Source organism: Empidonax traillii, unplaced genomic scaffold (assembly GCF_003031625.1).
Source record: "Empidonax traillii isolate 1590-97213 ecotype Southwest subspecies unplaced genomic scaffold, ASM303162v1 scaffold750:size552251, whole genome shotgun sequence".
Lineage (NCBI taxonomy): Eukaryota > Metazoa > Chordata > Aves > Passeriformes > Tyrannidae > Empidonax > Empidonax traillii.
The window spans coordinates 1-54,788 of NW_020955943.1; the positions used below are offsets into that span (position 1 = coordinate 1).

Here is a 54,788-nt window from a genome sequence, read left to right on the forward strand (position 1 = left end):
CAAGGGTTTGGAATGACAGAAGACACATGGATTTGACCTTTTTTTGTTAAAATGCCTAATTATGTTGTCTTTCCTACAGAATGAAATGCTAGAAGAAGGTCAGGAATATGCAGTCATGTTATACACATGGAGAAGCTGCTCAAGAGCCATTCCTCAGGTAAAATGTCATTCAAGAGACCGTTCCCACTCCCCAGCTTAAGTCAGAACAGGTTTAACAACCAGCATAGCATGTAACAATTAACATTCGGGATAAACATTTAAGTTTCTAGACAACTTAGGTAGTCAGTTCCAAAACGTCAGAGCTACGTAGTGTTTTCTTGATCTGTATTCAAAAATAAAACGCTGAGAATAGGTGATAAATCAGCCTTAAGTCAAGAATATTAAGATGTGATAGAAAACCAAACAAAATTATTACCATGAGCTGACTCCTTCCTTTACGAGGAATTTGTACTGCAGTAATTTTTGTTGTGAAATACAAGGAAAGCACATCCTGTAGTTTAAATATTTAGAGTGGAAGTCAGGTAATCTATTTTAATATCTAGTTCTGGCCCTATTTTAGTGCATGATTTTGAGCAAATGGCTTAATATGGAAAGAATATTGTTCTAACCATACAGAGGTGTTTGACAACTTAAGTACTTGCTGAGAGGTAATAGAAAAGTCTTGGATTTTTTTTTTTTTTACACACAACTAAGCTTAGAAGACTAGCATAAGATTACCAAACCTGTAAATTTTTGGCTTAAGTTTGCCTCTTTAGGATAATAGTGTATTTTTTCAGGATCTTAGTTTCTGAGGCTTTATCGTGGAAAGTTCCAAGTGTAATGATGTCTTTAATTATCCGCAGGTCAAGTGCAACGAGCAGCCTAACAGAGTAGAAATTTACGAGAAAACTGTGGAAGTTCTGGAGCCAGAAGTGACAAAACTGATGAATTTTATGTATTTTCAGGTAAAAGAAATGGAAACAAAATCTGTCAGTAAGCTTGTAATTCTATATTCCTATTTTGTATACTTGATAGTGTGTGTCCAGATACTGAACCTAGTCATTATACTTCAGAAAAAACCCACCATATACTCTTGCAGAAGGACAGAATTTCTAGTGCATATCCTAAATACTTCAGGCAATCTCCTTTAAGACTTTCAGCATAAAATCAAAGGTAACTGTGTATAGCCCCTATGCAGCACGTGAGGACAGGGATCTGGCACTTTAGGAAGAAAGGAAACAGAAATATAATGCGTTTCGCATGTACACATAAAAACGTCTCGGCACAGAGGCCATTTGCTAGAGAATGAGAGATCCACAAGACTGGACAACAGAGCAGCAGGTGCAGCTTGGCTATGGCAATTTATAATTGAGGCAAGCTAACCCAGTTGCTGTGACCTGCCAGCCACCCGAGCTGGAGAATAGCAGTCTGTCTTGCTTTCTCCTCCCTCCTGGCAGCTTGCCATTTATTTCAATGGACTGAGGATGTTTCCAGGCATTATTCAGAGCTGGAGCAGCTAGAGCCTGTGAGGGTCAGAGCACACAGGAAGAGGAGATTGAATGAAATGTAATATTTCCTGTCGTCTTCCCCAAGTGGGGAGTCTTCCTGAGTACAAACAATCTCCTGTCATTCAAGCAGATTAGTGCTCTAAAGTCAGAACAGATTCCTCTTTACAGTTGAAGTTGCTGTCTCTTTTGTATTTGCAATTTCCATCTGAAATGGCTCTGATATGTGCTTGGAAATAAGCTCTCAAATTAACATGTGCCATGATGACTTTGAGAGCTGGCATATACAGTGTGCTGTGGATTTTTTTTTGTTTGTGTTTGAAGGGAACATACTTATAATCTGCTTTTTAATATATGTACACTTTCTCACTAAAGAGCATCAAATCACTTGTCTCAAAGGGATTTTAAACTTTGTAGAATTGCAGAACAGTTTGGGTTGGAAGGGGCCCTGAAAGATCATCTAGTCCAACCCCCCTGCAGTGACCGGGGGTATTTTCAACCAGACCAGGTTGCTCAGAGCCTCATCTAACCTTGCCTTCAACACTTCCAAGGATGGGTGTGCATCACCTCTCTGAGCAACCAGTGCCTCACCACCCTCATTGTAAAAAGCTTCTCCCTTATGCCCAACCTAAATTGACCCTCTTTCAGTTTAAAACCATTGTTCTATTTTTTATTTATACTTTTATTACCTTTATTTGCAAAGAAGAACCTTGGCTCTTGTGTCAGGCAAGCTCTGTGGCAAAAATTACTGGTGACACTTGCAGCATACATCAAGTACATCAAGGCCTGTGCTGATGCCTTGCTAGTTTGGCATGCTTTAAACGTTTTTCTGCTTCAATGGAGCTTTTCACTGGACCAGCTCTGGGTACATGAAGAAACTTTTTCCCTGAAAACGTCGTGGCTTTTACTCCCCATTTCTTCTTTCTTTTGCCCCCACCAGAGAAATGCAATTGAACGATTTTGTGGGGAGGTGAGACGCTTGTGCCATGCAGAGAGAAGGAAGGACTTTGTGTCCGAAGCGTATCTGATCACACTGGGCAAATTCATCAACATGTTTGCGGTATTGGATGAGTTGAAGAACATGAAGTGCAGTGTGAAGAACGACCATTCAGCCTACAAGAGGTAAGTGGGAAGGAGAAACAGGACCTGGGTTTCTGCTGTCAGGATGCAGGCACCCCACGAGATGGCAGCAGTTGCTCTTTTTCTGACAGCTTTTTCTTCAACAATGCTCTCTTCGCGTGTGGGACACATTATCTTGAAACTAGGGGTGGATTGACTGCAGTTAGGCAGTTGAGTGCATCTGTTTTCTTCGTGCAGTTCTTCCAGCAGTAAAAGGTTTTTCTGCCTTTTGATGCCAAGCAGTCAAATACTTATGTCTTGGTGTATGCATATACTTTGTTCAGTAAAGCTTCTGTTTTTTTAAGTTTGAGAGGAAACTGGCTTTCTGGTCACTTGTGCTACAACCATTTTATACTATTTTATTCTTGGCATCCACTTTTGACATTTGTAGCTGAGAGTCGTTACACATTTTCTTAAGACAATTCAGCTTTGCTGTTTAAGAGCATTGTGACCATAGCTATAGCAGGGAGGGTAGGGCATGGGATATCAGTAGCCGAGTTTTGTACTTGAACTACCGGATGGTATCAGGTATTTTCTGTTGAACACAGTGGCCAGAGCAGCAGGGGAAGACAGCCTTTTTGCTAGCTGTAGCATCTGTGGTCTTTCATAAAGAAAACTATTCAGGCAATGACTAGCCAATTTTACCTATACTGCTTCTACTTACCTGATACTTAGTTTCTACCTCCACCTGTTGTAGTTGTTGTGCCTGGAGACCTCCTAAACTTACCCGGTTTGCCTTTTTTTTTAATTTGGAGATGTGCTTCTAGAGGTTAAAGCCTTGTTTTCTGGAAGACTGACCTTTCCTGGGTTGTTGTGTGGCTTGGATCTATAGAGCCACAGCTGCACCCATCAGTTGAAGGATATACCCAAGGCTTTTTGGTTTGGGTTTTATTGGAACTTTTAACTAGGGTCAAGTGGGGGATTTGGGATGGCAAACCAGTACATTTTGGATAAATGAAGTCCATTTCTTTTCTACTGAACTTTTCACCTTTTAAAAAAAAAAAAAAAAAAAAAAAAGTTCTCTTTTATGAAACAGGATCTTGACAGTTTTGAGTCCACAGCCTGTTGGAATAACTCACTGTTATAAAGCTGTGGCAAAAGAAGTACTGGCTGTGTCTGCCCAGTTCTCTTTCTGCTTCATTTGGGAGTTTGGTGGTGGAAGGTACACTGAGGTTGACAATCCTTTAGGATCAGTGAATGGTACGCTATTGTACTGGCACTTAAAGATGTGCTGATGACTTACAGTTCCCCTGACATATTCAGGGATGGGTGTGTTTCTACTGAGTGGGGATGGATTTGCTTACAAACAGTCCTGGCTAGGGGAAATACTGTTTTCCTTCTGTTTTTAAAGAGCTGCTCAGTTCTTGCGGAAAATGGCAGATCCTCAGTCTATTCAAGAATCCCAGAACCTCTCCATGTTCCTTGCCAACCACAACAAGATAACACAAGTAAGCTTTAACCATGTTTTTGCAAATTACCTAATGCTTTACAAAACTACTAAAACGAAACTCTTCCAGTTCGGTAGTAATTATTGTTCACCAGGAAGTATAATAGTTGACTAATATTCTTTCTTCTTTTTATTCCAGTCTTTGCAGCAGCAGTTGGAGGTGATTGTTGGCTATGAAGAGCTGCTTGCAGATATTGTGAATTTGTGTGTGGACTACTATGAAAACAAAATGTATCTAACACCCAGTGAGAAACATATGCTTTTGAAAGTAGGTTTCTTTTGGGTACAAAATGAAAAAGGAATGTTGAGACAGGACACAGATGTTTGAATTCCTGATTGTTTGTGGTTTTTTTTTTTTTTTTTTTAATTAACCAAATAACCCAAATTACTCCTTTTCCCACACTTTATTATACAACTTTATTATATTATGTGCTAAATGTATTTATAAAACTTCTAATCCATTTTTTTTTTTCATAAATTGAAATTGACCTAATTGAATCTATATCCAGTTCTATGGAATTATGTTTCTATGAAGTACAATGGCAGAAAGGAACTGCTACATTTTAGTTTAGATATGTGGCAAGTTTGTATAAAAAACTTTTGGAAGTGAGGCTGCACATCAAGTGTTTCAGGGAACAAGTAGGTTAAAATTAGGATAAATAAGTAAATTTTGTTAGCTTGAATATGTGCATGGAGTAAGAGGGTGGGAGGCAATATTAAGTGTGGTGGATATTAGCTCCATCTCTTGCTGTGGAAGAAAAGATAGAGAATAAGAACATAAAATATGCCTCAAATATTTTGCGTCACTTCAACATTTAACTTCTGAAGAGCTCTGTTTATTAGGACCAAATGAAAGCATCCTGAAACCATACACAAACTCTAGAGCATTTACCTTCTGTCTGCAGGGATGTCCAATGTGACTTTCATATTTAGACCTTTTGTTTGGTAAATGCTTGCTTAGAACACAGTTAGTGGCTGTACTTGACTCCTGTAAATACTAGATTATAACTCTGTGGTAATGAATAACTTGGACAAAATATAGTTAGATCTTTTTTGAATGCTCTGGAGCTCTTATGTAGCTCAACTTCAGGGTTGCACGAAAGCCATAAAAAACAATCAGTCAGAGATGTTAGATCTAAATTTCTGTTACAGATCAGTTTCCACATACAGAGTTATAGTAAAGTGCAAATGAAAAAAAAAACCTGTCTAAAATTAACCAGCCTCTAGTTTAAGAGGTGGGGTTTTTTGTATGCTAAAGCTTTATACAAACGAATAGCAACTTCTAAGGATAACTAATCAGGCTAATGTTAATGTAAAAACTATTAAATGCATTTAATAAAAGAATACTCATAAATGTATGTATTTGAAAGTATATTCTGTTTGAAGGAGGTTGGGTGTTTCAGGATTGTTTTTTTAAATGTTACCAGCAGGTTTTTACCTCTGAAAGTCCTTTTGTGAAAAGGTTTGATTTTTTTCTTTTTCAGGTGATGGGTTTTGGATTATACCTGATGGATGGAAGTGTCAGTAACATCTATAAATTGGATGCAAAGAAAAGGATAAATTTAGCCAAGATAGACAAGTACTTTAAGGTTGGTTAAGTGATTTTATGGTTATGTGATTTTAAAGGTAATTCCCCTTGCATTTTAAATATAATTAAATAGAATAAAGATCCATTTGGATTATACTATGGGTAAATAATGGTTTCCTTTCACTAAGATTTGTGTTAATAATTTATCTAATCTGATTTATTCCCTGTGTACAGCAGTTGCAGGTTGTCCCGCTGTTTGGTGACATGCAGATTGAACTTGCAAGATACATTAAGACCAGTGCCCATTATGAGGAAAACAAATCCAGGTAAGAGGGAGAAGGAAGCAGAGTGGAGCATCTGGGCTGGGTAAAGTCAGACCCTTGACTATTTTCATAATCACCTGGTAGTCTGTGGGTCTGTGGTAATTGATGGGATTTTCACCTGGTCATTGTTTTGGTGTGGGTAATTCAATATTAATGTAATTCCTGTAATAGATACAACTGAAGAAACAGGTTGTTTAAAAGCACTTCTATGCTGCTGAGCTCATTCTTGTATCTGTGACATTTCTTATTGCCTGAGTTGGAAGAAATTAATTTTATCCTGTACTAATTTAATTTTTATTTTTTCCTTAAATATGAAACTTTCTTTAAAAGAAATGAAGGATTTTACTAAGCAAGGTGAGCAGTAGTAGTGCATGGGTAAATAGGCATGTGTACATTGAACATGGAGCAGCAACTTAGCTTGTCTCCCCCCTCTTTTTTTTTTTTTTTTTTTTTTTTTTTTTTTTTTTTTTGGCTAGGTGTGCAGCCCAGCAAAATGTTTGGAAAATGCAGCCAGTTGTTGCATAAATGGTTCCATGGTTTATAGTTATTGCTTTGTTTTAGTGAACGTTTCTATGCTTCTCCAAGACCTTTCCTCCATGCAGTTACACGAATTCAGAATGTTGTGCTTTGCATTTTAATTCCTGCAGAAAAAAATATGTAACCTGCATGTAATTGCTAAGAGAAAATCAACAGCAATGGGCCTACTGAGCTACTAAAAATATGAGACTACTTAACATGATGTTCTTCGTAGCATGTTTTTTTACCTCTTGATAACATGTTAATAGTATTTAATAATGCTTTTTTTTATAATTGGGAGCATACTGTATGCTCTTCATAGTTAAATAAGAAAAAACATCCAAAGGTAGCTAGATGTGTCTTACAGCCTATACCTATACTTCTACCTGACCTTTCAAACCTTTTAGGTCTTGTTTCTAAGCGTATGCCCCTGAAGAGAGGTGCTGGTTTGTATTTCATAGCAACAGCCTTTAAAAAACAAAAAGAAAAAACCCCAAAACAGAAAAGGAAATTTTTGAGGGTTTTTTTCAGACTTGGAAGGAATGCTGTTTGAACTCAGGAGGGCTATTCATCACTAATGAATTGTGCAGGGCTAGAGGTAGAGGTGTGAAGAGAGCAAAGGCCTCAAATAGCAGAAAACGAAGATGTAAAAAAAACCCAAACCAAAAAGTAATGCATTGTGGATCTTTCTTTGCAGCATCAGTTGTGCTGTTTGCTGCCGAAACTGATTTATGTGGTGGTTTTTTTGTCTTCTGAAACAGATGGACATGCACATCTTCCAGCAGCAGTCCCCAGTACAATATATGTGAGCAGATGATCCAGATCAGAGAGGACCACATGCGTTTCATATCAGAACTGGCTCGTTACAGCAACAGTGAGGTGTGTGGGATTAGAGCTACATATGCATATTTCACATCACTCACTAACAGTTATTGTTGAGTATCTGAAGAGCAGGAAAACCTCATGGTAGGAAAATGGCAAAACTTGATCACCTGAGTCAGGAGAAGCTGGCTGCAGGGCTAGTACCCATTCTCTGCATTATATTTGCACTATTTAAATTTAAAGTAATAACGACACATCATGTGAAGTGCAATCTCCTTCTGCCTCTTTCCTTCTATATTTCTAGGATAAATACCCTAAAACCTTTGCTATGTCTCTTTTAGAATATGTTGTCTAGCCCTTACTTTAAACAGGTGCTTGTATCAGTTTAAATGAAACTAAAAATTAAGGGATTAGTAAAGGAAAACTGAAGTGCACATATATACACACATATATGTAATCTATGTAGAACATATAACTATGTGTATGTATATAATTGATGTCATGAACTCATCTGCAGTAATATTTTTGTCATTAGGTATACCAGTGATTTCCATCTCTTAACCAAAATCTGTGAAGTTTAGCTGTGTAAATCTCTGGAAGTAAAAGCTAATATTAATGAAGGTGTTGATATATATGATGCTGTTTTAATGCTTAGAAGAACTTTTGTAGAAATTTGGCTGTTGATGCTGGATACAGCATGTTCTGATGTGGTTTTGTTGGGATTTTTTCTGTTTAATAATGTTTTAGGTGGTGACTGGGTCTGGTCGACAGGAAGCTCAAAAAACAGATGCAGAATATCGGAAGCTTTTTGATCTCTCTCTCCAAGGCCTGCAGCTTCTCTCTCAGTGGAGTGCACATGTCATGGAAGTGGTATGTTATCTAAAAATATAACCAGGTGAAAAAGAGGTGGCTTAGTGAGGTTAGACAGAATAAAACAGCTTTTCTTTAATGGAATGAAAAATGCATGTTGTGTTTTCACAGAATCACATAATATTCTGAGTTGTAAGGGACCCACAAGGATCTTGTTCCCTTAAATCCCATCTTCCTTCACTGATTTTCTCCCTCTACTCCAGACTCCATTCTTAGAGGAAAGCCCATGAAGTTCTCAGAGTTTAGGAGTAATGTTGGTGCTTTGAAGATCCAGTAGCTTGTACAATCTCACACAGTATATTCAACTTTTTATATTCAAAGGATAGGCTGTCACCTGTAAACCTTCAGCAGGAGTTTTAATGTTGCTCTTGATATGTACATTTTGTAGAGTAAGACTTCATAATTTTCTACTTAATTTTCTGTGGAACTATCCACACTGAGATGCAGTCACCCAGGAGGTGGTAGAACGGCTCCAACTGGCTATGTTTAGACATCGCCACTTAGTAAGTTGAAGCATGTACAATCTTAAAACACAAAAATGGATGGAAAGGCTCCCATTGGCTTTAGATTAGGCTTTTAGACAAAAGGAAAGTAAATGCAGGGAATGGAAATTTGAGAGGAGATGAGGGAGGGGAAATAAGAACCTACTGAGTTGTTTCTCTGTATTGTAATAATTTAGTTTAAAAACATGCCAGTTAGAAAAGTGACTATTTTTTTTCAGTAAGAAGCTGCTTAAGGCAGAAATTGAAGAGGAAGATGCAGGTGTTCTTTTTATGCTGCAGACTTAGATAAAAGTTGCATGCCTTAGCTGCACCAAAATATGTGCTAGGAAGGGTTGAAACATGACTTACTGTATAAGAGAAGCCAGACTTGCTTCACTTCTGCCTCTGATGTCTCAGGGGACATCAAATAATTTGCACTAAATGAATTTGTGCAGTGCAGTCAATAACTAGAGACCCAGTTTTCTTTCTCTTCAATATTTTTAACTGCCTCTTTTAAAAGCTAGTAGGAGTCATGCTTTTTCCTGTATTATCCTATTCCTATTTAAATCAACAGTGTATTTTATGTTGAAAATCCTGTTCTCTTTTTCTCCTCTTAAGAGAGGTTGCTGTCACTTATTCCTGGCCTCTGCAGCTCCCAGACTTGCTCCCTTTATTTCTGTCATCAAAAATTGCTGCATCCAGGGTCTCTTCATAGTGACAATCTTCCCATTTTATCTCTGAAGAAAGTCTCTCATTCTTAGCTCTGTTTTTATCCTCCTCATCCCAGGACAGACTTTCTCTGAGCATCACAGGAGGGGTTTTTTTGAGTATTCTCACTGCTTTTCTTTGTCTGTCTAATTTGTATGGATTCCCATAAGTACTTCTTATGTAAGTTCAAATTCATGTTCACCCTCTCCCTATCCTCCTACTGAGAATTCATTCTGATATGGAGTATTCTAATTATTTATCTGTCTTCATATTCACTCAGTATCCATAAACCTAGTTACATGCACCATGTTCAGATAAAAAGTTTCAGCATATGTTTATTGTCCATCTTAATGCCTCCCAAAATACTTCATCTTTGTTTAATCATTTCCTCGGTGTCCTCTTTGTAGCACTTAGGTTGTAGGGTGTGATGCTCTGAAGAGAGCATCATAGGTAAAGGTACTATTGCTTTAGGTAAATCGGTACTATTAATCCAAATTTATATTGCTCTGTAATCTAACACTTATGCAAAGATGGTGTCAACCAGATCTTACTATTCCCTGAACTCAAACTGTGAAAATTTATATTTAAATGTGACTAGGATTTTACACTTGATGTACCCTAATGGATATTAGACCAGCCTGATAATGCTCGGGGACATTTTCAGCTGTGTTTGCAGTAACTGAAAAGGCAGTATTTAAGAGAAATGCATGCTGTGCAGATCATATTGTCACAGCTAATACAGTTATTTCCACACATTTCAGCCAATTAAGCTTAAAACTCCCCCGCCCACCCCCCAAAAACACCCCTGTGGTTTTCCAGTTGCTTTTTGAAATCTAAATGTAACTATTTGACCAAGTAGGAAGCTCCATGTGTAGGTGTATGGATTTTTTTTTTTCTTATGCTCTGAGGTGTTTCTGTGTTTCTCGTGCTTGAAGCAGAAAAGAAACTTCTGCCTATGCCAACATTTGCTCAGAAAAAAATACCCTGAAGTGCATTACCTGCTGCGTTTGAATTGAGTTTTTTGAGCTAATCTAGAATCTCTGGTTTTCAGGAAAATTGTTTAGGGAAATTATTTTTGGCACTTCTGCTAGATAGTAGTTTCAGAATTTATGCAGGGTTTGTGTATAGTACCAAATACTATTTTTCAGATATTCATGAAAACATGACAGTGTTTCTAAAAGCTATGTTATTTGTGTCTGGCTGGGGTTTTTTGTGTTTCTCAGGCATTTTTTTTAAATCTTTTGTTCCCCATCTTTTTTTTTTCTCCCTCTTCTGCTGTGCAAACTGCAGTATTCATGGAAGCTGGTACATCCAACTGACAAATACTCTAATAAAGATTGTCCTGACAATGCAGAAGAGTATGAAAGAGCAACAAGATACAATTACACTAGTGAGGAGAAGTTTGCTTTGGTTGAGGTAAGATAAATGTCTTTTTTTAGGGATTTTCCAAAGATTAATTCTGTACAAAGGAGAACATTCTCTCTAAGCATTTTCTATACCCATTGCAAAAAGACAGCCTGCCCTGTGCTGACTCTGAAACACCATGTGTTCCCCCATTCAATATATAGGAGGAGCACAGCAAAGCTATCTTTTGTAACTTAATTCCCCCTTTCTAATTGTCTGTATTTAAAAAAAAACATATTTTTGAACAATTATACAAAAAATACAAGAAAAATACAGTTGTTTGGATTTTTTTTTTTACAGGTGATTGCCATGATCAAAGGTCTTCAGGTGCTGATGGGACGAATGGAAAGTGTTTTCAATCATGCCATTCGTCATACTATTTATGCTGCTCTTCAGGACTTTGCCCAGGTCACACTTAGGGAACCATTAAGACAAGCCATTAAAAAGAAGAAAAATGTCATTCAGAGGTAGCATTCTTGTTTTCATCTCCTTCTGTACTCTTTCCCCCAAACCTTAGTAAATTTTTTGCAGAATTGCACGGCTGCTAAATTTTACCTCTTTAATCTCTATCCCCCTACTAGTCTGTTTGGCATTTGTAGTTAGCTTGATTGTATACATATTGGAAGTTGAAGAAGCTTGAAGTTGAAAATGAATGACTGCCAACACGGCTAAAGTAAGAGTCCAGGCTATCTTGAGCCTCTTAGGACTACTTCTGGAAGTCTCGTATTCCTTGTTGTTTCTTTTTATTTTAAGAAAATATAAATACAGTGATATTGAAAGCAAGATTAGTGTTTTTATTTTGAAGAAAGGTTTCACTGTCCATTTTATGATTCCAGTGTTTCCTCTCCTTGTCTCATGTTTATCCCATTTGATCTATTCCCTGTGTCTCTTAGCATTCTGCCTTATTTCTCAGCTTCTGCTGCTTTTGTCTTATTAGCCTTACACTCCTCCTCCAGTGCTCCATCTGCCCACACTGATTGGTGACATTTCCAAGTCTTATTTTTTTGTCCCTAATTATTTACTCTGAGAGTGGTGAGACACTGGAACAAGTTGTCCAGAGAGGTTGTGGATGCCCCATCCCTGGAATTGTTCAAGGCCAGGTTGGATGGGGCTCTGAGCAACCCAATCTAGTGGAAGGTGTCTCTGCCCATCTCAGGGGGATTGGAATTAGATGGTCTTTAAGGGCCCTGAACTATCCTTTTTTTGATAAAAAGCATGGAGTGATTATTTTCTGGATGTGTCATTCTTGAAGTTTTTGGTGAAATTGTTATTGGTTTGAGTTACCCTGAGCTCCTAAATGATGTTGCAAAGTTTCTGTGCTTGAAGGAGAGTGCTTAAGAAAAGTGAAGTGTTCTCATCGGCACACTTGGATGCACACCAGCCTAAAGTCACGTGGATTATGTTCAGTGTTTTGCAGGCCATAAGAAAGACAGTCTGTGACTGGGAAGCAGGTCATGAGCCATTCAATGACCCAGCTCTGAGGGGGGAGAAGGACCCCAAAAGTGGTTTTGACATCAAAGTCCCAAGACGTGCCGTGGGACCCTCCAGCACTCAGGTATTTTCCTGTCTGGTGGTTGTGACATCTGTCAACAATTATTGCATGAGATGTTTTCTATCTGTCCTGAACTATTTTAAAATTACAGGTTTTATTGTGTTTTTTATAAATGCTAAAAATCTACTCTGATTTATATTTACAAAATTATAGATACTTAACCAAGATCCTCTGTCTGGTTCACTGTAACTTTCTGCTCTGATGCATAATTTTTCCAAGTGTTGAATCTCTTCAGTTTGATTTCCTGGGAAAAAATATTTTCTCATTGAGCTCCTAATTTTTTTTAAATAATATTTTTGAACTATTTGAATTATTTATTTACTGACTGCCATCTCTGCTATGGCTGGTGAATTTTTTTTGTTAAATCCAATTATTCAGTAGATATCTAGTAGTTTTAAAATATGTTTAAAATATAAATGAATGCCTGGAAAATATGGGAGAATATTTGACTTCTGACAAGATCCCTCTTAGTGTTCAGTAATGAATGATAAAGCTGGTCTCTAAAATCTATCTAGTCTGCTGCTGCTGCTAAAACAAGAGGTATTTCAAGTGTTATCTGTGATAGTCATTGAAATCCCATATCTAGATGCTTGTTCTTATTACCTCCATATAATTCTCTTTTTTATTTTATTTATGGATTTGTTTGGAGATTGTATGGTCTGATATTCAGAGCTCATCTGAGAAAATGAGCACTTTGGGTGACAAATTAAAGGCAACTGTGGTTTGTGAAGACTATCTTTTAATATCCAAAATCTGTGGGAAAGAGAGCATGTATGGATAACAATCTTGGGTAATAAAGAGTTGCTTATTTTGTGATAAGATGGGTTTAATGAAGATTTTGTTTTTAAAATTGGAAAAAATTGTTTTTTGGGGAAAAAAAAGAGTTAAACATTACCACCAGTGGGCTTCTCCTGTGCTTTAAGGGCTTTGCTTCACCTGCTGCAATAGAGTATGTGGTTCTGTCTGCTTTTTCTGCTCTTGGGCTGGCACACTTGTCTTTCTTGACTGACAAGAGGAAGAGAGATCAAATACGTTGATTTTAGATAGTTTTCTTTCTCAGTTTCATGCAGTTCTAAAATGGCTGTGTAGGAACTGGTAATTGGTAATACTTGAAAATCTTTGTGAAATCACTTGATAAGCTAATGGCTCTCTGAGTGTCCTCTGAAATGAATGGGAACTTTTCCCTTTGCTCGAGGGAGCTCCATATTGCAGTGATTATTCTGAACAACCTTTCCATGTGACCTCCTCTGCATGCTTACTGTGCTGTTTTCCATTATTAACAAACTAACATGTTTTCTCTGCTTCTGTTTCCCCTTCCTTATTTACCCATGTGTTTTTATTAACGGATTCTCTTTCCCCTGCCTGCCCTCTGTTGGTTTTTAGCTCTTCATGGTTCGCACTATGACAGAGTCCTTAAACTCTGCTGAGCTGTTGAAGCAGCTCAAGTCTCTGGGATTGGAAAAGCTATTGCATGTGACACACAAGTTTCTGAGGCAGTCCTACATCTATCCGCCTCTTTTAAACTTTGGTGGTAAGATATTACTTATTACTTTTACTTCTTGTGGTGAGCTGTTCCACTGCAAATGGTCTGCTGCTAAGTGTCAGTGGAGGTCCCCTTGGCATGGGTAGGCATTTGTGCTGGTGCATAGGCTAGTGTTGCATCAGTTCCTCTTGCCTGAAAGGCTTTTATCCACGCAGTGTCAGTTTTCAATTTGAAGTGGAGCAGTCGCTTACTGATAGTAATTCTCAGTGTTGCTCAACTAATGTACCATGTGTATTTTCCTTTTTCCCCTCCCCCTTTCCACCATAATTGTTTCCTTTAATGATACAGCTTTACATGGTGAGAACTATGTTAGAGTCCCTCATTGCTGACAAAAGTGGTTCCAAGAAAACCTTGAGAAGTAGCCTTGAGGGGCCCACCATATTGGACATAGAAAAATTCCATCGCGAGTCTTTCTTCTACACTCATTTGATAAATTTCAGTGGTAAGATACGTAGATGATCAGTGTCCAGCTTAGCATGTCCTAACACCTCTAACACGACCTGGAAAATGTTTCCGATTGCCTAAGTCCACTTACCTTTGGGTTGCTTATCAAAAGCCTTCGTCTGTCCAGACTTTTTCTGAGACATGGTATTTAGTATTGTGGTGGGGTTTTTATTTTGACTTGTTATACGTTTGTTTATGATGCGTCAAATTTTGTATTGTTGCTCCTTTCTCTATTTTCTTTATGTATGTATTTATTTAAACAAGGGACAGATAAGCCTATGCACATGGAAATTTTTAAAAGGAAGTAGTTTTTGTGTTTTGGAAGATTTTTTTTTTCGTTTTTGTTTCAAGTACAGAAGAAAAAATTCTCTGTTGTGGTAAATTTGATGTCATTTCACTACTCTTACTATTCAGTTAATTGTAATCGGAAACATGCTGTCCTAAAGAATTCACCTACTGACATTGAGTGTATCTAGTCTTTGTCATCACCATGCTGTGTTGTCTTTTATTTTTGTTTTGCTACTGGTCTCCTTTACCCTCAGAGAAGGGGGAGCCTGTTAATGTCAGTCATAATGCTACTGGGGAACAGCACTGCAAAAGGTCTTCAGAAGGTCTTAGTGTAAAAACTTCATTCCTGATTTAGTTCTCAAGCCTTCTGCAAAAAAGGATTGTGTCACGTATTTTCTGCAGAGATGGGAAGCACACCTCTTTGCCCTTGACAGCACCCTTAGGAACCTGTTGGTTTAATCCCTACTTCATGTGTCTGTCTGTCACTTCCTGCCGATCTAATCAACAGGAATGTGTGGAGTGATTCAGTCCTCCATAGGCAGAGATGGCACTGGTGGATCCAGTGCAATTTTGTCTCCTTCGCCTGCTGCTTCCCAAGTTCAGTGTATGGCTTTCTTAGTCCCCAGCTCAGAAATTAAACTAAAAAACTTTACTGGCGTACGTTGTTTCTCTGTTTAAATGATAGTCTGGTCCACTTCCACTCTTTTTCTGTAATAAGGCACCACTTTGGGGGCCAATGTGGAGTTCAGAACTCTTTAGAAAGTCACGGGCTTGATGTTTTGGATTTGTTTTACATATTTGACCTGTGTATAGCTCTAGTGACTCACACCTGCTTTTTTTGTTTCACATTGCATCATCAGAATTGCAGTTGTATTGTACCTAATGTATTTTTATAAGAAGTGTAATTCTCCCTTATTTATTCTGAAAGAAACCCTGCAGCAATGCTGTGATCTGTCCCAGCTGTGGTTCAGGGAATTCTTCTTAGAGCTGACTATGGGCAGAAGAATCCAGTTTCCCATTGAGATGTCCATGCCTTGGATTTTGACGGATCATATTTTGGAGACAAAAGAGGCATCAATGATGGAGTAAGACCCACTTGTGCTCTTCCACTGAAAGTTTATTCTTAACAATTGCCATTCCTTATTATAATGTAACTGCTTTCAGTGGTTTTAACCAGTAACCATTGAGAAGGTATTCTAAACCTTTGTAAAATTTTCTACTTCCATTTACCCGTTTCCAGATTCTTTTAAGTTTTCTTCTTGAAGGGAGTAATTGAAATGCTGTACCTTTCATATAAGTATCATTGCACCAGCCGCACACTTTGTTCCCTGAGTGAGTTTTCCTTACTTACCCTTCAAAAATACCAAATATAATGTATAGTGGTAAAAGCCTAGTTCCGTTTTGATGGAAAGCTACATCTAGGAAACAAATTTTAAACAGCAAAAACTTATCTACGCCTTTCCTTGAATACTTTCTTAAAGGACAAATTGTGATACTTTTTTATATAAATTAAAAAAGAAAAGATCCTGTTTGTGTGAACCACATGTAGATTACAGTATTGACTGGCTTGCCACATCTTGACTACTCCCTGCTGAAGAATCATAACTTTCATACGCATATAACTCTCTTTTTTTTATTCTTTTTCATTCAGGTATGTTCTCTATTCTTTGGACCTTTACAATGACAGTGCTCATTATGCACTTACAAAATTTAAGAAGCAGTTCCTCTATGATGAAATTGAGGCAGAGGTAAAGTAACCTTACCTACTGGAGAAAAATAAGTGTACCTGAATATGAAAATGATGGTAAAGGCAGAGACCTATATAAGAGATTCAGAACAGTTGGAGATAACAAAAAAACTGAGTAAATTGACCAGAAGATGGGTAGCTAACTGGTTAGGTGATATGTTGCAAGAAAACCTGTAGACTTGTGCAAAGTGCCTCACATTAATGCCGAAAGCTGAATGTCATGTTCTCTTATACTGGGAAATTTGGATGTATTAACTTTCTCGTTTCTGTTTGATAAATAGTGGGAGGTCTTGGATAAGCTCCCCTCTTTTAATTTTAAGTACCTCTAAATGCACATTTTTTTTTCCCTCAAGGTAAACCTGTGTTTTGACCAATTTGTCTACAAGCTGGCAGACCAGATATTTGCATACTACAAGGCAATGGCTGGCAGGTAGCTATTCCAGTAGTGGGAACTTTTCTTCACACGTTTCGGCTCTGCTTTGCTGTTTAATGTACTTTAAGCATTTTCTTCCTTTCTCAATAGCCTACTTCTGGATAAGCGATTGCGTTCAGAATGCAAGAATCAGGGAGCAACCATTCAGCTGCTGCAGTCCAACCGCTACGAGACACTGCTGAAACAGAGACATGTGCAAGTGAGTTAACTCCTACTGTGTTGTTTTGGAGTTGCTTGGCAGTTTTCCAATGGTGTTGATTTATGTAGGTAAACCAGATTCATTGTGTGCTTTATGTTCTGTCATCTGCATAACTGAACACTTGAGATCTGCTTTTTTGTCATATGAAGGAGGAAGTTAAGAAAAAAAACAACCTTAAAAGATCCTGTTTTAATGCACATGTCTGTTGCAGTTAAGCAAACACAAGCCAAATAGGAATGTCACGGGTGGTAGCATTGTCTTCCTAGTAATGCCTTTCACCAGTTTTCAATATGTTGTTGGCACAATGTCATGGAAGCATAAAATGCTGATATAAATACTTAAGTGTAAATGCAATGTGTAATTTTACTGCCTTTTGTGATAATTGGGATGTAAATTTTAGTACTTCATTTGTTCATGAATTTATAAATTTTGTCCATCTACTTTGTTTCAGTGTGTTTGGAATGCAAGTTCACAGTGTGAGAGTCTGTTAATTAATCTGTGGAGTCTCATAGTCCTTGTAGAGTTTGTCTCATAGTCCTTGTAGAGTTTGTCTCATAGTCCTTGTAGAGTTTGTCTCATAATCTGACTTTCAGTTCAAAACTTCATAGCGTGTTTTTCTTTAGCTTCTTGGCAGGTCGATCGACCTGAATAGACTGATCACTCAGCGCATCTCAGCAGCCATGTACAGGTCAATGGAACTGGCAATTGGCAGATTTGAAAGTGAGGATTTGACTTCCATAGTGGTAAGTGTTGTGCTGTAGTTTTGCCAGGTGACTGACAAGTCAGTCATGGTCTAGATGCTAGTTTTGTTTTGGTTTAATGTAATGTATTTTAATTAAATTTTTATTTCCTTTATTTGCGTTGAGAATCGTAAGTATCTAGTGATTTTTTTTAAAATATTTTTTTCTTCATTATGAATTGTTATTTGTGTTTTAATGGCAGAAGCATTAGGACTTCTAGCTTTTGCTGGAAATCCTCTAAGTATACGCTAAGCAAATAGTTGGACAGTCACTCCTGAAATAAGAAGAGGCTGAATGACAAACAGGCAAACTTGTCTATCCTAAACCTTAGTTAAATATATATAAATGGAAAATAATTTAAGCAGCCCCATTAGAAGAATAACAGAACTCTTTGTTCTGATGTTCTGACGTTTTGTTTTCATTGTCCTGTAAGTGTGCAATTACACAATGCAATGGTTGAAGTTTGTCTGGTTTACTAAGTCTAGGTCAAAAAAACCTCTTACCAGAGAAGCAGCTTAGTCATACAAATGGCGTTTTCTTAGTCACCTCCTCCTACGTCATAAATTATAGTGGCAAACACTCCGTTGCCATTGTAGTATGTGTATTGTGGACTTTATGAATTCTGATGTGCCGTGATTTTTATCTCCCCATGCCTTACCCTGCATCTCTGGTCAAGCAGTGCTTTGGCCTGAGCTGATGCAGTTCTCTGAAATATGCTGCTGTACATGGGACTGTGCAAGTCCCAGTCCTGCTGAGATAGAGAATTTTGTTGTTTCCTTGCCCAGAAAAAACCCCAAACGTACTGCAACTGAGGACCCTGGGAGTAAAATATAGAGGAGGAGTATACTAAGAGCTACGAGGAAACAAGGAAAACAAGCGTTCTTCTGATGTAAATTTCTGTAAACACCCACTTCTATTCATGATTACAGATAAATTGCAGATCAAAACAGAACAGTCTTGTGCCTGGTAGAATCAAAATTAGTTTATTTATCCAGGCAGCTTGGGTTTGTAGCATGACAAAAATAATTTTTTTTGTGGAGGAAGGAGATCTGACTTGTGCCTATGGAAGAGCATCTGTTCAATATCGAGGTCTCTTTTTGAGTTAGTTTCCTGATTAAAATGCTAAAAAACAAGTTTTATTTCAAGACAGCATGAATTTGTCAAGTAAATATGCAGTCAGCAAGAAATATATCAGGCACATTCAGTTCTGCTGCAATGAAAAATAAGTTAAAAGTTACACAAGGAAGTTTACTGTTGGTCGTTCTGTAATAAGTTTTTTCCTGTGACATTTTGTCATGCAGTTAACTACCTTTATTTAATTTCATTCTTTACTGAAGAGAAATCAAACACTGAGGCCATAAAGCTTCTTATCTTTTCGGTGCTTGGTTTTATAACCTTTGAATTATTGAAATGTAGTTTTTCATCCTTATGTGCAGAACTTTCTTAGTGGCTAGGTGAACAGAAAATGTTGATGATGTGTTTCTTAGGTCACAGGTTCTCATTCCTTGAGTCAGAAAGTGACACAACTAAGGTGGTGTCCCTTCACCATACTCTCTTTTTTTTTTTTTTTTTTTTTTTTTTTTTTTTTTTTTTTTTTTTTTTTTTTTTTTTTTTTTTTTTTTTTTTTTTTTTGGGGGGGGGAGGTGTGTGTTTTGGTTTTTTTGTTTGTTTTACACAAAATAATTTCCACTGAAAACTGCTTGGTTTCCTCAGTGAGAAACTGATACTAATAACCTAAGTAATCTATAATTTCTACTGTTTTCCAAGTTAAATAAATGGAATTAAGGTATTTACAAGACTGAACTATTTTGTCCCCTCAAATTGACTTAATACTGTAATAACAATCATAATGGGTTTTTTTTCCTTGAAGTAACTGTTACTCACATGTTTAAAAATCCTTTGAAATATGGAGCACTTAAATCAGAGCAGTGTATGGGAAGATGACCAGCAGTTTGATACACAGCTAAGTGAAACCATTGGACATTTGTTCACCAGGTCATTGTACAGCAATCTTTAAAAGCTGTGCTCAGATTTCTTGGAAAAAGAGATGTTCTTTCTGTTTGGTGTTTTCAGTGTCTTATGTCAGATGGGGGTTAGTTTAGTTTAAAGAAAGTGTCAGAAATTATAGTAGGAATTTCTTGTCAAGAGGGAAAGCATTATGAAAAGCAGTGCTTACATATGGTTATGTAGCCTGCAGCTAGTGATTCTGTGGAAATCTTCACAACATTTGTAAATGTCTGATCTGGTCTTTCATTGCATCTTAACTCCTTTCATTTATGAATTTAGAAGGATTTAGGGTAAATGTGATGTTATTCCTACCAGTAGCACTACAGAAGCTAATTTACCCATTTCCCTACTTAGCATAAATTACTTTCTGTATTTCCTACTTCAAAAGGTATCACAAAAATGCTTTTGGTTTATGTCTGACCCCATTTAACTGTTGGAGTTTTACACAGTGGAGGCAGAATTGGCACAGATCTGTATTTGAGACTCATCTGCAGCGTGGACGATTTTGATGAATACTCTGAAAGTCTCCGAGGGTTTTGGTGGTTTTCTTTGTTACAAAACAATCCCAAGAGCATCAGTTCTTTCCAGCTCTTATCATCAAAGTAGGAGACTAGGGAAGAGTCAGTTTGTTTGTTTGTTTTGACTTGTTGCTAGTCTTCTGTTTGGTCAAGGTTATTGATATACTTCTTGCAGTTTCTCCACTTTATTAAATGCATCACTCTCTTTCCTCTTGTTTTTTGTAGGAGCTGGATGGCTTGATAGAGATAAACAAAATGACTCACAAGCTTCTGAGTAGATATATGACCTTGGACAGCTTTGATGCCATGTTCAGAGAAGCCAATCACAATGTTTCAGCCCCTTATGGAAGAATCACTCTTCATGTCTTTTGGGAACTCAATTATGATTTCCTGCCAAACTACTGCTACAATGGATCCACTAACAGGTTAGCAAGGCAGCTTTTTTGTTTGCAGCTGTTATTCTGCCATCCTCCAGCAACTTTCTTCCTAGCAAGTGTTGGCAAGCCCATCTCCATTCATTTAGTATTTTCCACTTCAAATGAAGTAGCATGAGTCATTTTACTCATTACTGTTAAATGTATGAAGCCTCTTATTTGTCCACAATAGAAATCAAATGTAACCACAGCATCCAAATTCTGACATTTTAATGATTTAGTTATGATATGCTTGAAAAATAAAACATGTCCAAAAACACTGCAAAGTGCGTATCAGGAAGATATTTTGGTATACATGATCTTCAGCTGTGAGACAATGGAAATAAAATTATATTCTTGATTCTGTGTTAATGTGAAGAAAAGAATTGTTTACTGGAGAATGGAAGAGTTCAGTGTTCACTGCAACTATCGTTGCAGCCTTGAGTGAGTAATGGAAATAGGAAGAGGAAGGTGGGATCTAAGGTTTGAATGAGTGGGAAGGTGCGGTGTTGGAGATTTTTCATTTACGGGCTTCCTGCTTGTGTGCTGTTTTTAGGATTTGTGTTGCTTTTAGTCTTTACTCAGGTTTTGGTAAAAGCCCCGTGAAGTGACAGTAAAGTGATATTGAATATTGAGATGTAGGAAGAGGAGGAAGCCTGTTCTCATCTTTCACTGTCTCCTTGGAAAGCTTTCCCTGTCTGACATGTTCTGTGATGGTTATGTTGTATTTTAGATCCAAGATTCTGTCTGCAAAGAAAAAAAAAAAAAAAAGAGGAGTGGTTTTTTTTGTGGCTAACTTCTGTTAAGTAAATCTGTTTGCATAGGAAAGTTGAATATATTTCTGAGGGAGCTGCTGTGCAGTTGATGCATCTGGAGATGAGTACTGGAATATTCAGTGTGCTGTATTAAGAATCATATAAGCATAATATTAAAAGAAAGTCTTGACGAGATGCTGCTGCTTCACCTGTCAGCTTTATTGAAAGACAGTCAGTAGATCCTGTATGGTTTAGTCTGTGTTTATCCTGGCTGTAAGGACTGACGGACCACAGACCACAGCACTTGGAAAGCCAGAGTGAAGCGTCAAAGGACACCAGCAAGGTCTTGCAGTTGCTTGTCTGTTTAAAAACTACACAAGCATTGAGTTAGACTGATCCTCAAGCTTGTTGGGTAATTAATTCAGGGTAATTAATTTAAGGGATGATAAAGGGAACCAGACCTTAGGCAATCTGTGTACCGTGTGTCTGATTTCATCACAAAATTGCTTTGGTTTTGGTCAAAAGCAGCATTGTGAAGAGAATTAATGTATGTGTTGCACTTGCTATATGGTGCCCTTTGATATTTTTGGTGAGAGAGGGAACAGGAAGTTCTTAAGCACATTCATGTCTATTGCTGCCTTGCTGTTAGTATGAATTTTAAATTGGTGAGCTCTCTACATTAAACTGTACAGGTTATTGTGTATAAATACAGGAGGATACAGTGAGGAGCTGTGTGAGAGCTGCTGGTCTAACGCTTGACTCCTCATACCTAATGTCTTACATGAAGGCTACATGGAAACAAGGGAAGAAAAGTAGCAATGAAAGGTTGGAAGAAAGAGAAATAATCATGGTGAAAAGCAGAGAGGTTTCTTGGTGGTGTGAGGGGTTGGAGGCAGAGTTCCCAGAAAATGTGTAAAACCTGTATCTTGCCTTATATTAATTTACCTGCAGCCTGGGTGTAAGGGTCCTTCTTTTAAAGTTGGTATTTTTTTTGGTGAGATTAACTTGTATCCAGTAACCTTTGAAGCTCTTTTCCCAAGCGTGCTGGAATGTTACAATTTCAGGTATCTGTAGAAGAGTTCAAGTGTTTAGAAACCTCTACATATTAGTTCAAAGCTGGGGCTTTTCATGCAGAAGTGCTGAAACACATTGCAAGTTTAATTATTTGGGACTTAGGAATTCTTTTATATCTGATAACGTACTGAGATTAAGCAGTGAGGCTGCTATTAAAAGATTTAATAATTTAGCAATTGCAGATGCCATTTATCTGAAATCTAATTATTAATGCTGGCCAGCTGTACAGCTGTGGCCAGACTCTGGGACAGCAGTTTGTGGAGAAGCAGTGGGAAGATGAGTGAGGGATCCTCTGTGGATGGGCCTTAGCAGTGAAATCCAAGGGGGTTTTTAATCCACCTGTTGATGATCATGAAAGAAAGATAACAAACCTTTGGATAATGCACAAGCATATGAACTGCAGATTCAGTGCCATGGTCAAAGGCAGGTGAGGTCAAAGCCATGTCTAGTCCAGTGTCCCGCTGCTGTCAGCAACCATTAAGGGACCGAGTGCGAAAACAAGGGAGGCTTAAGGTAATTTTTCTCCCAGGAAACATGCCAGCCTCTAGCAATGCTTAGGTGTTTCTGTAAAATAAAAATGTTGGGATGTCAGTGCATTTCTGGGCCTTTACAGGTATAATTCCCCCCCCTCCCCCATTGCTATGTTCTGTCCTTTTTATAAAACTACATGAGATTTTGGTACTCATGGTGTGCTGCAGTGAAGCTGTGTGCTGCAAGTGTCTCTTCTTGTTTGCTCTCAAGCTATTGCCCACCATTTTTTTTTTCTGTAAGTGACTATTTCCCACTTGCTATCTTTTCTGTTCTGCCTGAGATTTATTGTTAAAAGCCCTCCCTCATGTTGGCCCTCAGTCACATGTCTTTCCAAGCCAGAGATCTTTCCACACCAGGAATCTTTGTCATGCTTATGCGTGCATCTGTACTTTTTCATTCCCCTGTAGCCCACTTTGTTAGAAGGTCTAGGGCTGTCCAGAGGATTCAAATGACATAAAGGCAACATACACATTTTTGTTCTTTGTTCCTTTTCCAGTATCTGCAGTGTCCCTTTTCCTGCCTTATGTTCTTTACTAATTCTAAACTTGTCTTTTCCTTTCATGACAGCTTGTTTTGTGTTAAGAACTAACAGAGGAGCAAGTGCGAGACAGCCTTATATTTATTTAAATAGAAGATTTTCTGTGCTTTCTTGACACAAATGATACAAGCTCTTGGACACAGTAGTCAGACTAGTAGCTCCGTCTCCTCTCAACACATTACCCAAATCTGTGTTCTCTGGTATAAATTCACTTGTATAGCAATCTTCCAAATGCAGTGTGACATGTTTCTTCCAAGGGTACAGATTTATCACAGAATGAACAAAAAGACCAGCTTTTTATTTTTCACTCTTCCTGCCTGCCTGCCTCTCCCTCTTCCTTTTGCAAGCTCTCTGTCTCTCTCATGATGCTTTTGAGACTAGCATTCACAAGAGAACAGCTGTGTCTTCTTATGTTGCATATACTCTGACAGTCACTCTTCAGAAAAATGTTCAGGCCTTTCAGACACTGCTGAAACAAAGCATTGGCATTGAAAATTACCTAGTTTCTGCTACAAAGAGCCAAATGGTGCAGAGATACAAACTCATGCAAAGTAGAGGTGACCGTAGTCAACTACCTTTCCCAACCACACAAAAAGTCTTTCTGCCAAAAGGAAAAGTCATAGCAATGGATTGGTGGACATCTATTTCTTTTTCATGTGTTGTTTTGCCTGCTGTTTCCTCTGTTCTCTCCATCTTGACATCCATATTCAGGAAGGGTGAGTGGGATCTAACGTTCACTAAAAGAGTAGGTGTAGGGCTACTCTTAGATCTGGTAGATGGGACAAGCTAATTTGAGAAGGCTGAAATTTAAAAATATTCATACCAATTGGGCAGGGAAGTGCAAAGGGACAGTTTTTGTAGGAGCAGGGATGGAGGATTGTGATATCTTATTACTTCTGAGATAAAGCTCAGGAAGTTTGTGCATTTTTCTGACCTGGTGCTTGCAGTAGCAAGTCAGCAGGCTCATTGACCAAAGTGGTCTCTTTCAGATATCTCCTTAAATAGATTGTGATAATTAGAATCATAGAATCATTTAGGTTAGTTTGTGAAGTGCTCACTATGAACTGCTTCCTGGCAGGTATCACAGAAACACCAATATTAAATTATATGATCCCTTTACTTTTGGGGGCTCATGTTGTCCTTTAGCAATCACCATTGCAAAGCTTTGGTAAGCCAGAAGGCTTTTCATCTGCTTAATCTACTTGGACTGCTTACAACTTGTGCTGATTAAAATGGATAAATTGCTATGAGATCATCAACACTGATTAAAAATGAAACTGATTATCTTGGAGTGTGCTGAAGCCTGCATCCAATCAGTATCCACGGGAAAGTAAAAATTTACTTAGCTTTAGAATTGACACTCAAAGAGCTTCAGTCCTTCAAAGAGATGTGTCTGTTTCTTGGAGGAGGAGCAGGAGAATGTCAGAAAGAAAACACACGCACACACACAGATAAAAAGTTTGAAGAATAGTAGATGATGCTGAACTGTAAAGGTTTCTGTGTAGCCCTTAGTTTTGAGAGAAGAAATTTCTAATACTTACCTGAATGATATATTGGGATTAGTCACATACCTCCTAGAATGACGCAGTCTCATTAGCCTGTTGTATCCTTAGCCTTAGACATTGCCTCTCCATAACATAATGTGACTCTCTCTCTTACTGCTACTCTCTTTACTGAAACCTTGTCCTAGATGCATTTATTTTGCTGGATTCTCACTCAGACCAGCCTGATCTGATGCAATGATTTGATGTACACTCCTTAAATAGTTTTTTCCCTTTTCGATGTGCATATACAGCTTTGCACCACTTAGCAAGAAATCCCTTTTAATCAAGTTAAAAAATAAAGTGGCCATCCAACTCATAAACAGCCCCCCCAAAAATTTTCCTCTGTCTAGTGAAGTTCAGCAGAACCAGAATTGCAGTAGATATTGATTAGCTTCTTTCTGCACTAAAACTGCAGTGCTGCCGTATGTGCATTACACTATTAAGAGGGAACATAGGGGGGAAAGTCTGTGCTGCTTGTTCACAGGAGGACTTGTGAGCAGTCCTTCTGACTTTGGTGCCCTCAGCTGGGCACTCAGTTGGCTATTTGATGCTATTTTTTGCACTGCTTCGTGTCTTTGCAGTTCTCTTGCAGTCCTCTGAACAGCATACAAAGGTAAAGCTAAATGTGGTTTGTATTTGTATTTGCTCGCGCTAAAGTTTGATCAAACTTTGGAAACATTGATTTTGCTACAAGGATTATACCCTTCCTCATCACTTTTTTTTAAGGTAACAATCTAACATCTCCTGCTGTGAGTTTGGGGGGGGGGGGAATAAAGCTTCGAAACATTAAATAGAATGTGTACTTCTTTCTCAAGGATTTAATTTTGCGAGCTCAAGGAGTTTCCTTACTCCCCGTGAGAGGTTATTGCTACTTTGTTAGTTGCTTCCTTATTTGCTGGGCTGGGCTAGAGTAAAGGTGAGGACTATTTTGGGATTCTGCACACCACTGGAAGAAGAGTAACAATTGAACTCATTATGATTTGTGTCCATGTTTTGGGCAGTACAGGCTGTGTGCTTCCCCAGTTTCTACTAGGGATGAAAGGTGACCAGTCTGGCTTTGATTTTATATGCAGACAAAAGCAGGGAATACATTTATTTGATTTTATTTATATTTGATTTTATATGCAGACAAAATACAGGAAAGGTGCATCAGATGCACCCTGACTAACCTAAGTATAACTAATGAATTCTTTACTTTTTTTTATAGATTTGTTCGGACCGTGCTACCATTTTCTCAGGAGTTTCAGCGAGATAAGCAGCCTAATGCACAGCCACAGTATCTCTATGGATCAAAGGTTGGATTTAATTCCCTTTATGTTTATGGTTTGCTAATGTTTAAAGGTATCTCCTTTTAATTATAGAAAGTATGGTATATGAAAGTTATTAAATAGTCTGAGATACATTCTGTGTGTAGTTTAAATTGAACATACACTTTTTTTTCAGACTTTGCTGTGAAGCTCACCATATGTTTCAGCCAAAGTGCAAGTGATTAGTCTGATGGTTAGTCTTATTTGACATAGCTAAAAATAATTTCCTTCTCTCAACCACCTTGCATTGCACAGTTGCTTATAGTGGCAGAGCAGATCTAAAGAAAAGATTAATTACTCATCTGGTGAAGTGAGAATGAGAGCCCATCTTGGGTGCAGCTGCTCCCTTGTCACAGTGAGCAAGACTGAAGTAAAGGGAAAATATTGGAAAAATTGCTTCAGATGTTATCTGCCTTAAAAGGAATACAGATTCTGACCATCATAAACTATCAGATACCAAACTACTTAAATTATTTTTTTTTTTAAATGTAGTATTCCTTTGGCGTCTTCCAACCAAGGGCCTCAAAGTCATTGGGATGAAATGGGAATTCGGGCCATCTCATCTCCTGCATTAGCATCGTGTTTCTTGCTTTGCAGATTAGGAGGGCCTGGAAGATTTTCAGTAAATGTGTACATGATATGCAGTCACATACTCTGTGCCTTAAGGCAATCCCTGATACTAAGGTTGGAAAGGAGCTTACGTGGGTGACAAGTTGAAAGAGTACTTGGCACAAGTGAATAGTTGTGGGTTTTCATGGGGCTACCCAAGTGAGGAAAATTAACCTGTATTCACAGGACCAATGCTATGCTCATGTGTGATAGATTTGTACTCCCTAATTACTGCAGATCTATTTTCTTACGCTTTGGAATTACTGCCTAAGTCTTAATGACAGTTAAAGGCATAATGCATTAACGTATATCTGGATTTTTAATATCCAGTCAGAAATACTGATCTACTTCCAACAGCAGTAAAAACCAGCAGTGATATCTTCAGCAAATAATTTGAGAATATTTAACAAGCTGTCACTCTGTATTTTGCATTGCTTTCCTGAGTACCAGGGAGGCAAATTTAAGTATGGAAAAGATAAATGAAAATATAAGGATCAAATTAGAGGATTGATGATAAAAAAACTTAAAAATTATTTGTTATTATTTGAAATTATTTAAAAATACGTACTTGGTTATACTTTTAATTTATGCAAGTGTGCTGTAAGTGTCATGCCAGGCTACTTTCATTTTCTACCTCCTGCTTAAACACGAACATAATTAGTCTATGTCTTACTGTTATTTTCTGTACATCATATCTTAACTATGTGGTGCAATCTCTGCCCAGCAATCTAGTTTTTCAGTGCTGAAGAGATAGCTCAGAAGTTACAGATTTCAGTCCTAAAATATCTGTTGTATTTGTAAAACTTTCATGCCTTTAAAATGTAAAGGAAGTAGAAAATGATTCACATATCTTAATGTGGAATGTAACAGCTGATTGTCTGGTCCTGTGAATAGTGTTTTATATAATTATTTGCCAACAGGGAACAGTAATTTATAGGAAAGTGGGATTTTCTTACATTAGAATTATTGTGTTCCTTACTATTTTAGGAGCTGACCAGATGCAGCGTAGAGCAAAAAAACCTGCTGAATTTCATAGAGATTGCTAACTTAATTTATCTGAGTGATGATACAGTGGGATGAGTGACAGAGGATTAACTGAGGAACACTTTTTTTCAGTCAGGTTACATTATTAAAATGAGTTTAGTGATCTTTACTCTGAGAGCTCTATGTTTTCAGAAATCTTGATTATTTTTTTCCATGAGCAGAAGCAATTGAGTGGGGTCTTACTTGCATTTCTGAAGCAAATTTCATAACTAAATATGCCTATATTAGCAAATATTCCTGACTCTCTGTAATTTTAAATTTTTACAGGAGTATGATTTTGTTCTTGAATATAGTGTGGTTTTTGAAATTGAGGATATCTGAATGGAATTTTTTACACTTCTACTGTATGGATAGTGTAAGACAGGAATTCTTACTTGATAGAGTCCGCATTTTCTAGTGTGGAATATGACTGTGCAATATTATTCTGCATAGTATATAGCCAGGCTTGTTACAGAGCACATCCTTGTTACATTGTTGAATTGCCTCCTGACTGGATAATAAGGAAATACAGAGTAGCTATGAGGGTTTTCTTTTTGTAATTTTGTCTTTTTTTTAGTTCTTGAACTGTTTAAGATGTTCAGGTGAGCCCTTCACACTGATCATATAGCGAGGAGATGTGACTTTTCCATATTGGACGTTTTTGTTGCTAGTTGATTTGGTGTTTTTTTGGCATTTTTGAGTTTTTAGTTTTCTTTAGCCATGCATGGTATTTATTTAGGTCAATTCAAGAGTATTTTGATTTTTTGTGTATATGTACACTCATACATGCATGTATTGCACTGTAATGGCTGAACACTTTCTGTGCAGAAGCTTTGCATGAGCAATGTACTTAAGTGTAATCAAAGAGGCTTTTAGTTTGGATCTCCAAGTGATCACATATTCCCAGATATTTCTAAATGAATCAAAGCATTTGGTCTATACTAATGTGTATTGATGCTTAGCATAGACAGTTGAAGCAACATTCTCTTTTGCATCTAATGTTTTCTGAGCGATATATTCATCCATTTAGCAAAACAAAACCCCACAGATAAAACTTATTTCTTGTGGCTGAGAAGGATGTCAGGTGGGAAGGGCTGACTTGCAAAAGCTCCTCAACCTTTTAAGTGAGATGGAATATTTTAAGAGCTTGTTGAGCGTGGTCATTGAAATTCCTTTACTCAGGTAGGTGAGTAGGATTAATGAAATTAATGTTAGCAGTTTGGAACTTGGCAACAAGGAGTGGATGCATAAAATATTTAATAATGTACATATAAGGAAGAGTCTCCTCTGGGGATTTGAACTAACTTTGCATGTTAATGAAATGCCTGGTTTTATAGAGGTTGTGTAGATCAGAATTAAAGAGCTTTCTTTCTGCTGTATTCAGTATTTCCAAAGATTTTCATGTTTGCATGTCTCCTGCATTTTCTAAATGCTAACTCATTTGTTTTCTGAAAAACACCCATTTGGAAGGTACTTTTCAATGTGAATATAATGGGTTTTTATCTCCTGCTGGTAATTAACATCAGTCCGCACTATGTTGTAACTCGTTATGAGTTTGGTAATCACTTAGAATGTTTGCCCCTTACTAGATGACTGTTACAACTGGACAGTGAACTACCAAAACACAGAACTGCCAAAATGAACCTGAATGAATCTGTAATAAAATTTTCTAAGCAAGAGAGAAAGAATCATGTAGCTCTGTGAGTGTGTGATGACATGAGTTCTTCAAAGCTAGTGGAGAACACAGATGACACTCTGTATACATCGCTCATTTGCAATGGGTGCTAGATGGTTCATTGATTCTAAGATGATATAAATGTTTGTCTAAGTAGTGCACAGTAAACTCTGTGGGTGGAATGGTTTTATATTTAGATGAGGTAAATCCCTTTGGGAGCGCTTCCATGGTACCACTTTGTCATCTCAGTGTGATACAGAGTGTCTTTTTTGATATATGTGTTTATGTACAAAGAACAAAATTCAGTAGGTGAATTGCCTCGAAACTGCTCTAAGACTGAACTGCTCCTTGTTCTCAGTAGGATATATACACGTGTATATAACATAAATGTATGGAAATATGTGTATAGGACTGCCTTAAAACCCACATAAAGGAACAGAGATGCAGAGAGGTAAACAGGTTTTCAAGGGCCCAAGATGTTGGCAGAGATGAGAATATGTGTCTTGACTCCATCCCTTTAACATTAAAATCATCTTTTCTTTGATGAAAACCTGGTCACAGGAGAGTTACCATTAATTTGATTACAAAAAAAATTTAAAGCATTTTTTCTGTCCCCACTACCCAACCACCGCTTTTCAAAGTTAACCTGTAGTGTTGGCTGAAACCAACACTGCTCTGAAGAGAGTTTTTCATTGTCTATTTCATGAAACACCATCATTTCAAACAGCGGTACATTGTTGTAATTCTCAAGTTTATTTGAGGCTGATGTGCAAGACAAAGAAAAACGTCAGCTGGAGGAAATGCTCTGTAGCAGGTGGAGAACACCTTATTGCTAACTTCACGCAATACAGATGCTTTTTGAACTGATTTCTAAAAGTAATACTTGCCCCCATCAGCACACATTTCTGTGTGCCATGCTTATCCTAGTAAAAAAAAAAATAAAGAAGATGCATCAAACTTATGCCAACTTGTGTCTTCCTGCCACTATGAGAGTTGATGCCTTTCAGAAGTTGTGGGAATTGTTGTCAAAATAGAGTAGCTGAAGAGATCTGCTACCTGCTGTGGAATTGGGTAGTCTCTTGCCAAAATTGTACACTCCTCTAACTTCCAGGGCATGATGGAAAGGGATGGCATCTGCGCAGCTAACAGTTCTCCAACCTTTACCGGTACAACCTAGCTGTGTCAGTAAGAGCTGATTTCACACATGTTCATACCAATAGCAATTTAAAATGCCTGCAGTCACAGTGTACCTTTGTTTTCTAGGCAAAATATCCTATATTTTCTATGTACTATATAGCAGTACTAAGATTTTATTATGTTTTTATGGAACACAAATGCACTTAAGAGTGACTTTTGCATGTAAGTCAGACAAGTGTAGTCACGTTGTGAGAGTGGACAGGTTTCTGTCTGAAGGACCTTGGCACTTAGCCATGAAGCTCGAGGCAGAGTAAGATAATCAGGTTTTCTTCTTACAAAAATAAAATGTGTTTTTACTATCTTGCCCCCCTTCTTTACACAAAATGTACTATGCAATTGGAAAGAAATTTGCAGCTGATAAGTGAGTTTTATTATTACAACTGAAAGGGAAAGAGAGAAGGAAGGGCCAGGAGCTGCTTCTCTGAATTCTGTTTGCTCTACAGGGAGTCACTGGCCTGTGGAGCAGAAGGCAGCTTATTGTGGGAGCAGAAGAGTGCAAGATAGGATAACTCAGGATGTTTCCTTAATTAGAAGTGTCCTTACAAAGTCACTGTGTTGCATGTATTTAGACCAAGGGAAAATTTCAAAGACAGATGAAAGGATACTACAGAAATCCTGGTGAGTTTAGCTTACGTGCTGAGACTGACCTCAGTGCAGATGGGAGCTATGGAGAGCACCAAGGCCAGTAAAGTGTATAATCTGAGTGTAGTAGTTTGTGGTGTGTGGTTTGGGAAGCAGTTAGGTTTGTAGGAGTAAAACTCACACTGGCAAACCACTGCACTCTGTGTGTACATTCCAGTTGCCTGTAGTTTAGCAGTCTGGGTTGCTGCCTGAAAACTTCTATTCAGTCTTATTCACTCTAGTTAAAAAAACAAAACAAAAACAACAAACAACCCCCCCCCCAAACAAAACCCCCACAAACAAACAAACAAAAACCACAAAAAAAACCCCACAAAATTTCTCATGGTCACTTTTGATTAGTTTTTCTATTTGCTTGCTGTTTTAGACTAAAGAAAAGCAACCAAAAAAACCCCCTTGAAATGTAAACCAATTATTTGCTACATGCTTCATTTTTCAACAGTGGGGTGTAACTGAAGTGCTCACTTCTTGGAAGTGTAAACCTTTGCTTCTTAGTAGTTTTGGATGCACGTAGGTTGTTGGAAAGGGATGTGACACTGGAGGTACAGCTGAGAGCGCTGGGGTGAGCAGTCAGAGCTCCCTGTTGTGAGCGCTGGCAATGCATGTGATGTGTTGGAAGCAGTTGGGATATCGTATGTAGTAAAAATCTTCTCCCTGCCAAAGGGTTTCTAATTTATAGCAGAGCACTGTCCCGTTACTGGGACTCGTTCCCGACTTCTGGAAGCCGACATGACAGGCTCATTGCACGCTGAGGGATTCTCTATGATTGTGGCCAGCTGGATGCCACCTGGATGCTTTTCCTCAGTGTCCTGCATCTGTTGTCTCTGTCTGCTGAAGTCCTCCGAGGTGTGAGCCTCGCTTTTGGTCCATGCCTCCCCGTGGTCTTGTTTAGAGGTCCTGTTTCGTTCTTGCAAGCGCTCGTGTCTCCTGCAGCACAGGAGGTGCAGGCAGCCGTAGAGGAGGACTGCAGCAATGATGAGGAGGAGGACGCTGCTGGTGAGCCAGATGCCCAGTGCCAGCTCTTTCTTGGTGTTGCTCGCAGATGCCGGGTCTTGTTCCAGCGTGTTAAACACTCTGCACTGGTCGCTGGAGGGGTTCGCGGACTGGCAGGTCACGCACATGATGTACGTGGTTAGCGGAGTTAAGTTTTCAACAACAAAGGAGGAGCGACTGGTGGGCACCCTCTCTTCCTTCTGAAAGCTTTTTCTCGAGTAGCTGGATATCATGTTGTTCCAGTTAGGGTGGTACATGATGCTGTAAAAGCTGTCAACACAGCTGGCCATTTTAGGCCAAATTACCATTGCCGTGTTTCCTGTGATGTTTTGGATGATTATTCCCATCAGGATGTTGCTCGTGTGTTTTTTTTCCTCTCTTGACGCTTCCCTTCCCTGCGGAAAGGGAAGGTGTTCTTTGGAGGTAACTGAGACACCGTGACACTGAGAATGTTGTGTGGATCTTAATCGTAGTGCTCTGTAATTTAGGAATGGAGTTTATTAGGAGAGTATGCTCTCATCTTTGGTACTGCAATGTAAGTAACTGTGAGATTAAAGTTCATAGAGTTTGGGGTATTTTAAAGTGTGTATTTCTCTTCCAAGTGAAAGGATAAACATAAACTTAGAGAAATTCAATCAGAGTTGCTGCCTGTACAAGTAACCAGTTTTATCTTTTCTCCCTGAGAGACGGTGAATTTTTGCAGAATTCTGCAATAAGGAAATCACTTCCTTTCACATTTTTTTTTTCCAGGTGATAATGGAAAAATGCAACAGTTGTTTTTTCTCTAGTCTGAGTATCTTGCATTTTATGTTAAATGGAAAAAGAGGGTTGGCAGGAATTGATATTGAGGGATAAATGCCTCTACCATCCACAAATCTTCATTTTTGCCGGTCACAATCAATTGAAGAACAAAATAGTATTTGGAAACATCAGCAGATATTATTGTCTCCAATATTTTACATTATTTTCGTATTCATGAATATGAATACGAACACCTCTGCAATGAAGACCAGCTGGGAGAGTTGTGGCTATTCAACTGGGAGAGGAGAAGGGTCCAGGGAGACCTTACAGCACTTTCCAGTACCTAAGAGGGGCTGATGGAACAGCTGTAGAGGGACTTTTTACACGGGCACATAGTGATACAACAAGGAGAAATGACTTTAAACTGAAAGAGGGTAGATTTAAATTAGATATTAAGAAGAAATTCTTTACTGTGAGGGCAGTGAGGCACTGAAACAGGTTGCCCAGAGAAGCTGTGGAAGGTGTCTGTGCCCATCACAGGGGTGTTAGAACTAGATGATCTTTAAGGTCAATTCCAACCCAACCCATTCTGTGGTTCTATGATACGCTCCATTTTTTGCTGGTGAATTAGCACATCTGTGGCTCCTGCGGCTCCACTGCGGCAGTGGCTGTGATGACTGTATTTTGGTGGTATCAGTTATCACAATATCTAGTTTTGATGCTAGTTGACCTCTTGGAAAAGCTTTCTCAAGTTAAGCTTAGTGAAATACAGCTTTCACTGTAGCATACCTCTTGGAAAAGTAGTGTTTTGGTTTTTTTTAAATTACTAACAGTCTTTTCTGTTCTAAGTGATTCTATGTAATCCCATAGACTGTCTGCTATGAACTGAAGCCTGAACTTCTCATAATAAAATTCAAAATAGAAAGCCTGCCAGTATTTTGGGATTCTCGGTATGTGTTACCACTGTAAATAGTGAAAGGAAAACATCTGTTGTGCAGTTTTCTAAACACATCTATGAAAGAATATGTAATAACAGCCAGTAGGTGTTTTCATCTAGTTTTGCTTGTACTGTTGTGAGTGTAACTTTTGAAAAAGAGCCCATCTCAGCAATTTAATCTGATTCTCTTCATTTGATTGTCTGTTTCCAGTGGCACTCATGTGAAAGTTTTTCTTCCACTTTGAAAGTTCCTTACTTTTTTTATGAAGATAAATGGCCATTACAATAACACTGTATTTAATTGTTTATGACTTCATTATAAAAATGAATTTGTTATGATCTGGTTTAAAATGTTACATCTCCTGGCTAAATAACAATTAAGTATTGCAAATTTTCTGAGGAAGAAATCTTGTAAGAATTTCTCATAACACGTTCTGAAATTATTCAGTAATACTTGCATTTTATACTATATAGTATACTGGAAAAGTATATATCATTTTAGTGGGATTTTGATAGTGACATTACATTAATAGTAAGAATCATGTGCCTATTTCTGTAATAAAATCATTGCTCAAGGCTTTTGGATTATACTTATTGGGAAGTGAGAAGAAAAAAGATGTATGTTTATTTTCATTATGTAAAACCATGGATATGACAGATCTGAGTAGATGCTACTGTTCTAATTGTGTGGTAAGTGCACCCTTTTAATACAGAAACAATATAAAGGAACTGAGTTTACTATCAGATAAAGTTACTAGACAGACACATTTTGGCATCTACCCAGCTACTGCAGATACTGAAATTGGGTGCATTAGTAAGATCAGAGCTTTTACTTTCTCGGTTGTCTTCTCTTTAGCTGGTATATCCCTAGCACTTAAAATTAATTTTTGTTTTATTTTAATAGAACACTTCCTAACACAGCCTAGAAACAATACTTTCATCAATTTAATCCTGACAGCATTTTCTAAGTAGAATGTTTATACTGTAATTAAAAAACAGTTACATGTTTCTAATGTTACAAAACATCAGTTTTTAGAAGACACATAGTTACTGACATGTAAATGTTTGGAAAAACCATTTGATGTTTTATGGATCAGAAAGTCAGTACTTACCGTCACTTCCTGAAGGAAATTTCAGAACAGAATTTTCATGTGGCGATGCTGCCGTGAAAATGATTTAGACACCAAGTTTTCTGTATCCCTTTCCATTTGAATTATTTCCTGACTGATCTCTGTTTGCCAGTTTGCTTTTTCTTCCCCTCAGATTCCCTGGACTGAATTCTCATTGCTTGGTGATTTCAGTTTTTTTTTCTCCGATGCTGCTGGTGGCATGGTTTCTTTGTCTCTTCCACTGAAATTCACTCAAGAGCACATCTTTTCTAAAGATGCTGTTGCCTTGCTTTTCAAAGACTATACAGGAGAAAAAAAAAATGTCTTTTTCTCCCTCTCTTGCTTGCCTTCCCTTGGACAGTGTACTGCTTGAGCATCCCTGTTATATGCTCTTGTGCGTGGACCAGTGATGCTGTGAGTGATTAATGTTAGCACTTAGATGACATCAGCAACTAACAACTCTTTTTTTTTTTTTTTTTTTAATTTAAGTAGGGGAGGGAGCAAGTGTAGATTGAAAAATAATGAACAACAACTTGCCTTCCCTCCCTCTCCGCCCCCACTCCCTTTTTGTTAGTGGCTTCTTTGCTAAGGATTTTATGCTTTTGTGCATCATTGGGGGGAAGGGGTGATGGTGTGTAATGGTATTTTCTAAATCCCTTCTCACAGTTCATAAAGCTCCAAAATTCCAGTGTTTACAGGGGATCATTTTAGGTACTCCCCATGAGGTTTACATTAAAGAAAGATGTATTTTTAGGTTGGCTGGCTTCTTATTGTTATATATCGGTGAGTGTTTTAAACACTGAAATCATGTGTTTAGGACTTGCTTGTCTATGACAAATTTTTGCTGTCTGAAGTTCCCTTCCCTTAACCTCACAGCAGTAAAGGGCTTTTTAACCTACTGAAGCAAAATTCTCCTTGTGCTATAGTCGAAACAGATAGTTTGGACACATTTGTTGTGGAGACCTACCTGCCTGGAAGCATCAATAGCAAAAGAGGAAATCTCATCTTTTAGGGGCAGTTCTGTAAATGCTTAGTGTACCAGTACGTTGATCTGCACATCTGCTCCTAAGGTTTTACCAGTTCTCTGCACTGTGTTTGCCCTGGAACCCTTTTCCATATGTGGAGAGCTATGGAAATGCACAGGTTGTACTAGAGGGATACTGCTTTAGACTGTCCCCCTCATGGGACATGTTTGGAGTTAGGCTTTATAGCCAGTTCTGATCTGGCCAGATCAGCCAGGAATCTGCTTTGTATTAGGATTCTAATAATTACTCAAGTGTCTGTTTTAGTTTGCATCTAGAATACAATTTTTGAATTTCTAAGACCACAATTGGAAACTGCTGTTTATATAGAGATTTACAACATAAATAAAAGTATACATTTTTGATCCCGATTGCTTCTAAAAATGGTATTTAAGTCCTTTTCTATTATGAGACTAAAATCCTTGAAGAGCTTGGTAGAATTTCATTACTTGAATTCCCAGTAGTTTAATGCCATATTTTACAATATCTAGTGTTGACTTACATGGTAATTAGGTAGGATAGGGTAATTAGGGCAGGATCTGCACTGAAGGAAATGTTCTTCCTGGAAAATTTTCTGTAACAGCTGTGTGTGAAGTTAAAAGTCTAATAGTATGCTATTTTCCATGTGTGTATTAGAGAGAATGAAACTGCAGAAAATAAAACGAAACACAACAGTCCCTTCTATAAGAAAGGATAAAGGAAGAGCAGGATTCCCTCTTAAAATTAAATTTCAGGGTATTAGGAGAACAACGCAGTTGCAGAAATAGAGGATGTCAAGTTATCCAACTCCTCTCTGATCTGTGCCTTCAGCAAACAGTTCTTAAATCCCCACACAGCATCAGTCTGTACAGTTGTGTTCCCTTTCATAGAAATAAATTATAATATGGCAAAGCACCTGGTCCTATTTATAAAGCTCTTGAAGAATTTCCATGAGGTTACATCCCAGACTTAGATTTGCTTTGATCTTGTGTACAGCTAAGGGGTTTGAAGAAGAAAGGTTCTTATTAATTAGTTGCAGAGAGCAGTAACTGCAGGAGGCTTTTACTTGTAGGTGAGTACTCAGAGACTTAAAAAAAGAAAAATTGAAGCAACTTCTTTCAAGATGTTTTGTGCATAAAATAGATGATACAGGAGTAGAAGCTTTGCTTTAAATTCAAGGATCTGAACATCGGCATTGATTACTCTTAAAACTTTTATACTCATGTAAATAAAAAAAATACAAAAGAAGAAGTGTTCATGGCTTTATAAATGGTAAATGGAAGATGTCTAGTGGGAAAAAAGGTGGTTACAACTTTGTCTTTCTAATACAGAGATTATGGTTGAAGTTCCTGCCTTACAAAATGGTAACTCTGTAATTAAACTTTCCAGAGTGACAGTGGGAGACAATGTTATTTTACTTCTGTTATGCTTTAAAACACTGTTTAAATTATATTATTATAAAGATACAGGCAGACAAAGTTTCCATTGATCATGTGCGTTCTCTCATTTTAGGCATTGAATCTGGCATATTCCAGCATCTACAGCAACTACAGGAATTTTGTTGGTCCCCCTCACTTTAAGGTCATCTGTAGACTTCTTGGATATCAGGGCATTGCTGTGGTGATGGAGGAGTTGCTGAAAGTTGTCAAGAGCCTGGTATGCTAATTGTCTTTTGTTTTCTGCTATTCCAAAGGGTTTCTGGTAGGAAATGTCTGAGGGAAAGCAAAGTGAAAAGAAGATGTCGGATAAAAATAATTAAAACAACTTTCACTGAGGTTCAATATAAGCTGGGCTTGACAGTCTTGTGCGAGCAGTAAATATTCCTTGGTACCCTGAGCAGTGTTTTGAAAATCTTGGATGCTTCATTGGAGATGAATTTAATTTGTGGAGGCCTATGATGTTAGGACCTAGGTAGACTCTGGAAAAGTGTGAGTATTTCAAATGAGTTGATTTCAACTTAAAGACCATACTGTAAATTTTCTTTCTTGATATTTTTTTGAGCTGGAGTGTGCTTTCTGCCTTGAGCCTAACTTCAGGGCTGTCACTAATGACATCATTAATAGATGAATCCTTAATAACAAGCCAGGTTTAATCTCCATGCTTGATTTAGCAGTGGTGCTCAGACCAGATGTTGAAGATGTTCTCCATACAACCTGGGTATCCTGTATTGGAAGGGATCTTTTCTGTAACTAGGAGGAGGTTGAGGGGCTGGCTGTTTGCTGTATTATTAGCATCTATATATACAGCCATAATGTACTGCAGTAAATTTAAGCTAAAGAAATTCTTTTCTGCCCTGTCCCTGTTGCTTGTAAGAAACTTCCTGCCAAAAAATTCGACTGGGGAAAACTGTGGCATTCATAATCGCACTTCAGGCACTTGACACACTTGGCAGTTTGTTTATAGTAATTCCCAAAATGTTCTAATTACATTTTTGGTGTTCTAGAAAGGCTGTAGCATGCTTGAAGAAGTGCTGTAGTCTAATCTTCAGGGAAAGAGGAAAACAAATGTATTTTTCAGGGTTTGGGTGTTGAGGGGTGTTTTATTGTATTTTATGAGGAACTTTTTTTTAATGACTTAGTGGCAAATCTTGTCAATTCATTAAAGGTGGCATTGAATGCTTGGTCATTTACAAAGAAGGTTAAAAGGCCTGGGGGAAGGTATCTTGCCAGTGCCTGATGCAGATGCTCAGATGTGGGGAGACAGATAAGAGCGGGAGGAAGACAAACTGACTGTGGGCTGGGAACTGTGTCTCAACTGGTATGTCCAGAAGAGCCAGTTTGGGCAGTTACAGACATACCTTATCATAAGCTTTTCTCTCTTGTTGCTTTTGAAAGTATTCATATGCTTTTTGAATAGTTTTTAAAGTATTCAGATGTAACTTTTTTACCAAAAAACTAAAAGTTAGTTGGACAGTAGAGACAGTGTGCAAGACAAGAGCGTGTTTTCATCTTTTTTACCTTCCTGGCCTTAGCCGTTGTGCCACTCTTCTTGTAGCAAAAAGTGTGTAATGAATGCCACAGGAAGGAAAGTGCAGTTCTATTAATCTGAAAAAGTTGCCTTTTTAAATGTGATGACTGGTGGAATTAAACCCAAGATTTTTAGAGCTGCTTCAATTCATGTGTAGTTTGAATGCAATTGTAAATGGTAAAGATTCTTAGTTCAGTAACACTGACATGTTTACATACATCTGTTTTCTCTTAGTTACAAGGAACAATTCTTCAGTATGTCAAGACCCTAATGGAAGTGATGCCTAAGATCTGTAGGTTACCAAGACATGAGTATGGCTCTCCAGGTTAGTTCATGTTTGGTGTTATCATAGCAGCCTTAATAAGATGATACTAACCACTGTCTTCTGGATCTTGTATATATATCTGTCTTTCCCTCCCTCTTTTGCCTCCTGATAATCAACAGTCTGTGTTAGGCTTTGGTATTTTGTTTTATTTTGTGTATTCCCACAACATGAATCATTGAAAGCTGGGCTTTCCGAAATTACATTTTAAGACTTCTGTGCATAGAGCGAAAGGATGGCAATCTGTATATAGACAGTCTTAAAACACAGTTGATCTTGAGCTGGGATGTTCACAATAGTTTCTATTTCTAGTCTTTTTCATGAGTGTGTTGAGCTTTTCCCTCTGCAAATTAGCCTCTCACATTTTTTCGTTTTAAATATATAATTTAGATAACCCTGATTCTCTGGAACAGCCTTTATTCCCTCTTCCTTTGCCCTTATCAAACATAAGATAAAAGGAGTGATACTGCTGAGAGGCAAACTGGTCCTGCTAGAATAGTTATGTCTGAGGCATGTGTGGGGTGCATCTTAGCTGCTCAACAGGAGGAGTGACAGTTGCAAGAGAAAAAATGGCTTTGAAAGCCACTTGCCACTATGGAGAAATAATTGGCTAATTAGTATTTATCACATTGTTCACTGAAATTTTGAATCTGCTCCCCCCCTTCAAAATATTCCTCCTCCACAACTTTTAATTAACACAAATTATTCCCTCCATGTGCCACCCACCTCCTGAGTTTATTTTTCCAGAGTTGCTTAGTTTTATTAAATGCCACTCCAACTGGAATGAGGTTGTTTTTTTTCTGCTTCCCACAGCTTGCTTGACGCTCATTACCAATGTTTAAATGAAACTGAGGTCTTAGTAAGTGTTTCCTTCCTATTTTTCTCCCTGAAGCATAGAAGTGGATGAATCATGGTAGTTAGCAATATAAAAATAATGTATCTGAGGCTTTTATCCATTCATTAAAGTCTTACCACAAAAGCAGTGGGTATTCTCAGATGTAGATTATGCATCACAAGGGTCTGTGATGCTTCAGGTGACATTAGGAAGCTCACAGTCTCTTGCCAGAAATCCTCACCTGTGAGGTGAGATGACAGGAGATGCCCAGAGACTTTAGGAGAAACCTTTTTCTTAATGTTAAAAGACAATCCATCCTATAGGAAAGGCAGAACTTTACTTGTACAATGGTAGCAAACAATTTGGACCTCATATTTACTCTTCCAAAATAAATACTGTATGTTTAGATGCCTACTGTACCAAGAAATCAAAGCAACTCCTGTTTTTACAATGGAAGATCATAGCAACTAGAATTGGACTGGATCTTAAAACCACACCTGATTTTCTGCTCCTTCACTGCCCCTGTTCCTATCATGTTTTGTCTTGATACATGTAGTTTACGTGTTCTGAACTATTTCTAGAACAGACACATAATAACCCCCTGGAGAGTCTCTTCCAAGAAATAGCAGAGACAGCCTTTATTGCACTGTCTTGCCACTTCTCCCTTTCCACTCAAAGACACCGTACAGAAAAGGCTTGTGGAAGCTCAGGGCTCCTCTGTCCCTCTCACAGGAGACTTGCATTGTGCTCTCTGACACCTACCCGTCATGGAGCTGTCTGTCCTTGGAGCAGCTCTGACTCATGAAGGAAAATGTTCTCTGTGACAGGGATGTGCTGTAGATTTTAGTCCTCATCTGACATCTGGAGAGGAATTGCCAGACTGTAGAAGGGAGGGGCTCAAAGTGTGCTTGGTTTCAGTCACTGTGCTCTCCTTCCTGTGCTAAATTCTCCTCTGTAGCAGTCTTTGTCACACCTTGTTGATGTGTTTTGCCACAGCAAATGCAAGCCAATACATGCCAACTGTTGACTGTTCTCTCCTCTGCCTCCAAAAGCTTCCTCAGAAGTTTCTGGTTGTAGTAGTAAGCCTGAGTGCTATGGGATGTATCTGTGTGCTGCTTTTGTTCTTTCATAACAAATCATTCAATCACTTAACTGGCACTACCTACATACACAGACCAGAACTGTGATTCCAGTCCCTAGATTAAATATGTAGATTTTCATCTCTCCTGGTGTAACATGCATTTATCAATTCAGAATTAATTCTCCACAAGCAAAGCGATTTAAGTATGCTCAGTAAGTAAGCCTCTAGCTCTTTCATACATTTTGGACTTTTTATTTGGAGAGCTTAGCTTGGTCTCTGCTGATTGCAATTCCTTGAGCCATACATAATCAGCCTTCTAGACTTGTGGATTTCTAAATGATGATTTATTCCTGCTAAAAGGAGCGAGGTACAGACAGTGGCATCAGAGTTGTTCAGGACTCCTCTTTGCCAATGGGTTTGTTTCCATAGGAACAGTCTAAAGCAGTGGGGAACTTGCTCATCTTGTAGTCATAAAAATATTTGTCTAAAAATACATTAAGCATAAGGATTTTTAAAGGGACCTTTTAAAGTTGCTGGAGCTCTTAAAGGAGTATTCGTCTTATAAGAGCTTAAACTTGAAATTCCATCTTGGAGGTAACATTTTCTTCTGCTATTTTTGAGTATCTGAACGTGGCATTCCTGCTTTTGATGAATGAATATCCTGCCACTCTGAAGTATCATTGAATACCACGAGGAAAGTAGTTTGTCATCTCTACTGTGAGATAAGTCTTTTGTCACTGGTATACCACCCCTCCAAAAGAAAGTTTTTTAAAAATTAATGAGTTCAGCAAGACATAAACTTGAAGAGAAATAGCCTAATTGTGTGTTTTTTCCTATATATAGCATTTCCATACTCTTTAAAAAAGCTCCAACGAAACCAAACCAAAAAAACACACGAAACCAGACCAAAGAAACAAAACACTCCAAGCTGGTGCAGGACAAAACACTTGTTACCCCAGGCCATGATCTCTTGAAATCCCGTCTGTTCACATCACAATTTGGGGAAGTCTCCCAATGCCCCGTGCTGCTGACTGCTGTGTTCCCATCTCTCCCTGGGCTGACTGTACAGCTGGCAACACCTTGTGTGACGCTTCAGCACAGCAATCTGGCAAAAAAACAGTCTTCCATGCCTTCTTTTTCTAGAATATTTCAGGTCAGACTCTACTAGGAACTGGAGCAGGCCTGCACTGGGAAGCATGGGGGAGAGCAGTAGTGTCTGGAGGCTGCTGGGGAAGCATCACTTTGGAGCATAGCAGAAGGGTTAAGCTTCCCAGGTTTTTGATCAAACTCGGATGAGTAGGAGAATAAGTTAAGTGGAGGCACGATGATTTAAGTGCTCATTGGATGAAGGGAATGTATTTATAGGTCTTTCTGAAATCTGTCCATTGAAGAGAGTATTACAGACTATTTGAAAGGCCTAAATCACATGGATGACTGCAAAAGGGCAGTAAGGACTCATTAAATATGCAGAACAATGGGGTATTTCTTTCTAGCAAAATAAACACAGTGCACGGTCTCAATTCCTGGATACATGTATGTGCTTAAACCTTGTGAATATCTCCATGTCTAGGAAAGGCAGGACCAGTGATATGCAGAGTTAATGATGTCTCTTGTGAGCCAAAGAAGTATTTGGAGCTTGAAGGTCTATATGAAAGTGAACACAGACTACAGGTCATTATAGCACCCGGTTTCTTGGGAGCAATTTTGCTATTGCAAATTAGTAGATTTTATTTCATAATAGTAAAATTGGTTCTTTGCAGAAAATAACCCAAAACACACTAGGCCAAGAGTTACATTAAAGATACAGTTTGGTTTTAGCCAGAAATTCAGTTGTCATTAGTCAGAAATTAGCAGCTCATTTTTGTCCTAACCTTTTAGGTACCAGATTTGTTCAAGCTCTGGAACGTGTTTGATTTCAGTCTGTAGGTGTGAACTGAGATATGAAAGGTGACCAAGGTGAAGGAATCCAACCAGTTTTGTGTTGCATGTGTTGATTTGCTCAAACTTCTTAAATTAATTAGTGTACAGAATGCACAGCTGAAACTTGGCATCTGCTGTGTGAGTGCTGTTGGGATAGGATTTTGGAAACAGAGAAGGAACCTAATCCTTTACTAATCTTCTGTACTTTATCTATTTTATATCAACAGTCTTTGCTTCTGTTGAGATCTGTGTAAATCGGAAACTGAGATTATAAGATCAATTATTATGGCACCTAATGGCACCCCATCTGCAGGAATAGCAAGATTTAATTAAAATTGATTTCTTGGAGAGGAGAAGCAAAAACCTTGATTCATTTGCTTTGCAAAATTCTGTGTATATATAACTAACTCAGTAACTTATGATTGCACCCACAGATAGAATTAGGGGAAGGAGGAAGGTTGCATGAAGTTAAGTGAAATTAACTTTCCTAAGACACTTGTTTTTTTTTCCCCAGGGCTTCTGTAGCTATGCATAGTATTTCATAAAAATACAGTTCTGTGTACTGTGCAGAGAAGTGTAATTGGGAATGCCATTGCTTGAACATTAATGAAAATATAATGACATATTTCTGACACAGGACTCCATTGGGGAGCAGATTGTGCTTCCATCAAAAATAGCCTATGTAGCTCTGTAAACTTTTTTCTGTTTGGCTGGTAAATCAAGTCTTGATCTAAAGGGAAGTAGTACATGGGTAATGACAGCATTAGAAACAATGCTAAATGCATGCTAAATACTGGCTGTCAGATTTTCAAAATAATGTCACAATTTGTTTATGAATACATCTGTGTGGGTGTGTGCGTATTTATGTATCTGTGTATGGAGACTGGGGCTTTGGGTGAAGAAATAAGGAACTTTGGTAAGGATTTTGAGAGGAGCTCTGCTGCCTGGTCTGGCTGTAAAAGAGAGTATGTACTTTTTACAGTATGAACCTCAAGCCTCTCTGATGTGAGTCAGAGAGGAGTCCCAGGAGTTCAGTATTCAGCAGCAGGAGTCCCAGTATTCAGCACTGCAGCATCCCATTGCCATGGTGGGCAGGTGTGTTTAAACGACAAACACGAGTGTTCACTGCTCCTCACACACCTGGGAATTGCGGTTGGCCTGTTTCAGCAGCGCTGAATGAACACCAACAGCTTTTCCAGAGCTTTTTCATTACACAGTCCCCGTGCTATGGGCAGGAGGGAGTTGGTGATGTGCTGGCATGACTTGTTTGCTTTTTAGCTAGATGTAAATGTGGGGTTTTTTTGAATAAATTAAGCTCAGCAAGCACTTGCTACATCTGACCTTTCTCCATTAGTTTTTCAGTTCTGTTTTTCTGTCGAGTCAAAGGAGTACTTAAGTTTGATCTGAAATTTATCTCCACTGAATTCATGTGGGAACACTCATTTACTGCAAATTTTCCATTGACAAACACTTATTTGAGATGTAACAGAGCCAGCCCTGCATCCCCTCATCATGTACTTTACTGATGTTCTGTGTTACTAATTTTGATCACATAAGACTTTCTGTAGAAGTGTGGGAGTTAGCTACACGGTTCTCTCCTTTACTGTATGTTTTCAATTTCCTCTGCTGAATTTGAGGGGTTTCCTTGGAATAGATAGGGTGCAGGCTGTATTTTATATTTGCATGCTCCCCTCAGCTGTTGCCTTACTGGGTAGATATTGTAGTCTAATCTCCTACATGGAAAGTGTTCATCAGTTGTGTTGAAGAAACACATGGGAAGGTGGTGAAGGGCATCTGTGTTCTGTTTCCTTGTCTTCTCTCAATTGCTTTAGGTGCAGTTGGGTGGAGCTTTATCTGACTTAATTCACTGTAATGGAAATGAACTGCCATACGTAGCATTCAGTTTGAAAGCCTTGTATGATGCATTTTCTTCTGTTATTACCAACCGAGGGTTTTGGTGGCTTTTAATTTAAAAGGGGTAGGCTTTTGCAGACAGATGGAGAAATGCTGATAAAAATTAACTTGTGAAAAGCTGAAGAGCTATCTGACCTACCGTAGTTCTCTGCTCTTCCTCTCCCATCCTGCACATCGCTTTAACCTCTGCGGTGCTAACCGGGTCAGGTCTCTGCAGAAGCTGCTGAGCCCATGGTTTCCTGGGCTTGTCTCTAACCAAGGGACTGCACAACCTTTCTGGGGCTGGAGGGTAAGGAGCTGGAAGTCCACCAGTGTGTTACACATCACTGTTGTTTGGGAGAGGTTTGGTGGAAAAGATATGTTTGTGTGAATTACATGGTTTTGAAAATCATAATTTTAACTGGCTTTTGTCAGCTTTTGGCAAAACTTTGACAGAAATTGTGTTCTGATTACGCTTGTCAGCAGGATCTAAGCCAGCAGAGCTTTACTTGTGATCTCTGTATTTAATTGCTTTGCGAGGTTGCAGATCACCTTGGCCCTGTGGCAGTCATACCCTGACACTACCCCTGTTCCCTGTATCTTTAACTCTCTGCTCCTCGCTGGCCCTGTCATCCATGAAAATGGCAGCTGTGAAACGAGCGTGTTGGGTAGTGCAGCAGGTTGGGGAACAGGACTAATAGCAGACAAGAGCCGAGTCTCTCTTCCTGCTCCTGGGTATTTTTTTCTTACCTCTTACACTGGCTCCATTTTGCATGATGTATGCAGTTAAAAAGGTCAGTGCAGTACTGACTTAACACTTCATAACCTCTGATTTTTAATGCATTTAAATGCTGCTTCTTTCAGTTTCCTCTGGGCTGCACATCTGCAGATAAAATCTCATGTGCTGATACATGGAGAGAGAACTCAAAACCTGCACTCTTCATTAGTTTTGCTCTAATACAGTATATGTACACATGTTTGTGCAACCTTTGAATAGGCAAATTGATTCTATGATTCTATGATTCTATGAAATTGGTTAGTGGTTTTGAAGCAGAAAGAAAAATTAGTCCTGGTCCGTGTGACTTACCCACCTGCCTGGTATCTTTTGTCTGCTTTCCTGAGATAACAAGTGTGTCTGTCACTAGATTTCATTTTAGTTCCTGAGATTTATTTATTTTTTTGTTTCTCTTTTGATTTCAGGTATCTTAGAGTTTTTTCACCATCAGTTGAAGGACATTGTTGAATATGCAGAACTGAAGACTGTTTGCTTCCAGAATTTGCGGGAAGTGGGAAATGCTGTCCTGTTTTGCCTCCTCATTGAACAGAGTCTGGTAGGTGCCTGCTGTGCTAGTTTAAAATCCATCTGTCTCTCAAAATGTACTCTCATATTTTTGTTACTAACGTCATCAATAACAAGGTTGAAATCTGTGAGTTTGCTATTACTGATGGGCAGATGGGTAGAAACAGTTCCCTGTGCTAATTTCTTACAGTCTTGCAGGGGCTTTGATGTCTGCGAAACAGCAGTGATGCCTGACTTTGCTGGGTGAGAGACATTGCCTCTTGTATGGTACCTGAGGATCTAATATTGTGATCTTCACTATAAATTACAATCACATATAGTACTGCTGCATTCAGTCACAACAGAGAGGGTCACACTCTCTTTATGTCAGTGAGTTGTGCGTCTGGTACTGTTATATTCCTTTCCTGCATGCCATTCCTGTTGTCACCACGAAGTTAGTGTGGACATCCTTGGACATCCCCCTTGCTGCTTTGGTGGCTGACATTCGTCTGTCCTAGTATGAACGAAGCTGTGAAATGTGTCCAGTCTTTCAGCTGGTTCCGATATATCTTGATTCTGTCTCACACCGTGCAAACCTGCCCACTGCTGAAGGCACAGTAGTTGCTCTTTATTCCTACCTCTAGTTTTCTTTTCCCACTCTTCTTCCACATTATTACTTTTTACTGTTCGAACAAAATGGCCAGCCCCTGTAATTTCTTTGTCTTCAATGCTTTTGGGTGCTTACAGAGGGAAAGCTGGGCACTGATAATGGACCAGAACAGCAACAGGTGTGCTGCCTTCCCTTTCTTTACCTGCCTTGTGCTGTTGAGACTTGGGTGGGGAGTCTCTTCCTGTGGTGCATACAGGCACCCTGCCCAGGCTGTGCAGGCTCACAGTGCTGCCGAGCTTGGGCATCACACAGAGATCTTTGCTGACTGCAAACCAGCCACGTCATTTCCTCAGCAGGCTGGATGGGGGCCTGCTGTTGTACAAAAATAGACCCTTCTCTAAGGGCTATTAAAGCTGTTGATGTTAGATAAGGTAATGGAGACATGCTGTTCCTCAGAGTCCTGCCTATGATGTTAGAAGGATCCCTCCCTCGTGGGGGAGAGTAATTTGAAGGCCAGGTGACCAGCAGCAAAGCTGTATTCAGTAATGGCATGACTGAAACAGAACTAGAAATTGGATTACTTTGGGTTCAGGCTGAGTGGGTATGTGGTAAAAAGGCCAGGCCTCTCACTCCCTCCTGAGAGGATTGCTTGATGGTGTACCAAAGTGACACCAGCACAGAGGTACCTTCTTGGGACACTGCCTAGGTTACACTTGCTAGTCATACGCCTGTGTTCACTATCTCTCCTCTTGATTTTGCCCTCACTCATGCCCCAATGTCCTGTCGTGAAATTCCGTATTTTTTCCATTCTGGTTATCCATCATAACTAATCTAGACTTTACCACAGTGCAAAGTGTAATTTTGAGTACATCTCTGCTAGTGGGTGGGTCTTGTTCATCTTGACTGCCTAACACGTGCATTTTCCTGGTATTGACAACAAGGAATTAGACCTGGAAAAGGCACATGAGCCCCAGTACCCTGGCCTTGCCAAGAGTATAGCTGATGAACAACCCTTCTAATATTAGTGTTGAGAGATTACAAATTAGCCTCTGCTTCAAAAACGAGGAGAGTGTCTTAGCAAAGTTATGCATCTGCTTCTGGTCATCTCTGCATTTTCTCTGCACATACCTACAGCAACCAAGAAACAGGAGACATCTGTTTCCCTTTTCCTCTGTCCCTAAAGATGTAAAATAATTCCTAAGACATGGTTCACTGCTGCCATGTGTCTCAGCCTGCCTGGCAGGGAGAAGCTCCCACTAGGATAATGGGTTGTGGCTTTGGTAAAAATAACCAAGCAGTGAGTCATCTTCTTCCCCTCTTTGCGCAGGAGCCGACTACCACTTTCCCACTGAAATTACTCTTTCTGCATTAGTTTATTTAATAATTACCCTGCCCTTTATGAACTGGTAGTTGAGGGTGGGAGGAGAGTTGCTGGAATTTGTTTGGGAATTCAAGGTAACCTGATGAAATCAAGGGAGTGACCCACGAGGAGAGAGCGGGCTCGGAGCAGCTCCCTGCGGTGGTGACGGAGGTCGGCTGCCCTCTGGTGTTTCTGCAATGGCATTGACCTGCATTTGGAATCCCGCTGTGGGGTCTGGTGTGGTTTGGGGATTGATTCTTTGGTCCTAAATGCTTCTCATTTTCTTTTTGTTCCAGTCCCTAGAGGAAGTGTGTGACCTGTTGCACGCGGCGCCATTCCAAAATATCCTGCCCAGGGTTCACGTCAAAGGTAATGGTTAAGTGAAAATACTTTCCTTGGATAACGTTTTCCACTTTCCTTGCTGCTGCTGAAGTTTTGGTAACCATCCCCAGACACCCTTTACACCACCACTGATAGCTGCATGACAGAGGTAACAGACTCAAGTCTGTTTGCCTGGCTGAAGAAATTAGTGTTTCTTAGCAAGGCTCTGTGCAAATTACAAGAGGAAGAGGAGGAATGCCATGAGAGGGAAAAGCAGGATGGATGCCCAGGGCAGTATTATCCTGTTTTGTGGATATGGTGAGAGGCTTTTCTGAAGCTGCAGTTTAGATTATAGGATTGTCAGTCAAACGGGGCAGGTTTGATCACACAGGGTATAGGAAATCTGTCAGCAAGTAAGTAAATATCAATGATTCCTGGTCCCAGTAGATTTTTCACATCCTTTTTACTAAACTGAGTATGCAGTAGTGAATATTTGCAATATTGCTTCCTTTGGTATCTGTTCTCCTCTTTCATCAACAGAAAGTGAGCTGTCCCCCCCGCCCCCCACTCTCTCTTCTTTCTATGTTGCTCCTCTGTCTCCTTTCTTCTCCATTTCTTGCTGCCAGACCAGCTGATTTGTTCTGCTTGGAGAAATCCCATCAGCTGGAAATCTGTGACAATATTTCCAGGCTCACAGCAGCTACTTGCCTCTTTGCATAAAACTGACCAGACCATTGTAAATGGTGTTTTCCCATTTGCCAGAGAACATTTCCTACTTGCCAGTGTTGAGGGGGTGCCAGCTGCTTTTTTAGCCTTGCTATACACAAGATTCCATCCTCATTATACCTCATCTTCTAGAGACAAGCATTTTATGCACAAGGACAATTTAGTTGTCTTAGTACAAATGGGGGTCAAATATGTCAGCAGCAGCATATTATATTCTTCCTTGAATTTAGTTAATTAAATATATTTTACTACAAATCCTTTTTTCTGTATGCACAAGTAATGTAACATTTTAAAATATAAATGTATATTTTTCTAAAAGCACATTGAAGATTAATCCACTATTTAGAACTGAAGTTACCTATAAAAATGACACAGTGAAAATGACACACAGTTTTCTTCCTCACTGAATAAAGATTGTGTGAAAGTAAGAATTTTCTTGGTTAACTGCAATTTATTAGTGCTCTCTTTTTTAAAAAATTTTCTTTCAGAGGGTGAAAGACTTGATGCTAAAATGAAGAGACTGGAATCAAAATATGCTTCACTACATTTGGTTCCTCTCATTGAAAGACTTGGCACACCCCAGGTAATCTCTCTCATTTGTGTCAGAGGCAATTCAAGAAATCTCTGAGCACCAGAAAGCCTGTCCTGATAGCTCTGTCAGGACTTCAGCCTGCACATCCAGCTTGTTCACACAACAGGATTTTTTTTTTTAGATCCATGAATTTGGTAGATCTGTTAAAGCTCAGAAGTTTAAAACATTTGAGACAGGGGTGAAGGTGACACATTTGGGGGAAATTGCTAATTGGTATGTATGTTGCTACGTGATAGCCTCCCGGTGTGAAGTCCAGCCTGGGAGCTACTTGTGCAAATTTCAGCAGAAACAATCTGTTTTCTTGTGCACATGTAAATATATTTTTTAAGCATTTTACTACTCTTTCAGCCAGTCATTTAGAAACTCTTGGAAAATGAGCTGTCATTGGAGTTGAGTGCTCCTGGAAACAAAGACCAAAGAGAAAATTTTTGAACTGCCTTTGCAGCTTCTGCACTGTTTCCCTTTCTGTCAGTGTGAGGGCTGCATCAATTCCCTATAGAGGTTGACAATTGGGTGAGATGTGAATAGTTGAAACTAAGAGCAGAATGCTCTGAAGCAAACTTCAGACTGCTTTCGTCATCACTGGTGCAGTTCAGTAGGAGCTGCTGCAGTAGGAGAGCTCATGGTGCAATGGCACAAGACGGGACAAGCCCTAAACAGCATTGTCTCCTAATGGATTTTGTCTGAGCCTGTTTGTGCTCTCTTCTGAGCTTTACCATCTTGAACAGCAGCAGTAAAGGAGATATGCAGGAGAGCACAGGCAGGAGGTACTGCCCATACGAGCAGGAGGGTACAAAAGTCTTTGGTTTTGCTTTCTGCCTCCATTCAGACACAGATTCTTTAAACCTCCCTGAGACAAGTCCAGGACTAGCATTACTGCAGTTAGTGTCACTTACTTTCAAGCCTGTCTGCTTGAGAAGGCTTTTAAAATTTTCTGTGAAATTGTGAAATTCATCTGAGCCCCATCTGAGGGGGGCTCATCTGAGCCCCAGGTTAGCAGTCGTTGACCTACGTGGGTCAGGAGATATTTCTCCCAGAATAAACCAAGTGAAACTGAAAAATGTATTTATTTTTTAAACTAAGATTTTGTGGTCAGGTGGCTTTTACCAGGATTTTGCCCTTTGTTTCTCTCCACCTTAGCAAATAGCCATCGCAAGGGAAGGGGACCTCCTGACCAAAGAACGCCTCTGCTGCGGCCTGTCCATGTTTGAGGTTATCCTGACAAGGATCCGCTCCTTCCTGGACGATCCCATCTGGCGCGGGCCCCTGCCCAGCAACGGGGTGATGCACGTGGACGAGTGCGTGGAATTCCATCGCCTCTGGAGCGCCATGCAGTTTGTCTACTGCATCCCTGTGGGAACACACGAGTTCACTGTGGAGTACGTACTGCCAGCTGCCCGTGGCTCACCTGCACCAACAGCGCTTAGCTTGTCCTCCCTGCCGGCAGCAGTGGGGCCGGGACAGAGGCATTAGCCTGCCTGCCTGCAAGAGCTCAGCACAACAACCAGAAGTGCTGCCATCACTGGGAGGGGCTCGTAATCCAGGAACACAGATACTATTGTATCTTTAATGAAAATAGCCCTCTATTTTAAAGTACTGCCAATGTACAATGAATGATCCCGTGACAAACGGGCCCTAGCACGTGTCTTTCAATAGGGGTCATAGCCCTATGGATGCTCAGCTTAAATAAAATAGCAGAACATTTGTGCATCCATTTCTAACAAGTATTTCTTCTCTGAATTAAGAGCAAGAATGAGCACTTGGAATTAATTGTGATTAACACGAGTTAACCAGGAACCGTTGTTTGTCCTTGGTTTTGTTGAATTTGAGAATAACCTTATTTTGAAAAACTGTTGAGCTGTAACATGCTTTTCACAGAGCAATTAGAAAACAGCATAGGGCATTTGCTTCCTTTCATGCCTGCAGCCTAAAGGAACAGAGTGGTATTGAATTCCCACTTTGTTTTCTTTGAAAGCATTGTTTTCATTGAAAATGAAATGTAATTACACAGGAGTCTAATGGGAGTAAATGTTTTTGGAGTAACTATGTTATGTAAAATTTGTGGAGGGGGGCTTCTGGTTTTTCTTTTAAGCATCCATTTGAATCACTTGTGATATCTGCAAGGAAAATTAATACATCAGAGCTTTTGCTTTCTAGATTAATGTCCAGCATATTTATTACTCAGTGTAATGGCTGATTAGCAAGTGTTTACTGTAAACAGATTTGGGTGAAACCTGCTCTGTGTGATGTGTTTCTTGTTTCAGGCAGTGCTTTGGAGATGGCTTGCACTGGGCTGGCTGTATGATCATTGTGCTTTTGGGGCAGCAACGCCGCTTCGACGTGCTGGATTTCTGCTACCACCTGTTGAAAGTCCAAAAGCACGATGGCAAAGATGAGGTTATAAAGAATGTGGTGAGTTGAAAACATCTGTTCTGTATCCCCTGTAGTAAGACAGACAGCAACAACTCAGAGCTGTTTGTACTCAAATGCAGCATAGATGTAGCAATTGTTTTTTAGAATGAATTGCTGAAGATTGAGGGCACCAGGAACTTTAGAAACAAAAGGTAAGGGCATCAGTACTGGAGTGTGAAGACTGATCACATAGAATTCTGATGTCCCAAATATGTGAGATTTTCTTAATGCCTTCCATGTCATATATTCAGATAATGACAAGACTGCTGTAAATTGAACTTCTTTTTACCAAAAGCAGCACTGTTAAAAACCAAAACAAGCCTTGGATTTCCACTGGCTTAGCAGTGAAATGGAAACATTGGTAACATTGCTCAGAGAAGCGAAGTAACAGCATTTGCTGCTTTTCTGTCTAAGGCTTTTTATCTCCAAAGCTAATTCTTGTGTGTCTGGTTTTTTGATGTTTGCAGCCTTTGAAGAAAATGGTTGAGAGAATTCGCAAGTTCCAGATTCTGAATGATGAAATAATTGCTATTTTGGATAAGTATTTGAAGTCCGGCGATGGAGAGAGCACTCCTGTGGAACACGTGCGCTGCTTCCAGCCACCTATCCATCAGTCCCTTGCCAGCAACTAGAATTTCTACTCGACAATATTTTTTGCACCTATTTAGGCTAAAAGTTTGAGAAAAAAAACACCAAGAAATAAACCCCACATCAACAGTCTTAAGGACTACTCTCATCTGCATTTTCCAGTATGCTTGTGCCATTTGAGTGGTGCGCTGTCCTCTCCAGTCTCCAAGCACAGTAACTGTATACAATCCATACTTATTTTTCTAGACTAAATTTTTATACACTTTGATTAAAAGCCTGTAAGATTTTTGAAATCTCTTTGCATTCCTGTCCCAAAGTGGCCATTTTAGACTGGACTGGCGTAATTTTTCCCTGAAGTTACCAAAATAATGGCTGTGGAGGATAAAAAACTGGTTTCTGTAGAAAAAAAATTTTTAGAAATCAATGCATAATTGTTTGTATTAGAGCCTTAACTGCTAATTTGCCTTTATTAAAAAAAAAAAAAAGAAAAAAACAACAAAACAAACTCTGCTGGTGCTTTGTGAATAATTTTTGTAGTCAGTTGATTATTTTTCTTCCTTGCAAAACTATTCTCTGAAATCAGTCATTATAGAAATGGAGACTAATTAAAGTGTTTGTTTCAAAGTTATTTGGCATGAGGGTGATCGACAGTATTCTGATCTTTTTAAAAGCAGTAGTTTGATTAGAATGGGGACTGTTTACTTTTTCCTAATGAGAACTTTTAACAAACAGAGTTTATATTTTGGTTGGATACCTATCTGTGTACCCAAACACGTTTACAAGTGATAAGGAATTGCTGACTACAGCAATCAGGTGTAATCTATCCCAGTACATAAATTCTAATGATGTTAAACATGATTTACTTATGGAAAATATTCGTTTAATTACACTTGCTGTATTATGCAAACACCGCATCAGTAAAATTGTTTGTAAAACTTTGCAACTGTAAAAGTTGAATTTTAAAGCAACTCATTCAGGCAAAAGTAGTAACTCCTGCTTGCTTACTCCAGGATCCTAGCAGAGTTCATCAGCTGGCTGTTGGGATCAGCCCAAACCAAACATGAGTAAAGGATGGCCAGAACAGACACAGACAGATAATTACACGTTTTACCCAGGATACGGATATCTGGAGATGTTACTTGGTTAGTGTTTCTAACCCATAGTATGAGACCAAGAATGCATCCCTTTGAGAACCTGTTCTTCCCCCTTCCCTCTTACCAGTTCATGGTTAGGTTACAGCACATCTTTTCTCCTGCTCACCTCTTTCCAGATGCTTCACAGCCATGGGATTGAGTCCAGTAATGGGCAGAAATGAGCCTCTGACAGAGGAAGTATGCAGGAGGTGAGCAGTGTGTAGGGACTGGGGTGGCAGGGAACTGGCTTCTGAAGAATGAAATTAACTTAGATTTCCTCAGCTAAACAGAGGATGGAGATTTGCCAGGCAATCTATAAGCAAGTTTCCACCATCACAGGTTTTCCCAGGACATCTGTGCTTCAGAGCTGCCATTATGGAGTAGTGTCTGTTGTGGTGAAAGCACACACAAGGCTGCCTGCTATGTGGGAGACGGAAGTAAGAAGCACTTGTGCTTTGTTTGTTACACCAGCTTCTTGCAGGATTTCTT

The 54,788-nt window shown here is 38.9% G+C and overlaps 2 protein-coding genes across 3 annotated transcripts; one reads left to right on the plus strand and one right to left on the minus strand.

Annotated features, from left to right (window-relative positions):
* Positions 1-71: 71 nt before the first annotated feature.
* On the plus strand, positions 72-53,651 carry CYFIP1 (cytoplasmic FMR1 interacting protein 1). 2 transcript variants are annotated; one of them, XM_027900799.1, is made up of 28 exons: positions 72-157; positions 843-944; positions 2,425-2,606; positions 3,955-4,051; positions 4,190-4,318; positions 5,535-5,639; positions 5,813-5,904; positions 7,179-7,296; positions 7,987-8,109; positions 10,590-10,715; positions 11,004-11,170; positions 12,111-12,258; positions 13,639-13,786; positions 15,459-15,615; positions 16,182-16,278; positions 16,631-16,707; positions 16,801-16,909; positions 17,533-17,652; positions 20,400-20,599; positions 26,237-26,324; positions 37,773-37,916; positions 39,462-39,552; positions 46,479-46,609; positions 48,824-48,896; positions 50,063-50,157; positions 51,307-51,545; positions 52,431-52,578; positions 53,046-53,651. In XM_027900799.1, exons 1-28 carry the CDS (start codon positions 86-88, stop codon positions 53,208-53,210), a joined length of 3,543 nt encoding a protein of 1,180 aa, XP_027756600.1. In that variant the 5' UTR covers positions 72-85; the 3' UTR covers positions 53,211-53,651. The 2 variants fall into 2 exon arrangements, with proteins under 2 accessions (XP_027756600.1, XP_027756599.1); XM_027900798.1 differs by lacking the exon at positions 13,639-13,786 and adding an exon at positions 14,087-14,240.
* LOC114066259 (fibronectin type III domain-containing protein 9-like) lies at positions 31,773-35,695 on the minus strand. The gene is made up of 2 exons (XM_027900801.1): positions 35,263-35,695; positions 31,773-32,949 (listed from the first exon to the last, which is right to left on the minus strand). The coding sequence occupies exon 2, from the start codon at positions 32,817-32,819 to the stop codon at positions 32,148-32,150; it is 672 nt and encodes a 223-aa protein (XP_027756602.1). The 5' UTR covers positions 32,820-32,949; positions 35,263-35,695; the 3' UTR covers positions 31,773-32,147.
* Positions 53,652-54,788: the final 1,137 nt, after the last annotated feature.

Bases quoted from the DNA above. Each gene is read 5' to 3' on its own strand.
- LOC114066259 (XM_027900801.1), bottom strand. From the start codon at position 32,819: ATGGGAATAATCATCCAAAACATCACAGGAAACACGGCAATGGTAATT.
- CYFIP1 (XM_027900798.1), top strand. From the start codon at position 86: ATGCTAGAAGAAGGTCAGGAATATGCAGTCATGTTATACACATGGAGA. The intron at 16,708-16,800 runs GTAGCTATTCCA...CTTTCTCAATAG, and splicing joins TACAAGGCAATGGCTGGCAG to CCTACTTCTGGATAAGCGAT. The intron at 46,610-48,823 runs GTAGGTGCCTGC...TTTTTGTTCCAG, and splicing joins TCCTCATTGAACAGAGTCTG to TCCCTAGAGGAAGTGTGTGA.